Source organism: Trifolium pratense, linkage group LG2 (genome assembly GCF_020283565.1).
Source record: "Trifolium pratense cultivar HEN17-A07 linkage group LG2, ARS_RC_1.1, whole genome shotgun sequence".
NCBI classification, from domain to species: domain Eukaryota; kingdom Viridiplantae; phylum Streptophyta; class Magnoliopsida; order Fabales; family Fabaceae; genus Trifolium; species Trifolium pratense.
Genome location: NC_060060.1, coordinates 55,042,198 through 55,114,001, shown reverse-complemented (window position 1 = coordinate 55,114,001; position 71,804 = coordinate 55,042,198). Strand labels below are relative to the sequence as shown.

The window sequence follows — 71,804 nt, the reverse complement described above, 5'->3', positions numbered from 1 at the left end:
AAGCACTTTTGACATCCATTTGAAAAAGTTTTAAACATTTATGAGATGCATATGCAAGTAGTATTCTAATTGCTTCTAACCTGGCCACTGGTGCAAAGGTTTCATCATAATCAATACCTTCTTGTTGATTATATCCTTGAGCCACAAGTCTTGCTTTGTTCCTTATAACTTTTCCTTCTTCATCAAGTTTATTCCTAAAGACCCATTTAGTACCAATGATTGTGTTCTCTTGAGGTTTAGGTACTAGCTTCCAAACTTCATTTCTCTCAAATTGCAGAAGCTCTTCTTTCATGGCTTCAATCCATGATTCATCTGTGATTGCTTCATTTATGGATTTTGGTTCAATTTGAGAAATCATAGCTAAATTGTTTTCTTTGCTTTGAGTAGCTCTTCTTGTTCTTACACCATCTGCTGTACTTCCTATGATTTGATCTTGTGGATGATAATTTACCATTTTCCATGTTCTTGGAGGAGCTTGTGAGGATTCTTCTAGTTCATCAGTTTTCTTTTTCTTATTTGTGGTTTCTTCTTCCTCATCAACAATTATGCTTGTTTGTTCTTCAAATTCATCAAATTTTACATGCATGCTTTCTTCTATGGTTTGAATTCTTAAGTTATAGATTCTATATGCTTTTGAAGTTAAAGAATATCCTAAGAATATTCCTTTATCTGATTTTGAATCAAACTTTCCTAGATTATCTCTAATGTTAAGAATATAACAGTAACAGCCAAAGATATGAAAGTATGATATGTTAGGTTTTTTGTTCTTCCAGATTTCATAAGGTGTTTTATTCAAACCTTTTCTAATAGTTACTCTATTCAAAATATAGCAAGCAGTGTTTATGGCCTCAGCCCAAAAATACTTTTCCACATTTGATTCATTGATCATAGTTCTTGCCATTTCTTGTAAAGTCCTATTTTTTCTTTCTACAACTCCATTTTGTTGTGGAGTTCTAGGACAAGAGAAATTATGAGATATACCATTCTCATCAAAAAATGTTTCAAATAAAGAATTTTCAAATTCACCTCCATGATCACTTCTAATGGAGATGATCCTTGTTTCTTTTTCATTTTGAACTTTTAGGCAAAAATGTTTGAAAGCTTCAAAAGATTCATCTTTATGTTTTAAAAATAACACCCATGTAAATCTGGAATAATCATCTACAATAACAAAACCATAATTCTTACCTCCAAGGCTTGTAGTTCTGACTGGCCCAAACAAGTCTATGTGAAGTAGTTCAAGAGGTCTTTTGGTTGAAATAGATTCTTTTGGTTTAAAACTACTTTTTACTTGTTTTCCTCTTGCACATGATTCACATAACTTATCATTATCAAAACTTATCTTTGGTAATCCTCTTACTAGATCAAGTTTAGAAAGTTTTGAAATGGTTTTCATACTTATATGTCCTGCCCTTTTGTGCCAAATCCATTTGTCCTTTTCAAGAGACACAAAACATGATTCATCAGGTAGTTCATCTAAGTATATGATATAAACATTTTTCTTTCTTGATCCATTGAAAAGAATTTTGTCAGAAGATGAGTGTTTGATTTCACATGTATCAGGTTTAAATATAACTTCAAAACCATTGTCACACAATTGACTAATGCTTATTAAGTTATGTTTAAGGCCTTCTACATAATGAACATTTTCAATTTTAGCAGAGTTTATCTTACCAATTGTACCTTTACCTTTGATGATGGCTGTCTCATTATTGCCAAAGGTAACTGATCCTCCTTCTTTCTTTTCAAAGGAAAGAAAGCTTTGTCTATCTCCAGTCATATGTCTGGAGCAGCCACTGTCCAAGTACCATGGCTTCTTCTTGACTGTGAGAAGACATTCCTGCATATGTTTTTAGCATGCTTTTAGGTACCCATATCTTTTTGGGTCCTTGATGGTTAGTGTTATAATGACTTTTCTTATGTTGATAAGAAGAGGTCCTATATATATGTTTAGAAGTCTGTTTTTTAAGATTGTTCTGAGAACATTCTGAAGAGTTAAGATTGTTCTGAGAACGTTCTGAAAAATTTCTCTTATGATATTTTTGTTGTCTAGATTTTCTGTAACAAAAAGGTTCAAGATGTCCTTCCTTATGACAGTAAGAACATTTGTATATAGGTTTATTAGGAACAAAAAATTTATTGTAAATTCTTTGATTATTGTAAGTTTCAAAACCTAGGCCAGTTTTACTAAAACTATTTTTCTGAGATCCTAAAATGTTTTCAAGGGTTTTAGTAGACTTTACAAATTTGGTTATATCATTTTCAAGTTTTAAAACATTCCTTTTTAGTATTTTGTTTTCTTCTTGTATGTTAGAATTAGTTTGTTGATTTTCTTTAAGTTCTTCTAATTTTCTTTTATGAGCAATTTCCATGTTTTTAATTATGTCTTTTAATAATTCATTCTCAGTTTTATATTCCTCTTTTTCTTTTGAAATTTTGATTACAACTTCCTGAAGTTGATCATATTTTTCATTTAATTTTAAGCTATCATGAAAAAGATTATCAAATAAATATTCAGTTTTTTGACATGAAGAGCAAGTTTCAGGGTTTACCTCTTGTGTTTCTGATCTTGTCATAAGACATACATTTGCTTCTTGCTCTTCTTCTTCTGGTAGTTCATCTAGCTCATCCCAGGTTGCCATCATTGATTTCTTGACAGGAGGTTTTCTAAGTTTTGGACAATCACTCTTGTAGTGTCCAAATTGGTTGCATCCATAACATTGGATTTTGCTCATGTCAACTTCAGGTTTTGCACCATTTCTTTTATTTGGAAATGTTCTCCTCATTTGATTCCTTCTCATCATGAGTCTTTGAATTCTTCTTGACAGAAGTGCAAATTCTTCCTCATTGTCTTCATCAATCAGATCTTTGTTAGAGAAGATTTCATTTTGTTGAAGGCATTCTTCTGATTGAGAGTCTAATGCAATCATCTTTTTCTTTGGAGATTTATCCTCTTGAAGTATTGCTTCATGAGCTTTTAAAGAGCCAATCAAGTCCTCCATTTTAACTTCAGAGAGAGTTTTTGACTCTGTGATGGCTGTTACTATATGTCTCCATTCTTTAGGTAGACATCTTAGTATTTTTCTTACTCTTTCATGTGTGGTGTATGTTTTTCCAAGAGAGTTGAGCTCATTTATGATGATGGTGAATCTTCCATACATCTGATCAATGGATTCATCTTCCTTCATCTCAAATAACTCAAACTTTCTTACACCAATATCAATTCTTGTTTCTTTGACACGACTGGTTCCTTCATGATGAGTTTTGAGAGTATCCCACATTTCTTTAGCATTTTTGCATTGCATAATCCTGTCATATTCTTCCCTGCACAAAGCACTTTTAATAAATAATTGAGCTTTAGTATTTAAGAGTACCCTGTCTGCTTCAGTGGTTGTCCATTCAGCTTGAGGCTTTGGAGTGGTAGAATCTTTTGCCAAAGGTGTGTATTCTCCATTTTCAATGACTGACCACATGTAGTTATCTTGTGATCTTAGGAATAGCTCCATTTTATCTTTCCAGTAGTAGTAGTCATTTCCTTCAAATAGTGGTGGCCTAGTTGATGATCCACCTTCTGAAATAAACTTTGCAGGTTTTGACATACTTCCTTCCTGAATCTTTTCCTCTAAGCACTTGTTAGATGCTCAACCTTTAGAGGCAGTGCTCTGATACCAATTGAAGTAGCAAAGTTTTTCACAAGAAAGGGGGGGTTTGAATTGTGAACCTTTTTAAATTTAAACTTAAGTCACAAAATTAAAAGGTTAGTAATAAAATTAATTTTGTGCTCAGTGAGATCGTTCTAAGAATGATCTGTGCTGTGTAAAGAAAAACAGATGCAGAAAATAAAAGTTTAAGGGAAAGAGAATAAACACAAAGAGTTATCCTGGTTCACCCTTAATCTTTGGGTTACGTCCAGTCCCCACCTCCTGTGAGTTTGTCCACTAGAATCACTTGAATGTTACAGATCCAAAACTTACACAATCACCTTGATCTTGACCTAAGATCAACAACTTACCAAAGCTCCTAGAGCTTTGAACTTTCCTAGTCAACTTGACCAATCTACACTCAATCAATAGTCACGTATTGACTTGAGCAATTACAATATGAATGATTTGTTTCTAAGCTTAATATCAAACTCACTATAAAAGAGAAGCTTAGATGAAAAGCACTCTAAAGAGATTTGAACTCAGATTTACAAAAGAGTGACTATAAAAGGACTTTGAGCTAAAGAGGTTTAGTGAGATATGTATTGCTTGAATTGCTTGGAAACTCTTGCTCTTTCCCTTGGACTTGATTGCCTTTTATAGATGCTTGCTTGAGTTTGAAGCTTGGCCTTCAAGTATATCAGTTAGAGAGTAAAATAGAGCTGTTACTCAGTGCTCTATATGCAGCAGACAATTTCTGCATAATGTGCAGATTCTCTGTTCAGTCTTGGAACAGTCTTGATTTCCTTTTAGCTTTGATCCATAAGATCCAAATAAGTATGAGCTGTTGCCAAGTGTATATGAGTTGTTTCTTACATCCTTCCACTGTCATGTATCAGATATAGCCGTTTGTATGCTCAGAAAAAGGCTTATGACAGTTGGAGATGGTTTTGAAAAAACTGTGTGCAGATCAGTCTTGCATTGGTCTTAGAACAGTCTTGAAACTGTCTTGCCTGCAACAGCCAAGGTGATGAACCTTCATCCTTCCTTCCTTTGTGGTGTGCAGCTGTTTAATAGCTTAAGAGATGATCAGAGGTAGCCTTTAGCATGAGCAGAAAACCAGCTGGAATAGTACATGAGCAAATGAGACAAAATGTACTTCTATGACACCACATTGAAGAATGTTCCAAGATGGTCCTTTTGCAAGTACCATTACAACTCATAGAATAATTCTGGTTGTTCCATTGTGATTGGTCCATGATCTCTTATCAGATGAGCTTATTGGATGGCCAATACTATGTTTGATCAAAGCTCATAGTTTCCTCCAAGACAAGTGACTAGAAAAGCATATATCTTAAAGTCCATCACATGTTGTTGATCCCAAAAGAGATTATTTCCTGTAGTGATTTGGTCCATAAATCCATTGTAAAGTGCTTATTTGTTTTGTTCTTAGTTGACTTTAAAACCTAAAAAGCACTTATACCAAAACGTGCTTATTTGACAAAAGCTGCAGTCTGTCTGCTGAGAATGTTCTTAGAATGGTCTTGAAACAGCTTTGCAGGATTTTTACTTTGCAAATGGTTTGTTAGAATCTATTAATCTTATGCCACTCAAAAGCACTTGTTAGATAACAAAATGATCAGAATCATTTAAAATATAATTAAAGATGTTTGTAATCTTTAAAACATCAAAAGTGGATTTTGCCTCAACAGTTATCGCTAGAATTATCGTTGTTTTCATGCTCTCCAGCCATGTGAAGATGTTTGATTTTTCGTCTAGTTGCTGTGATAGGCTGGGATCAAATGATTTTACCGCAGCCCCACGGTGGGCGCCAAAATGTTCTGGTAAAAAACAAGGGGGTTTGTATTATTGATTAAATGGTGTGATTACACTCAGTTCAATCCCAACAACCCTGGAAGTTTTATAAGTCAGAATTCGATCAGAACATAGGGGTTTGTATTATTCAAGATTGATAACTGATACAAGTATGTCGGAGAAGAAATTGAATCTCTTTACAAGAATGAAAATATGGTGGTTTCTCATGATGAGAGTGAGTCTATGTAGAATCCGTGAAAAATTCTCTTGTTCTCTTGAAGAAGATCCTATTTATAGGCAAAACATCTCCCTCTTGTTGCTTGATAACCGCCTTGCTTGGAGAGGAATTCATGGGTAGTGGGCGGTTACTTTCCTTCTTCTCCAAGCTTCTTCCTTCTTCTCCAAGCTTCTTCCTTCTTCTCCAAGTTTCTTCCTTCTTTTCCAAGTCATGGTGGATCACGCTTATCATGTGTTTTTCATGGTTGTTTTCACATTTCTCCTTTAGATGCTCCCATTGGGCTTTTTCGTATTGGGCCTTAACAAATCACACCCTGGTCCATGGCCCGGTACACTCTCTGTGAAGTTTTTATCGTCATTTTTTATAGGCTTAATTAGTTAATTGGTCCCTTAAAAATATTTTATGTTTCACAATGGTCCCTTAAAGAAAAAAAGGTCTGGATTGATCCCTTAAAGAAAAAAAGGCACGGATTGGTCCCTTAAAGACATATATGTTTGTCATATTGGTCTTTTCCGTTAAATTTTAACTCCAAATATAACAAAAAAATTCAAATGGTTAAAATTTTAAAAATTAATAAGGTTTTTGGTGAACCACTTACACTTAATGACATCCACAATTCAGTCAACTAAACTACCGTTTTTTTGTAAAAAATTGACGGAAAGGACCAATTGAGAAACAAATGTGTCTTTAAGGGACCAATCCGAACTTTTTTTTTCTTTAAGTGACCATTATGAAACCTAAAATATCTTTTAAGGGGCCAAAAGACTAATTAAGCCTTTTTTATAAAAGTAAGACATATTCTCCCTTCTCAACTAAAATTTTTTATACGCATAATTATGTGAATCTACAAACTTGAAGAGTTTCATGAGTCTTACCACTTAAATGAAGTGTTGATGGTGTCTTAACCATTACATAAGTGAATTTGTCAAAAACTAAATAAAATCTCGGAATTGAATAGTTTTATTTTATCTTCTTTCCATGTTCCAGACACATGTTAACATTCTAAATAAATAAATAAAAATTGTTGCGTGTCAAAATAATAATAAGACCAGTTTGTGTTAAAATATGCCCGCTTATTTTTTTTCTCAGATGAAGTGATAAATCCACTGAAATTAAACTCACATAATTGTGGCACATGTGGCACGTGTGTAGACGCCACTGATTCCGGGTCCGAACCCAGGTCACGACGTCCGGCCTAATAATTTCGACATTTTATTTTAGTTGAGCTATGACTTATGAAACAAATATGCCGACTTAATTAGCACTTCCACTTAGTAGTGAGAACAGAGTTTGTGAGTAATTAAGCACACTTGATTAGCACAGAAAATGGGAGTAAGATAAGAAGGATTTAAGCACATGTAAAAGCGCGTTTGTGTGAGTAAGCAATTCTACTACTATAATGCATTCAGTGTCTCCATGCACCATGTGATGGGTCTCACCTTTCTCCACCATCTTCCCACTTTCGCAATAAATATTTCCAATCTCACTCAACAAACTATAAAACCATTCATCACTACCATTAATCTCTGATTCTTCACTCTGCCGACCCTTTTTCCCTCTCTCCCCATCATTCATATGTACATAATATACATTTAGATCTTATAGTCTTATACTATACAAAACAAACCAACCAGTGTGTAGCACCATTTCACAAACAATGGCTCCACTACTGTACTTTGGTCGCACTAAACTTCTCCTCTCTCTTCTTTTCTTCCTCTCTCTTTCCATTCTTTCTTTCACTGCCACCTCTCAATCTCAACAACTCAATAGAAAACAGTTAACAAGTTCTACAAGAACAATGTTAGAGTTTGAAGCTGAACAAGAAGAACAAGAGTTTCAAGTTGAAAAAAAGAAATCCAGTAGTACCAAAAACCAAACCAAGTTGATCAAACCAAACAATAACCTGATTTCCTCAAAAAACCAAACCAAAACCATCAAATCCAATACCAACAACGTTATCTCCAAAAACCAAACAAAATCATCAAAAGATTCAAAACCCACCGACACTTCACTCAAAAAACTCAACTCCACAAACTTCAAAACCAAGAAACTAAATTCAACATCAAAATCCTCCTCCAACAACAACAAAAACTCCACAAAATCAACTTCATTAGATCTTGTCAAGAAAACAAGTGGCGGTGGCAGTGACAACAAGAACAAAACATCAAAAACCACCGCCACAAAAACAGAACAGAGCAAAAAACAGAGTAACAAGAAACAAACACAACCTAGTAACTGGTTCTTCGATGAAGAAGACACTGATTTCGTTTCAGAGTTTAAAGATCTACCAATAAAATTCCAACAAACACTTCTCCCAGATTTAGAAAAAATCTCAACAACTTCAAAAGCTTACATCACAAAAGCCAACAAAGAAATCACAAAAAATTTCAAACCTTACGTTGGAAATAAATACGCACCAACCATAGCAACTTTACTCTCTTTTGCATGTGTTTTAATTCCTTTACTTTTAGCATCACTTCTTTTCAACAAAATTAAAGCTTATTTCTCTCTTCAAAAGCTCTTAATTTTCATTCAAGCTTATTTATCAATCTATTTTTCTATTCTTTGTTTCTCTTCTTTAATCACTGGTCTTGAGCCTTTGAGGTTTTTCTACTCTACTTCGCAGTCCACCTATCTTATCCTGCAGGTTATTCAAACACTTGCTTATTTTCTTTATCTTTTATTGCTTGTAATGTATCTTCTTTTGGTGTTTTCAACTGATTGTGGTTTGGGCTCGAAGTTATTGGGCCTGGCCCAAACTTTTGTGGGCTTTGCTGTTGGGCTACATTACTATATGACGGTGTTTCATAAAGTCGTGTTGCGGCAACCTCCTAAGACTAATTGGAAAATTCACGGGATTTATGCCACGTGTTTTTTTCTTATTTGTTTACTTGCTACTGCTGAGAGAAGGAAAAAGACTTATTTGGAAGAAGGTGGAGAAGAAGGGAAGAAAAATTAGCTATACTTACAAAAATTACAATGTTGTTATTTTTTCCTACATCATTTGGATTAAGAATTCGGATTTATTTAGAGTAGTTTACTTTTTTTGGTTACTATTATATGTAAATTTCTATTCTTTAGATTGATTGAATAATTTCATGTATATCTAATTTATAAAATATTATAAATTAGATATAATAATTATTTAATAAATTTAAAAAATAAAATTTTCTTATAATAATGACAGAATGGAGTATCGATCTTATTGGAAAATGTGATTTAATGTAATGCCGCAAGGCTTTGGCTTATTAGTTAAGCCAACATTAAGGTTCGTTGTATTTATAGGTTGTAGTGTTATATGATTATAATTTTACAATTCATCATATTAAAATTTTTATATTGTATTTAAGAGTGTTTAAATGAAATGATACGAATCTCTTCTAATTTGATTATGATAATTTAAGCATGCAACAACGTTACACCGCATAGAGAGTCGTTCAGGGTAGACGGTCTTCAGCTACAACCATGAAGCAGAGGTCATCGTGTTGAAAGGTCTTCTCTAAAAATATCTTTTATTTGCGCAAAAGAAATCTTTATATTATGAAAAATCAATATACTTCGTTTCTTAATTCGTATCTTAATTTAGTGTCAAACTAAAACTTTAGTGCATGAGTGCATTATTACTAGTCGTAATATATTTCTCACACAAGCTAGCATTACCTACCTTGTTAAGATTTGAATTAAAAAGTTAAATTTGTTATGTCCTATGTGGAATGTGACTCTACTTTTTTCATTTGTTGTTAATGAAAAGTGCTGAATCTATTTCTACTTTTCCTTAACATGGTTTTGGTCCTTTTGGATATCATTTGTGTTGTGTGTGTCTTTCAGTACTGTTTCAGCTGTTGCCGCGTTGTATAGTGATTTGTACATTCGTTATTTATTTACTATTTTAAGAATTTCCTTCTAAAATATAAAAACGTCTATTAGATGATCACAAGTAGTAACTATAATTTGTCCTCTAGCAATAAGAGTCAGGAATGTCAACATGGTGGGTGGAGGCGGCAGTACACACTACTGGTCGTGTTGCTACTCAGTGGTCTCCAGTCCACTAATGTTGTTATCTTATCTGTCTCCCTTTCTATAAATTATCAGATGAATGTGTGTAATTAATTGGTCTTCTCTTCTTTTACTTACTTATTAGACCAGATTAAGTAGTATATCTTTGCATATAAATTCCAAAATATATCCAGGTTAAATCATGTAAATTAAATAAGATGTTGTTAACTGTTTGAGTTAAATTCTACCCTGTTTAAAAAATGGAGGCCGAACACTTTATAGGTGAGAGAACCATAAATCTAACACCTTAAGGTTTTTGGTTAATGTGTGGTGTTCAACTCACTTATATAGTTATTTATAAATCAAATGTCGATGATTCCTCAACAGCCCCTCTTGACGACCCAGTATTCTAAAAGATTTCATACATATAATTAATACACATAAAGCTTAACAAAAGTATGGTTGTCCATATGGGAAAAATAACAAATTTATTTATTTTTACAAGAAAATTAACTAGTTTTTTTGTTTACAATGACCTATGGATCGAACTCAGTACCTATAGTGAACTACCCGAGATTTGTTTTTGACCGTTACTAACCATTATATTTCTTAGAAATGAGTATTGGGTCCAACTCATCCTTACAAAACCGATTTGTAAGGTGAGAATTGCCTTTAGTATATAAACACTTAGTCAGTCTATTTCTCAACCGATGTGAGACTCTTAACAATATTTCTCTCTTTCCTTAATTTTCTCCTCATCCAATCTATAAAAATAGCTAATTTCTTTGTTATTTATCTCTTTCTTATTTCTCTATTTTCTAAATCAAATAAACAAATACAGTGTAAGAGACCCTAGACTCTTACAAATTAGATCAATTTATATAGGATCTCGACTCGTAATATTTTTAAGCATGAGTAAAAATTAAAAACTTGGCATTTTTGTTCGTGTGTATAATGTGTCAGTAATTTTTAAGACATAAATTGAAGATACATAATTGAAGGTACTAGGAGAGGCTATGATAGTAATTGAAAAGGAGCACCGACATGACATTACAATTTACACACACCATATGTGTCGGTGCAATGTAACGTAGGCAGGTGTCTTTGGCCATATGGCTGTATGTCTGCAGCAGCATAACAGAACCTCAAGTAACCTCAAACAAACTTCCTCATGTGCAAAACAAATGGGTATTAATTATGTTATAAAAATCAGCGTTAAATTTTGGTCCTGTGTTTGTGTACTGATGATAATGGTGACTTGACTTATCGATCGCCATTAAATTAGTTGCAAAGTCTCCATCTGGGTAAGTGATGATTGCTATGGTATCAGATTACTACCAGAAGTCACTATCGTGTGAAATTAGGCACCTTCACAACATTAGGCAATATTTTAGAATTCGGAGATCGCCTAACTTATCCAAGTTGGAATGAGACTCGCGACGACTGCATCCTTTTTTAAGCCAATGAATGTGAATTACAGTGAGTAGCAAGCAAGCGAATATATAGAGCATGACATAGTTTGCCAGGAATAGCGGCCTTTTCTCTGCTAGGTCTTTCACCCCACACCAACCAAAAAGGCAGGTTCATCAACCCTACGAGGGTTATTATTTCGCCATTATTGAGCTTGGTGCGTGGATATAAATGGTGGATGGCTCGATAGCGTAAATCTGATAAAAGGCGGTCCAATGGATCTTGCAGAGGCTCTGATAACATCTTAGAATTGGGAAGCCTAATCCATATCTACAAAACCAGCTTGTAAGGTAGAGATTATCCTCACTTATAAATACACATTCAGGTCATCTCGCAACCGATATGAGACTTTTTAACACAATTCTTGTGAATTACTATTGAGTAATGTTTAAGTAAAATTTACCATGCTCTTCTGTTTTACAATATTCAGTTAAACCTCCATTTGAGTTTTAATGGGATTTAATGCATCGTGCAATTGAGATTTACAAAGTACACACCATATAATCTGTAACCTAGGGATGACAAAAAAACCCAAACCCGAGAGACCATCTGAACCCAAACCCGAGAGACCATCCGAACCCAAACCCAAGTCAACGGGCAAAATCCGATTTGACTGGGTTTGAGTTTGGGTTCGGGTGACACTCGATAATATGGGTGTGGGTTTGGTATCAGTCAAACCCACACCGGAAACCCATACACTCACCCGAAATATTTTATAATTACCTAATTACCCCCATAGTCTCCCTCAATTTCCTTGGAAGACCTTAATTTTAGTTGTAATTTAATTTCTTGAAAGTTTATGTTGTAATTTCTTGAAAGTCTATGTTTGAATTTTCTTGGAAGACCTTAATTTTAGTTGTAATTTAATTCAAAGTCTATGTTGGAATTTAATTTCTTAATTTTGTAAATTATTTTCAAATGTGCTGCGGGTTTGGGTGGAAAAAACCCGAACCTAATGGGTGTGGGTGTGGGTGTTGTTTTGCCACCCGAACAATCTTTGGGTTTGAGTTTGGGTTTGAATTTGGGTGATGATTTCAGGTGTGGGTTTGGTAAGTGTTAAACCCGCACCCATGGGCGTCCGGTGCCATCCCTGCTGTAGCCTCCATTTAAGTCTTGGAATATGGAAATTGTTGGAGTATAATGAAAAATATATGAGAGTGAGAGGAGCATATATGGGTATAAAAAAAAATCTTTCAAAAGAAAAATAAGTTGAAAGGCCTGTTGAGCTTGTAGCTAACCTCTACTGAGGCCCGATAAAAACGAAGTTTCGAAGTATTACATAAATGATACTAACACCCCCAAATTTATTACTACCTCTTTAATTAATTTTCCGCACACAATTTACATTTATCTCCTATATTGTTTTCTAGAAACATTTTTCATCTTTTCTCCATTTCTAGAAACAACTTGCCAAACATATTGAGAGAGGAACGTTGGGTTATAAATTGAATTGGTTTAAATGTTGTGCATAATGAGAGTTGTTGTGTTGAGTGGAATTTGGATTATTATTATTATTATTAGTGGGGATGATGTCCTTCATCTTTTCTAGAGGTTGTCATTGTTGTCCTTTGGTGTTTAGCATTAAAGGAGCAACTATATTTTTGCAAACAATGAGAGTAGGTTCTTTACCCTTGAAGCAATTGAGGTTAATTTTAAGCTAGCTAATTTGACTTGTGTATGTGGCTGTGAAGGAGTTTGGGGAGCTGAGAGAGAGAATAGTGATTTTGGAGTCAAAGACTTTTTGAATTAATTATGGGTGTCTTGGTTGTATCGTATTTTAAAATTTAATGTTCATTTAAAATATAGCTTAAATGTTTGTTCTCATTTTCTCCGAATATCCAATAGTCAGTAGTGTCTAGGGTTGGAAATAGGCTAGATCGGCCTACAGGGGGGCTATGCCTAGTCTACATAAAGTCAGGTCAAAAATAGAGCAAATTAATATTTTTTTATAAGTTTATTTAGCTAAAAATATCAGACCACAGACCATTAAAAAGTCTTTAAAAGCTACGAAACTGTTAATATGAATAATATTTTTACAACAATTTTTGTTTGATGTATGGATATATCAGGGATAGGTGCATTGTGCTCGAAAAATAGCGTCAATTTTGCTTTCCTTCGCAATGTATCGGTAGAGGCCAATCTGCTTTGTCACAAGTGTTGATGGGTTCAGTTTGGCATTGAGATGACTTTGGCTTTACATTTAAGCTATGTTTTAAATGGGGTGAATTTCTTTTATGTTTGAGGCACATATTGTGCCATTATTTAGTATAATTAATTTCATTTGCATATTGCCTACAAATAAGAACAATGCACCAACCGACTAATATAATAAAACATAAAATCTTACATACATATAAGAATATTAAAATAAAATAAAAAACGTAAAAAAAAAATACCAAATTCACAACTACAATGTGAAGCCAACTCTCACTCCATACTTGGAGTAAGAGTTAGAAATAAAAATGCACACATCAGAAACCTATTGTACTAAAATGAGGTCGATTCAACAGTAAACGAATTTGCATTATAATTTTACATTGATAGATTTGAGAAAAACAATAATCAATTTATCTTATTCCTTTGGTGGTTGGTTGCTCTCCTCACCAAAATACTATCTTCTTGTAACCATATATGGCACTGTCTCCCCTCTTATGTTAAATAAGTGAGACATGACAAACTAATATATTTGAACATTTTCTTCGTAGAAAGGAAGTCAAATATCCAACATATTATCGACATTATGAGTTGAGCTAGATCTTACAAACTTAGACACAATTTTTTTTTCTCCGTTGCTTTTTTTCTTCCATACTCTACTAGTCCCACACCCGTGCGATGCACGGGTGTTATGCGGTATTTTATATTATAATGTTGAAAAATCATTCGTATAAATTGAAACAATAAATATTATGAAAATTATAATAATAACATCAATAAAAACAAAATAATAATAATAATAATAATAATAATAATAATAATAATAATAATAATAAAGTGATGTTCCTTAAAAAAAAAATATAATAAAGTGATGTAAATATAAGATAGATATTAAAGATGTGTTTATACATTTCGAAAAGATTACAATGGATCCTATTGCATCTACCAAAATAAGTTGGTAATCCATAAATTGTCATGTCACTATGAAAACGGTTTATGGTCATACTCATACACTGTGGTTAGATTAGTGGTTGCACAACTATCTAGGAATTATATATATATCGATGCTTATACATTTAAAAAACTTATTTATACATCAGATTTGAAGTTACTTTGGTATCTTCTTCATTAACATTGATTAGCAATATCTTTAACTCATTCTTCAAAATAACTATGGAAATGACAACATATAATTGACCATGGAAAACAATCGATGTTGAAACATAAGTTTTTATTTATATTATAAATCTCATTGGAGGATTCTGAGTTGGATAAACTACTTTATTATCTCTTACAAAAAAACTACTGTATTATCGAATTTGACATTTATATTAATTTGAAACTTATTGGAGCAAAAATAAATCAACTTAACTCATACTCAAATATCGAATATGATAAAAATCATACAGGACATAACAACCATTAGTAAACTTTATTTTATCTATTTTTTTTACTAACATTAGAAAGTAGTCCTGACAATTGACCAACTCCTTATATTTACAAAGATTGGACAAAAGATTATTAGCAAAAACATTAACCTTTTTGAAAAAAAAACAATAAAATACAAAAAATAATAAAATGAACAAACAAATGTAAATGAATAATAACCCAAAATAATAATAATAATAATAATAATAATAATAATTACAATTAGTACCCCACATTAAATGAATGTAAGTGGATGATATGGCTAAATGAAAAGTTTTCATTGGTTTGTGGATTAGGGTTTAGATAGACAATTCCACAACTATCTAGGATTTATATATATAGATTGAGTGTATATTAAAAAGTCATAAGTTTATAAATGTAGAATATGAAAAGTATAGAGATGAAATAATAAAATAATAATAAATAATAATAATAATAATAATAATATAAGTAGAAATGATGTGGCATTGTAGAGTGATTTATTTGGATTTAAATGGATGATGTGGCTAAATGAAATAATTTGATTGGTCTAAGTGGATTAGGGTTAGGAGAACTATTTAGGAATTATATATATAGATTTTTGTTTGACAAGTTTATTGCTATTGTTTTTGAGTAAGATATCAATATTAAAACATTTGTTTATCGAACTCATGTCTTTTAAATATTTTTCTATCTAACTAAAATTTTGGGCTCAAGTAATTAGTGAATTTCTCTTACGACGGATCATTCGAAAGAACTTGATTTCGATTTCTAGTGGTAAGACTTTACCTACCTCGTTGTCGAACTCTGAACTATTCACGCAAAAATTTGGTGAGGACTTTAATTGTAGATATATACATATGGAAGCAACTATTTTTAGAAAATGTGTTCGATTTATTGGTATTGGTCTATGACATGGGTTTCAAGAACGCGAAATGGTAGGACATTATTAGTGTGACTCAATTCTCCCATTCCGTTACGAAATAGTGGGACATTATTAGTTGGACTCAATTCTCACGATCCATTATGAACATAGTACAAGTATCACCACTATGTTGTTAAAATGAATACTCATTGACGTTTAAAAGAATTCTCTTTGAAAAATTCATTGTCATTCAGGGAATACCCTTCGCAAATATATATCATTAAACTAAAAATCACAATGACATATCTTTTATATTATAAGCTTGTATACACAAGCAAATCATAAACCCTAATTTGTTTTTTCTGTTTTCCCTCCATTTTATCTTGCAATTTTTATTAAAAAATAATACAATTTTGTCTTGACTAGGATTCGAACCCACAACCATTCAATGCTAGGCAATATTTCCAACCACTATGGCAAGTATACCAACTGTGATTAAAATTATGTGCAATAATCGATAAACACCATCAATTTTAAAAGTATACCATATCAAAATTATTGCTGACTATATTATTCATCACGAAATATTTTTATGTCTTTCCCGATCAATGATTTTTTTCTACCAGATCATAAATTTAGAGAATAATTATCATGTGAGATTTGGAAAGATATTATCACGTGTGATTTGGAAAGTTATATATATATATATATATATATATATATATATAGAGTCAGGATCCGTTGACACCAACTAGTTTGACACCAAATGTTACACCTCTCAATAACATTTTAACCGATATAAATTTTATAAAATCCACCGTTGGATTGAAAGTTTACATCATATAGATCATTTGTGTAAAATTTCAAATAAATCCAAAATCATTTGATATGTTATTGAGATACATCAAAATTAACGGTTTTTGTATTTTTTTAAATGCCGTTAATCTTTATGTGTCTCAATAGCATATCAAATGATTTTGGATTTGTCTGAAATTTTACACAAATGATCTATATGATGTAAACTTTCAATCCAACGGTGGATTTTATAAAATTTATATCGGTTAAAACGTTATTGAGAGGTGTAACATTTGGTGTCAAACTAGTTGGTGTCAACGGATCCTGACTCATATATATATATATATATATATATATATATATATATATATATATATATATATATATATATATATATATATATATATACATACTATAACACCTTCAACAATATTGAAATTTATTAAAAAAAAAAACATCTTTCACATTTCAATGTCTCATGTAACCTTGCTTATATCACTTTTTGTCAAAAAAAAAAATGGAAAAAGAATTGATATTTTTTAAAAATACCCTTTATTTTTACGTTAATGTATCAAAACATAAATTAATTTTGTTTAACTCATTTTTAACCAAAATCAAATCTATCAAACTCAATTCTGCTAAATCAATTTTTTTTTTGCAATACAACCAAACACAACCATAGTCATGTCACTAATCACATTCATTATTTTGATTTTAACATTGCAGATTTAATATTAACCGATGATCAATTGATACAATATGCACTAGCATATATTGAGATGATGTTACGTAGTTGTGGAAAGAGTTTAAAAGATTATCCTCCAATGCCTAGAGCAGACACATCATTAGTTCCTGATATACAAAATAGTTTAATACACGACGAATTGAATTATAATAGACAGTCATTAGCTGAGGAACATGTTAGATTGATGTCAACTATGACTTCAGAGCAACGTAAGGTATATGACACAATCATGACAAGAGTTAACGAAAACAAACCTGGTGTGTTTTTTCTTTATGGTTATGACGGTACAAGGAAGACATTTATCTGGAATGCCATGTCAGCCGCATTACGCTCAAAAGGTGAGATAATTTTAACAGTTGCCTCAAGTGGAATTGCTGCATTGCTTATACCTGGCGGTAGAACAACACATTCAAGGTTTTGTATTCCTCTAAATGTTGACGAGTTTTCAACATGTACCATAGTTCCTAAGAGCCCTTTGGCGCTATTAATACAAAAAGCAAAGCTCATTATATGGGATGAAGCATCAATGATGCACAAACATTGTTTCGAAGCTGTTAATCAAACTTTAAAAGATATTCTCAAGCCTATTGATGAAAAAAATAAACACATTCCCTTCGGTGGAAAAGTTGTTGTTTTTGGCGGAAATCTTAGACAAATTCTACCAGTAATACCCAAAGGTACAAGGCCAGAAGTTGTTCATGCTACTATTAATTCTTCGGTTCTTTGAAATTTTTGTGAAGTTTTAATATTGAGTAAAAACATGAGGCTTCTCGGCGGTGCTTCGAGTGCAGACGTTGAACAAAGAAGATTGTTTTCTGAATGGGTTTTGGGTGTTCGCGATGGAGAAATTGGATATGACAACGACGATGATATAGAACTTGACATTCTATCAGATTTATTGATTCCAAATTCAGGTGATCCTCTTGGTTCTATCGTTGAAAGCACTTATCCCCAACTTTTACAAAACATGAACGATATAACGTATTTCCAAAATAGAGCTATACTAACTCCTAAAAATTCAATAGTCGACACAATAAATGATTATATGTTGGATTTAATTCCTGGTGAAGAAAAAATATATTTGAGTTATGATACTTCGCTCACAAAAAATGTAGACGGTCAAACAGTGGATGATGTTCATACTCCCGAATTTTTGAACACGATTTCTACGTCGGGACTTCCAAATCACAAGTTGAGACTTAAAGTTGGAGTTCCAGTTATGCTATTAAGGAATTTGAATAAAAAATTAGGTTTATGCAATGGAACAAGACTTATTATTACGAGATTGGGAAAACATGTTCGCTCTGGAAGGAAAAATTATTTCAGGAAGTAATATTGGTAATCAGGTTTTCATACCTAGATTTTCTCTGACACCATCTGACGTGAGAATTCCTTTTAAATTTCAACGGAGACAATTTCCTATAATGATTTCTTTTGCGATGACTATTAATAAGAGTCAGGGACAATCTTTAAAGCATGTTGGGATATATCTTCCGTTGCCGGTGTTTTCACATGGTCAGTTATATGTTGCAATTTCAAGAGTTACTTCTAGAAAATGATTAAAAATATTGATCATCGATGACAACGGTGAAAATACTACTAAGACTTTGAATGTGGTCTATAAGGAAGTCTTCCGTAATATAACATAATTTTCTTTGTATGAATATTTATCCAAAATTATTGTTGAACTATCGTTTAATATTACTCAACTTTTTTCATATACTTTATATTATTAGAATTATCATATCTTATTTAATCATTATATATCTTACAGCTAATCAGACCCGTGCGGTGCACGGGTCGATGTTCTAGTTAATTTCTCATTTTGCTATTACTTACTTCATAATACATATCATTAAAGTAAAAATAGCAAATACATATCATTAAAGTAAAAATCACAATGACATGCAACCTTAGACAAAATGTGTGGATCACTACACTAATCATTAGACTATCCTTTCAAACTATTATTTTAACGGCCAAACAAATATATGTAGTACGTTGTAATTTTATAAAAAATTTAAGGGTGTATTTCAATAATTTCTCATTTTTTGGGGTTGGAACTTAGAAGTGACTCATCATAACCACCCTTAGATGCAGAGGTTGGAATTCGAACATAATATTTCATACCTATTCACTTGAAAAGATGAATTTTTAAACACCAAACTACTTAACAATTACTACTTTTTTTTTAATCAACAAAAGAAAGACTACTACTACTACTTATTATTATTATTAATTTTTTTTTAAGTTTAATTTTTCTTAAAATATAGAAACTCCTTTTTTCTTACTGAGTTCGTTTGACCTAACTTTTTTTCCTCTTCTTTTTACTTAAAAGTAAGAAGCTAGACCAAACAACAATTTCTAAAAGCTATAGTAAAAAAAAAAAAAACAGTTTTTATATTTTAGAAAAAATAATAATATATTATCAAATATATGTTTTAACCCTATTATAATAAAAAACAACTTTTACATTTTTTTTATAAAAAAATTAAGATTTATCAAACAATTTTAACTTTAGTTAAAAAACTATTATTTCTAGCTTTATGATTAAAAGAGCTTCTACATCTAAAAAAATCTAGGCCAAACAGGCCCTAAAAATTATTGTTTAGCTTAACTTCTTACTTTAAAAAAAAGATGAATAAAAGTTAGGCCAAACGGTATATGCTTAACAACAAAAGAAAATAGGTATACATGGCTGCTAGAGAAAATCCTTGAGGTTAGGATGGTTACCACCGGGGACGGATCTAGGGGCTTAGTGTGCACACCAGAATTTTCAATTTTTAGATATATATACATATTTTTGTTACTTATTACCAGCAAATTTTGTCACAAGTTTGTTTCTATTGTAGTGGTTAAGCAACACCCCTTATACACAATGGTTGTGTGTTTGGTTCCTGCAGGGTATTGTTTTGGCTTTTAATTGTATTCGGTTCCTGGTGTAGTGGTTAGTCAATTTTTTTTCCAAAGGAGTGATCAAGAATAATATATATTTGCATATATACATATACTAGTATAACTTACTCGTGCTATTATCCGGGTTAATGTTCTATAAAAAATATAGATCATTTTTTTCACACATGAAAAATATGGATTATTAAAATTTTAATATTGTGATTTTTTTAATTATTTGTAAAATTAATTTTATATTTAATGTAATAGTTTATTTAAATATGATAAAAGATCCAAATTTTGGAGATTTTAAGGAGAAATGACATAATGGAGAGTGATACTCCACTCCCCGTTCTCAACTCACATGTTCATATATTTGTTCTTTTATTTTCATAAAAAAAAATGTAATTATGCAAAAACTAATCTAACAGTTAATATATTTGTTCTTAATCGTCATCTCTCTCCTTTAGACATTTGTTTTCTTCAGGAGTATTTTATCCCATGTCCTCGTGTGAAAAAATCTAACATTTGAGAAGCAAAATGGGGCGATTTTAATTTTAATATTATTTATTTAAAAGTAATGAACAGTAGAATTGTTTGTCATTTGCTTGACACAAAAAAAATTATATAATTTTTTGAAGCATATCTCATTTGTTAATGTGCAAATTTTAAAAAATGTATCTATTTGTTTTTATTTTTATTTGTTTATTTTACAGTGATGTATGGAGAATAAAAATAAAGTAATACATGATATTATTGCTTTTAATTCTTTTTTTATATATATATAAAATCATTGTTACTTTCCCTGCTTTCAATTGATATCGTATTTTTTATATAATAAAATCTACAAATGTATGTCTCACTCCGTGTAGGTTATTTTTTTTTATCAATACCCCCGTATTTTAATATTTTGTTTGGTACAAATCACTATGTATTTTTTTTATTAGAAAAACCACGTTAAGGTAAACCATAATTAATAGAATAATAAAATGAAATAGAAAAATAATCTATGAAGTCAATTACTTCATTCCTTTTATATTTCAGACAATGACACCTTTTTCTCTACTTGATAAGTATGAAGTTTAAGAATAATTTTTTTTAAGCATATCAATTTCTCAATTCCACATTTTTTTTAAGCATATCAATTTCTCAATTCCACATATAATATATAGATTTCTTTTTGTGTGAGAACATGCCTATAAATATAAATAATGGGGAATGATTTGAATTTATTTTTTGGTAACAAATGATTTGAAATTTTGAATTCACATTAATTGAGAGATCGTGTATTAATGATTTTGAATTACTACTTGATTTGATTTAGTTGAAATCATTTGATTGATTTGTGGAATTGATTTTTTTTTAATGTTTATTTATTTTACGGTGAAAGCAACCTGTATGCAAGTATTAATAATAATAATATGTTAACATTATTTCTCTAAAAAATATATATTTGAAGTTTATATTGACGGTTGTTATTTTTTTTATTTTATTTTGTGTCTTTCAAGTGTGCTTAATAATATGAAATGAGTTTTTTTTTCTAAAATAAAATGGATTGGTAAAAAAAATAAATAATAAGAATTCATAATGATTGTAAAGAGAATTGGTAATGTTGTTAAAAAAAATTAAAACGTATTTGATTGTTTCATTTTGAATGATTATTTGTAAATTAGCATTAAATTTTGATTCAGAAAAAAACTAAAGAAAAAATATTCCTTATATGAGTACGCACATAAATTTTATTGAAGATGCTATCTAAATTGCCATATAGAAAATATGTTCTCAATTGTTGCCACGTAGATTATGATGAATGAGAGGATGCCACATTTGATTAATAAAAATTAAAGTTCATAAGAAAGTGACACTTAAACATATAAATAATAGATTAGAGAAATCAAATTATAGATAATCAAATTATACTAGTAACATTTTAACTAGTATAGAATTCATAAAATTTACTGTTAAATTTAATATTCATATCATGTAGAATTTTACATAAATTTAAAATTATTTGATATGTTATTGAAATTCATAAATATTAAGGATTTATACATTTTTATTGAACATCGTTAATTTTAATGAATCTCAATAATATATTAAATTATTTTAGACGTTATTGAACGATGCAACATTATTTTGGATGAATTTAGAAGCTATTGAACATTGCAATATTATTTGAATGTAAATGATCTATGAATTTTCAAATTGAATTTATATTTTTAGTCTAGCTCCGCCGTCACTGCACCCAACCCGACATCGGCTGTGCATCCTCTCCTATACTACTTTGATTCCTTGACTTTCATTTCTCCTCTTAACTCTACAATTACAAATATGATTTCTTTGTTCCGTTATTTTTTTTTTCTATACTTTCGAGAGATAAAACTACTTCTTCGGCTAATCTGCAAAGATGAATATTTTTTTTCAGCTATAAAATTAGCGAACATTTTTTTTTAGCCACAACAATAAATCGGGTCTAGATCCGTCCCTAGTTACCACTTATCCAAACTTGAAGACATCATTAATGAAAGATGTATATAGATATCTACTACTATCAACATTACTGTAGTAGTACTTAAAAAGAAAAAAAATAAGAGATTACTTAAAAAGAAATACACCCATTTATGATAATGATTACACGTTACATCCAAAAATGGGTAAAAATAAAATCCTCCGGGTGTCGTTAAAATAATCGTCACCGAAGATATCCGTACCCATATGTCACTTGATTCCATACCAAACCCGTCAGCGTTCAACTATAAATATTCAATGCGATTCATTACCAACACCGAAACCCAACCCGTTCACAAACTGACCCGATCATAAACTAGAACTAAACTCGTTATTATTATCTTGCATCACTCGTATCGTATAATCTTCTCATTTCCCTTGCGGATTTTTTTCAAACACCTCGTGTGCTTCTCAATTTTCATTTCAATAGGTATCAAATTCAAATCTCTTATTTTCTTTCACTTGTTGCTGATTGATTTCATAGCTTCGTACTCTAATTTTGTTTAATCATTTTTTTGTTGTTCTGTATCTGATTTGTTAATCGAGGGTTTTTTAGTTGATTAATCGAATAATTTGTTGCAGATTCTGAGTCCTGATTCGGATCGGTTTTGAAAATATTCCCCAATTTTCAATGCTTACAAATGTTTGCACCACGTACTGAGATTGGATTTTATATTCTATAAGGTTGAATTCAAAGCCTATTATGTGATGGGGCATGGTTAACACTATCCAGCTTTGAAGGTTAGTGCTATATGATTAATGATTAATACGGTGGTTTAGTGTTCCTAGATGATTTATTTATAATTTGTTTTGTTTGGTTGTACACGGGTATGATTACCTACCAATAGAAATTAAGTACTTAATTTATTCGTAAAAAAAATAAATAATATTACCTACCAATAGGGGTATTGTAAACTTTCTAAAACTTAGGGTATGTGGGTACAAGTTACAACATGATATATTGTACTATAGAAAAGTATAAACAATAAATTAATTGAAATCATAAGAAATAATTTTTTTTGAAGAAGCTAAATTAGCCCACCCAAATTGGCACCAGAGAGAATCGAACCTGGGACCTTAAGGAGGAGCAGATTCCCAGGTCCCAAATCATAAGAAATATTAAAACATGGTAGTACAAGTTTTTGAAGGAGTGAAGTAGGCACAAGTAATAGTTTGTTTCCTCTAGAAGCAAACCAAACCAAACCAAACCGCCTAGTAGAATAGTTTGGTATTTTACATGGACTGGCTTGTACTTGAGTATTGGGTTATTAGTTTGGCAACTGGTTAAGAATAACCATGCCACATGTGTGGTATTTTACTTCACTGTCTTGATAGGCATACAAGTTAATTGTTAGTATATTACAATGTTATGTTCTAGGACTTGAATCCTGGACCTCCAACTCCTTAACCCTTAGCTCAATTAGCTTAACCAATTGAGCTACCCATCCCACCCACGCTGGTTGTTAATTCAGTTGTATGTTTGCTCTAATGTTAATTGAGCTGTGAAATAAACAGCGACAGGGCATTGATTGAGTGTGTTATTTAGACTGGGACAATGTGTTGATCTTACGGTTAACAAATATTTATCACGTTCTCAAACATATTATTTACTTTTGACCCTCTCCCCCCTTCCCCGTAATAATTTTTTTTGCATATGTTATCCACTTAGGGGTAGGATGATCATTTACAGTTGGTAATGGTGGAAAATGACAACCCAACTGAATTGTTTCCACCAAGAAGAAAACAGATTGGGGAAAAAGGAGAATAAAGATAAAGCTCTATAAGTGCTTGATTTTGGATTCACAAACATTATGTTCTCTATAGGTGGGTGAAACAGTGAAAGTCTATAAGTGCTATTATGTCTAAAGAAAAAGCTCTTTCAAGTTGCAACACTTGCCCTTTTGTTTCTAATTGCAAACTTTTGATTCTATAATTAAGCTTTTGATTTGGTGAGCTTATGTTTTATGTGCCCTTAGAGGCGTAGAGCACTATGATCCATAGTTATTGGGATTTTGTATAACAATATTATATTCACATAGTTTGACACGAAAATGGAACCCTCATTAATGTGGAGAGCATGATGTCCTTATAGCTTGTTACTTTGCTTAAAGATTTATAATTCTTGCAATTTTATTTACTTATCTATCGTTTTTTTTTTTGTTTGATTTTCATGTAAGCTAGATTTTTCGTGCTCCTGACTGTAAGAGGAGCAACTGCAACTATTTTATTCTTTGGTAAATAAGGGAGAGGTTGAACTTCTGCCATGCCTTCCCTTCAGCTGTTGAACCTAACTCGGCATGGCCAGAGTTTTCTGGCTTCGAGGAGGTATTGAACTATACATGTTTCATTTGGTGATTCTTAATCTCATATGTAGCATCAAGTTTGCCTTATCATTTTCTTAAATTTGTTTTCATGTTGACTTACTAAATATCAAGTTTACTGTTTTACTTTTATCAGCTATTTTTTCATAATGTGTAGTAAGTTCTGATTTGTGCATGGTTTCCATTTAGTTGTAAGTTTTTCATTTTATTACATTCTCATAATGAAAATGGGGGGAAAAAAGGTTAATAAACATAAAAATGGAATTGCAACAGAACTGTAGACTGATAAATATTTCATCCAAAAAGAAAAGATTGGACGGCAGCATAACGGTTCTACTATTTCGAAATCCATCTGCTGCAATCTCAAGACTTTTCGATGCTATATAGTTGAAACTACTAGAAACTAGTAATTGTGAATAAGAGAAATGCAAACAGCACTCTCTCTCTAATATGATTTGTTCGTCACGCTTAGAGAAACTTAGTTGCAATAAGGCTTAGTTGCAATAAGGTGGGTTCAGGAAAGAGAAAAATCTGGCCGAGGCTGAAACACATCTTGTTTTTGGGTTGATTCTGCATGAAATATTGTATTATCCTCTGCATTGATTCTTGCCATGTTTCCTTGTATTAATTACTCATTTCATAATTGGGTTGCTCATGTTACTAATAAAATCATTAGGTTTGTAACTTGTTTTCATGTATGCTGTATTATTGTTGATGCTTTCTTCACGTGGTTACCGACAGGAAAGCCATACTACTTACATCTGGTATCTTAATTGCTGGCGGAACAGCTGCATATATGCAATCAAGGTTTAGAGTTAATAAACATGATTTTGGCAATTGCAATGAGCAAAGCCATGATAAAGAAGTAACAAAGGAGGAGGTTATGAATGACTCCACTGCACCAAAAAATAAACAAAAGAAAGGGGGCTTGAAATCACTTAAAGTCCTTACTGCAATTCTTCTATCCGAGATGGGCCAATTAGGTGTGAAGAATCTTTTATCTTTAGTTGCCACAGTGGTAAGGCTGTTTTTTCCGTGGTAATTATGCTTTGTGCTTGCTTTTTTTTTCCCCTTTCAGATGAGCCATAATTTAATACATTTTGAAGTATGCATCATGGTATTTGATTCCTTCTATTTATCTTTGCAATTGTATAATCTAGTCATGGCTTAGTGAGGCCTCGCTTGCCATATTAAGCAATATTTTAGTTGACCCCCACCTAAAAAATAATTGAATAATAAAAAGTTTAAACCAATGACATTTAAATTTTCACGTTTTTCACAGGTGCTGCGAACTGCTTTAAGCAACAGGCTAGCTAAAGTGCAAGGCTTCCTATTTCGTGCTGCTTTTCTTCGGCGTGCACCATTGTTTTTTCGGTTAATTTCAGAAAATATTATTTTGTGCTTCCTCTTGTCAACCATTCATTCTACATCAAAGTATATAACAGGCACTCTGAGTCTACATTTCAGAAAAATATTGACAAAACTTATCCATTCCCACTATTTTGAGGTATAAATAGTTGAATTGCATACATCTGTTTAGATTATTTGTGTTGAACTATAAATTAATTTATGTATTCCTAGTTCCTACTGCCCTATGAAGTGTCTGTATTTAGTTATGAATTTTTTTTTGAATTATATTTAGTTATCAACTTTTATCCTTCCTCACTCTGTTTTTTTTTTTTTTTTCTTTTCACTTTCATATTTATATGATAAGTCTGTTGTCATCTCTATGTCTGATGTTTGAAAATGCACTTGTAAAATATTTTTGGAAATTGCCTCTTAGAACCTTAAAGTCTGTTGCTGTCTTCTTTTGCTTATAGTATATGGTTATGGACTTTTAGCTCGGTTAACAGTCCACAGTTGGTCTGCTGGAATATGATCTTATTAATAATATAATTAAAAAAAGGAAACAGGGCTTGATTGTCCAGCTAGTTATCATCTGGCATAACTTTAGGATCTTGGAATGGTCCTGACCAGAATCATTCTAGATGCTTTTCAACATCTTCTTGCTTTAATGGGAATGTTCCGACTGTGAGCAGACATTCTACCCTCTCAAAGCAGAATAATTTTCCATTATCCAATAGATACTTTAAAATTTTGAGTATGCAATGGCAGCATTCATATTTTTTATAGTCACAATTGTCTGAGTAATTTCTTTCTTTTTTTTTTTTTTTGGGTATAGTAGAGGGCTAACGCCCAAAAGAAATGAAACGTCTGAGTAATTTCTAATGAGTGCGTTACAGTATTATTCAATTTAGTTGTTGTGGCTTGTATATTTATTGTTTATTTTGCTTTTCAGAACATGGTATATTACAAAATATCACACGTCGATGGTCGGATAACAAACCCAGAGCAAAGAATTGCTAGTGATGTACCAAAGTTCTGTTCAGAGTTGAGTGAAATTGTTCAAGATGATCTAACAGCAGTGACTGATGGACTTCTATATACTTGGCGGCTGTGTTCATATGCTAGCCCAAAATATGTCTTCTGGATATTGGTATCTCAGCAATTGAACTATACTGTTAAATAGATTTCTCATAGAAGCTTCTGCTCGTACTTTTTGAGTTTTTGCTGATTGCTATAGGCTATTTCAGCTTAGATCTGATGTTAGAATCAATGATTTTCCTCTTAATCTAATGTTTTGGCCTTTTCAGGCCTATGTGCTTGGAGCTGGGGCTGCAATCAGAAACTTCTCTCCTTCGTTTGGGAAACTTATGTCCAGAGAACAGCAACTGGAAGGAGAGTATCGACAGCTTCACTCACGATTAAGGACTCACTCAGAAAGTATAGCATTTTACGGTGGAGAGAGGAGAGAAGAATCTCATATTCAACAGAAATTTAAAACCTTGGTTGGGCACATGAGTAGAGTGCTACATGACCATTGGTGGTTTGGCATGATTCAGGACTTTTTGTTGAAATACCTTGGTGCAACTTTTGCTGTTATTTTGATTATTGAACCTTTCTTTTCTGGTCATCTAAGGCCGGATAGTTCAACTTTAGGGCGTGCCGAGATGTTAAGCAATCTAAGATATCACACAAGTGTCATAATTTCCTTATTTCAGTCTCTAGGAACTCTTTCTATCAGTGCAAGACGGCTCAATCGTCTTAGGTATATATTTGATCTTTCTTTTCTTCTGTCTTTATAAATTGATATTAGAGGCTTTTATTGGTCACTACTCACTAAGCGTGGCTTATATGCAATTTCTTCATTAGATTCATGTTGTCTGCCTAGAAGTTCTGACCTATATGATGTATTACAGTGGGTATGCTGATCGCATTTACGAATTAATGGCTGTATCAAGGGAGCTAAGTTTGGTGGATGAGAAATCATCCCTGCAAAGAAATGGAAGTAGAAATTGCATAAGCGAAGCTAACTACATTGAATTTTCGAATGTCAAGGCAAGTCCCAACCATCTATCATCCATGAATTCATGTGTGTTTTTTATTTTTTATGTTTTAATAGCAATGTTGCTCCCAAATTCAGGTTGTGACCCCCACTGGTAATGTCCTGGTGGATGATCTGACTCTCAGAGTTGAGCCAGGATCTAATCTTTTGATTACAGGTAGTCATCTGAACTCTCTTGATGGCATTACTTTCTAATGTTTTTTGCTTTCTCCTTAGATGATTCAGCCTTGATGATTGATGTTATTTTATTATTCATTTCTTATGCTGCAAAAATCTGTAAACTATTATGTGTAACTATTGGCTGTTTGACATTTTTTTTTTTTGAAAACTTGGTATCCGGCCTTAGGACCGACTAATCCAAGGGGACCAATCCCACCGCCCACTTGCGGGGGCCCCATTTAAAGCCAGAGTTTTTTTTTTTTTTCTCTGTATGGACTTAGCCCACCGAAATTGGCACCAGTGGGAATCGAACCTGAGACCTTGAGAGGAGCATACTCCAAGGGCCCCAGCCAACACCACTCGACCAACCCCAAGTGGGTTGGCTGTTTGACATGTTATTGACGATTCTTTGGTTGTAGGTCCAAATGGAAGTGGAAAAAGCTCGCTTTTCCGGGTTTTAGGCGGTCTTTGGCCGTTGATATCTGGACATATTGTGAAACCTGGTATTGGCTCTGATCTTAATAAGGAGATTTTCTATGTGCCACAAAGACCATACACTGCTGTGGGAACACTTCGCGATCAGTTGATTTATCCTCTTACTGCCAATCAAGAGGTTGAACCGCTCACAAAGCATGGGATGGTGGAGCTATTGAAAAATGTAAAGTTCACAGCTAACCCCATGTCTTTCTCAATGCCACATACATATGTAGCAGTTTATTGATAATTTTGTTGATGTGTTGTTATCGTTCACTAAAATTGCTTGTGTATGTGTTCAAGGTTGACCTTGAATACCTGTTGGACCGTTACCCGCCTGAAAAGGAAGTAAACTGGGGTGATGAACTTTCATTGGGTGAGCAACAGAGATTGGGCATGGCTAGACTTTTCTACCACAAACCTAAATTTGCAATTCTTGATGAGTGCACAAGTGCTGTCACTACTGACATGGAAGAACGATTTTGTGCTAAAGTTCGGGCCATGGGAACATCATGCATTACCATATCACATCGTCCAGCATTGGTTGCATTCCATGATGTGGTTTTATCCTTAGATGGTGAAGGAGGATGGAGTGTTCATTATAGAAGGTTTGGGACTTAGCTATGTTGTATATCATTGTTCCACTATATAATTATGTTATTAATAAAAAAAAACTCTATAGTTATGTTTGATGGGATTAAGATTTAAACTCCAGGGAGGACTCTTCTACTGAAATGGGGATTGATACAATGAAGGTGTCAGAAACAAAACGACAGAATGATGCAAAAGCAGTTCAACGAGCATTTGCCATGAATAAAAAGGTGCTGATATTTTCTGATTCTGATTGTTATGTCTTCATTGTTCTTCTTTTACATTGGTTTTAAAGATTTCAACACTTCTCCAGGACTCTGCATTCTCAAATTCAAAAGCAGAGTCGTATATTGCAGATGTGATACATTCATCCCCATCTACTAATCAGACTATTTTGCCATCTACTGTTCCCCAACTTCGTGGTAATACAAGGATATTGCCACTGAGAGTAGCCGCCATGTGCAAAGTATTGGTGAGTACCTTCTGTAGATACGATCTTACAATGCTTTTAGTTTTTTTCCCTCCATTGTGCGTGTGTATGCATAAACTGTATAGTTGGAGATTTCCATAGTAGCAAATTAGTGCTTAATTCTATATTCATTTTTGGTTTATTATTTATAAAAAATTTAGGTATTGATATTAGGCCGTTGTAATCATAAGTCCAGGCATTATAACAAACATTTGCTTAACCAACTTAATATATACTCAAGTTCACACCTGGAACCTACAACTCTTGACTTATGTACTGGCCATTAATAGGAGAATTGTTGTTAGGTTGACTAACTTACAGTCAGTTGTCCCTACCAACTACTAACTGAGCTAAGCTCATGGGGACCATCACTTATTATATTTCTAATAAATTATAATAGTGCTACTTAAACCAGACTCTGCATTATATTTGAACTTACCTTCAGTAATGCATTTGCAATCACACAATGCTATTGGGATTAAATAGATGCAAATACATGTTTGTGCATTATCTTAAGATGAGCCACCCATTCTTATATAGAATATAGATTATAATGTATGTACTATGATGATTGGTATATAGCTACAATATAATTTATGTGCGGACTGTTGCTGCTGTGTTCAGGTACCCACTGTATTCGATAAACAAGGCGCACAACTGCTTGCCGTTGCTCTTCTTGTTGTTTCAAGAACATGGGTATCAGATCGTATTGCATCTCTAAATGGTATTTTCTCATCTTTGACTACTCATGATTCTGAGAATCCATGTATGTAATGTTAAATAAAATTTATGTTCTTAGGTACCACTGTGAAGTTTGTTTTGGAGCAGGATAAAGTTGCCTTTATTCGGTTAATTGGTATAAGTGTACTTCAAAGTGCCGCATCTTCTTTCATTGCACCTTCTATAAGGTAAATGGGTACAAATCCATCTGGAATCTGTGTTTCTTTTTTCATATGGTTGCCGACGAAACATTCAAATATCTGAAGAAGTCCATATCCGTTTCTGGAAAATTTTCTGATTTATGTAAAAATGAAAAGAAAGTTGAATAGATAGTCTAACAAGCCTTTCATATAGCAAATTTAAGTGAATTTATGTTGCTCCTCAGACATTTGACAGCACGGCTGGCCCTTGGGTGGCGGATTCGTCTGACACAACATCTACTCAAGAACTATTTGAGAAGCAATGTGTTTTACAAGGTAACTTATATGAACTTTTCATTAGTTTTGTTCCTTCCTCTATTTTTTAAATATTACAAGCATGATGATTAGTTGTTATTTGATAACTCACGGATAAGTACCATTTGTACTATTTAATGTGAACATTTTGCTTGGACTAATTTTGCAGATCAGTTTATTATGTAGTTATGATTGCTCTATACTTTTCCACTTCAAATTTAACTCATTTTAATCTTGGTTCCTTGACCTCTTCAGTTTACCTTGACCAATGGGTATGCAGAATCTGAAATTTATATCCTGAGCCATGTGTATAACAATAGCTGGAAACTGGAAAGCATGTCAGTTGTTTGTTTTTTCATGGGAATATACATTAGTATTCATAAACAATTTATTGTTGCTTTTGGTTAACACTTAACAATTGAACTGCTGAGGAATTTGTTACTCTCCAAAATGGAGTAAAATACTTTTTTTTTTGTCAATATAAGGAACTACAGACCACAGTTGGGTAGTTTTGAAGGAGATGGATGCTTTTTAAAAAGCTATCGACTTACCAGATAATACATGGTACATTTTTCTCTAAAGGGACTCTTTTGGAGGCAAAGAGTGTGAGTATAAGAGTTTTGATGGGGGTAGCTTGGTAGGTTGATAGTTAAATATTAGTTTATGCAGGATTCATATTCCCACAAAATGTGGAAAAATAAGGCATGAATACATTGTATTGAGTTTCTTAAATGCAAGAGTTCAAAATTCTCAAAAGGTTCATTCATAGGAATCTTAAAAGATGTCACATACCCATTGGTACCTAAGCCAACAGTTTGAGAACATCATTGCTTATGTTTAAATTTTAGGATAGGAATTATGACTTGTTGCTGTCATTATGTTACAAATTAATAGTATTAGTATTTCATTTTGGCTTTGAAGCTCTTCAGGAAGAACTTTGGGATTTGGTTTTAAATTTCTGTTATATGCATATTTTTGAAGGTCTTCCACATGGCAAGCAAAAGTGTTGATGCAGATCAGAGGATAACTCAAGATTTGGAGAAGTTAACAACAGACTTGTCTGGACTGGTAACTGGACTGGTAAAGCCAACCGTAGATATTTTGTGGTGAGTGACCCATTCATAAATTTGAATTATTATATTACTAGTATAGTGGTATGCATTTTACTAGCATTTGAATCAACGGGAATGGATTCTCTCAAGTGTGATTTACACTTGAGAGAATAAAGTGTAATCTAACACCATCTAAATTCATTTTCTCTAAATTTTTATATGTTTCTCTCTCTTGATCAATGGTAACAAACCACACTTTATTCTCTCAAGTGTAAATTACACTTGAGAGAATCCATTCCCTGAATCAACATATTTGATGCTTTTTTCTTTTCATTTATGACTTCACCTTTCAAGGTTCACGTGGAGAATGAAGCTTTTAACTGGTCAAAGGGGAGTTGCCATCCTCTATGTTTACATGTTACTTGGCCTTGGGTTTTTAAGAGCTGTTACTCCTGATTTTGGTGATTTGATAAGCCAAGAACAACAACTTGAAGGAATTTTTAGGTAAAGCAATAACTGTTTGGCTGCCTCAATCATGGCACGAGTGTTGTGAAAATGATACTGACCTTTTTTAATCCTACTCATCTGCTAGGTTCATGCATGAAAGACTCTGTACTCATGCTGAATCCGTTGCTTTCTTCGGAGGTGGTGCTCGAGAAAAAGCGGTGAGCATCCCAACTACAATATTTAATGTCTTCTCCTTTTGGTGTGCTTATTTGAGTGTGTTAAATTAAGATTGAAAGTTAATTACACAATCAAATGGGGAACAATTGAAAGTGGAATGAAGTGCAACTCATTTACACTCCACTCCTCAAATATCGGACACACCATCATGTGACCCTTTTAACAAGCAATAAGGAGTGATTTCCAGTCTGTTTCATAAATTCTCACGTTCTCATTTACCCCTTATTTAAGTCAAACAAACCCTAAATGTACAACTTGTTGCATGAGTTTTTGTTTTATAAAATTGTATGATCTTAGGCTCTAATACGGGGCATGTGACTAGTTTAGAGGTTCAAAAGGAAATGTATGGCTTGTTTTTCCTTCAGCTTGCAGTTTATGCATTTTGATCATTGTAGATTGTAAATTTACTTTCTTAACATTGTGCAGATGGTTGAATCAAGATTCAGCGACCTTCTCACACACTCCCAGTATCTTCTGAAAAAGAAGTGGCTGTTTGGTATACTAGACGATTTCATCACAAAACAACTACCTCATAATGTGACTTGGTTGTTGAGCTTGTTGTATGCTATGGAACACAAAGGAGACCGTGCAGCGATAAGTACCCAGGGTAGGATTGTTGAACCGTTCTCAGTTACTCTCTTTATTTCTCTCGTACCCCACTGATATACACAATACTATATTACAGGTGAGCTGGCACATGCATTGAGGTTCTTAGCATCTGTCGTTTCTCAAAGCTTTTTAGCTTTCGGCGACATTCTTGAATTGAATAGGAAGCTTGTAGAGCTTTCTGGGGGTATTAATCGGATTTTTGAGCTTGAAGAGCTGCTGGATGCAGCACAGTCTGGTACTTCATCATCATTACTTTGTTTTATATGCAAAAATGCCGTTTAATGTCTTGTTTGTGTGCTGTTCAAAAAAAACAAAATGTCTTGTTAGTATAGCAGTAATTCTTTATAATAGTCATCATGTGCTAATCATATCTTCTATGTACAGGGGAATTCATCAATGGCGGTGCTATGTCTGCAGTAACGGATTATCATTCTAAAGATGTTATTTCTTTTTCTAAGGTTAATATTGTCACCCCTACACAGAAGATGTTGGCCAGGGAATTGACATGTGATGTTGAGCTTGGGAGAAGCCTGCTTGTTACTGGTTGGTATAGTTGCTATTTTAGTATATTTTCCCATTTGGAAGAGGGAGTTCTATTCTGATAGAATTTAAATCTTGCATATCATATTTTAAAAGGTCCAAATGGAAGCGGGAAAAGTTCCATTTTCAGAGTTCTCCGAGGACTTTGGCCAATTGCAAGTGGAAGATTATCTAGACCATCTGAAGATGTGAATCTAGATGCTGGATCAGGTTGTGGCATCTTCTATGTTCCTCAACGGCCGTACACATGCCTGGGAACATTGAGGGACCAAATTATATACCCTCTATCCCGGGAGGAAGCAGAGTTAAGAGCATTGAAGGTTTATGGAAAAGGTATCTTTAGCACACATAAAATATCAATGGCTTCAGCACCAGTGGTTCATTTGACTTTAGTTTAAAATGATGCTTTCTGCTTTGCTTTTGATTAATCACCACCGCCTGAGAATATGTTCTCTTCCGAGCTGCCCTGCAGTTGTGATACGTGATAATGCATGAAATTGATTATATGTTATTGATAGCGTTGAGATTTCCTTTCATTTAAATTGAGTTGCTCAAATTACTGTTTAGCTTCCTTTTGTTCTCTTGTAATCATTTCAAAGATGCATTTAGTTTATTTTGCTTTTCCCATTTTAGCTCTGATCGTTGTAATGTTGCTAGTTCAGGTGAAAAACATCCTGACACTGTAAAGTTGCTGGACAAGCACTTGGAAAGTATCCTGGAGAATGTTCGGTTGAATTATCTTCTAGAAAGGGACAACAAGGGCTGGGATGCAAATATAAATTGGGAAGACACTCTCTCTCTTGGAGAACAGCAGAGATTAGGCATGGTATGTTGATTGATTCTATTATAAATTTGTAATTTTAGAATGATTTAGTTAGTTTCTTCGATAATATACTAATATAGGTCCTAGACCTCGGTCTTGATCTTGACTCAGTCAAAAGTGGACATTATAATTATAATATATCTGTGGTGTTCTTCTGTTGTTGTTTGGATTTTAACATTTACCTTATGTTCTATAAGGCACGCTTGTTCTTCCATAAGCCTAAATTTGGTATCTTGGACGAGTGTACCAAGTATGTATAATTTAACTCTGCCTTTTTCTTTTAAGGAATTGTTTTTTTTCATATTTGTTGCTAACCTTGTTTTTCGGTCTTCCTGAAAAAAATGATTTGCAGTGCAACGAGTGTTGATGTGGAAGAACACCTATATGGGCTAGCGAAGGAAATGGATATCACATTTATTACTTCTTCACAAGTAAGACTTTACTTAAAATGTCAAATTTAAAATTTTGTTGAGCCATATATACAGTATTAAGAGAAGATCATTAGTTAGTTTTCATTTGCTCTCATTTGGTATGGGATTCCTTTTGTGATTTTTTATGTAGTTCTAGCTGAGTCAGTTATTAAACATTAATAATAGCCATCCAAATCCAAATATGGTCAAACTAATTGTCTTATCTATTGACCTCAGCGTCCTGCTTTAATACCATTTCATTCCACTGAATTGCGGCTGATTGATGGTGAGGGTAATTGGCAACTCCGTTCGATCAAGCAATGATTCTCCAGTAAATAGTGTTGCAGCAGATTCTGATAGTTACTATTTGAGATATTGTGGAGTCTTGAACATAATAAGGTTTGCCAATGATGGTATTCCTATTTTATTTCATTTTGGGTTTACCATTTACTATATTCTCCAAGCTTCAAGTTTTGCTCCATAGACTTGTTAGGGCAAACAAACTGAAACAGCAGCAACAACCAAAATGGTTGATACGAAGTCGAAACACAACCATGTCATGATCGCTGCAGTATATTAAAGATAAGTCATGTACAGCCTCTCCCCTCATATTCCTAGGTAGTTGATATTTATTCATATTTTGTAACCATTGTTTTATTAATAAAAAAATAGCTTGAAATAGATATAGCTCCTTGAGATATTTTGTTATCGTCGTAATACCTTCCGTGTCAACTGAAATGCTTTTATATCACCCAATGGCCGGGACTATGCTGTTATGAGATCGCATATCTACAAATTTTTATTAATTTTTAGTGTCGGATGTTTCAAATTTAAAAAGATCCTCCCATCTCCCCTTTCGATTCACTTTAAACGGCCACTCTACCGCCTTGGGCTTAGCCCCCTTGTGTTGACGAGTTTTGCCGGTGTGAATAAAATCATGGCCAACATTGGACACATTGAAGAGGTGTCATAAAGAAAGACTGATTTAAATTTATTTAGAATGAGTGTACGTTGAAAAGGTAGAACTCACATGATTTAGTGATATTCATTTTTAAATTAGTGAGACTAATATAAATTTTAACAAATGAGAGTGTACTGTGAAAAATGTGTTAGGAAATGTTTTGATGGCAATTTTGCGTGGATTAGAATACGCAATACCCCATTTTCTATGCACTTTAGTTTGGTTGTTAGCTTCTTCAAAACCTAAAAAAAAAAAAGGAATTGATCATCTTATGTGCTTTGTGTCTAGCCCTCTCATTTTTATAATCCAACTGTTGTTGATCAATAAAGAAAAAAAATTAGTGCAGAAGAGATAGAAAAAGATAAGTGAATGGCTAAGATGCTCGAGAAGATCCAGATTCAAAAATAAAGGCCGTAGAACAAAATTTGTATAGTAAACAATGTAAAATTTGACCGGTGAAACATAAAACCTAGGAAAATATAATGGTCTAAAAATACACTTCTAGTTGACTTAAATTTGCTTACAATAGGCTATTTTTTATTTATTTATCTTTTATATTATAAGCTTGTATACACAAGTAAACTCTAAACCCTAATTTGTTTTCCCTGTTTTCCCTCCATTTTATCTTGCAATTTTTATTAAAAAATAATACAATTTTATCTTAACTATGATTCGAACCCGCAACCCTTCAGTGCAAGGCAATATTTCCAACCATTATGGCAAGTATATCAATTGTGATTAAAATTATGTGCAATAATTAATAAGCACCATCAATTTTAAAAGTATATCATATCAAAATTATTGTTGACTATATTATTCATCACGAAATATTTTTATGTCTTTCCTGATCAATATTTTTTTTCTACCGGATCATAAATTTAGAGAATAATTATCATGTGAGATTTGGAAAGTTATTATCACGTGTAATTTAGAAAGTTATTATCAAACTCAATTCTGCTAAATCATTTTTTTTTTTTGCAATACAACTAAACACAACCATAGTCATGTCACTAATCACATTCATTATTTTGATTTTAACATTGTAGATTTAATATTAACTGATGATCAATTGATACAATATGCACTAGCAGACCAATTGTGATTTAAATTATGTCCACAAAGTGTTAAACTCCATCAACTTTCATAGGAAAGATTTCATACGACAATTAAGCACCATCAATTTTCATTGCACAATTTAAACAATTAAAAACCGATAATCTCTTATATTATAAGCTTGCCAACATAAGCTAACCCTAAACCAAATTTTCCCCCTCTCATTTCTCTTTCTATTTTATTGCAGCTTTATATTAAAAAAATACAGATTGTCATTGAACCTGCATCCCTTACTTACAATAAAATCTTTCAACCGCTAAAACATGTGCTTCAATTATGAAAAAATTTAGGAATCCTAATATGTTAACCCTGTTTTCAATAAATTTGAACGGCGGAATTAATCACAATTTTTATTTATTTATGGATGTCTACTTAAGTTTATGTTCTTGATTATGTCTTTAATTTTTTTTTAACCTTTAATTATCATCAATTTTTTAACCTTTAGTTATCAGCAATTTTTTTTTAATAAGTAAACAAAACTATGGGGTTCCAAAATTATTTAAAAATACATAAAATATAAAATAAGCACATAAACAAATATAGAATAATTAGTCTATGAAATCCCCTAGACTACTCTTATTGAAAATGCTCTTAGAATTTTTGTATTTTATTTTTTATTGTTACATATTACACCTAATTAGACCCATGCACCGCATGGGTCAAAGTTCTAGTCATGTGTAAAGTTAAATAACGAGTTTGCAAGTCACATGTGGCAATTCATCTATGAATTACATCTTATTATTTTGTTTTCTATATCATTAATATTGCTTAAAAAGTAAAACTTAAACATGGAAAAAAAGGTTCTACTAGAACTAGAGAAACCATGACCATATATTCAATTCCAACATTTAATATTTAAAAATAACGCGTTTCCAAAATAATTTTAGAGTGGGCATAGAATCAATTCATTATTATAATTGTCAAAAAATAATTTCATTATAATGATAAGCTATTTTAGTTGATGTTAGTGTATATATATACATCACATGATCTTGCATCAAAATCAAAAAGCTTCTAAAGCTGCACCAAGTGCAAATATATCATAATCTTCAGTGTTGCACCAAGTTTGATGATCATGTCCATTTTTGCATCCACACTCATTCCAATTATTCAATCTCCTCTTATTTTGTTTCTCCATCTCAGCAACCGAAGCAACTCTAACTTTAATCTCCACTTCCACTTCTGGTATTGTGAACATACCCTCTTTGCAATCACTTCCACTTACTAAATCCATTTTCAACCATTTTTTTAACTCCATATTTTGTGATTCAAGAATCACTTTCCATGGAATCTCACTTTTCCCAATAAGTTTTGACCCCCACATCTTCCTTTGCCTTAGCTCCAACACTAGGTTTTGTTCATTAAGGTTTTCCAAGAATTCTTGAGGGCAAGAACAATCTAGATTAAAAGATTCGTCCCAAAAGGGCAATGATTTGGTGGAAACAGTTTTGCTATTGAGTTGAATACTTTTGTTGTTTCCCGTAGGAAGATACAACCTTGTAAACAAGTTTTTCGTTGGCTTGATGAATTCGATGTTTCGAGCTTGTATTATTCTCAGTTCGCAGCTGAAGTTTACATAGGATGGATCCATTGAAAATTTGATACTAGCAAGGATTGCTTTTTGTTATGTATTTGTAGCTAGAGAAAGAGAGAGGAAACCAAGGCTAAAAATATATTATTTGAAAGGGTTTGTTTATGTTTGAGTTGTTCTATGTGATGCATTATATAGTGGGGAAAAAGTATATTGGAAATGCTTTCCAAGAAGCTGCCCTTATCCTTGAACACTAATATAATAGTATTGGTATTGTTAAGTAAATATGAAAGCACTTACACAGTATTGTATAAAATTGATCGTCCATTATCTTATATGTGCTTTTTGTGAGTATATTAATACCAACTTAATCTTAAGTCATGCACATTAGATTGTGTTGAAGATTATATCTTATTAAAGAAACCCTTTAGAATTTCGAAAGGCTAGTTTTTCCAATTTGGCTCTAGCAAGTTGCAATATGGTATTGTACTATGAATCTAGAGTATCTTAATGCAATCCATAACATCAAGGTGGGATTGATTCGCAAAACAACAAGTATTGAATATAACAATACAAGACAAAACAAAATAGTACATGACAGGACAAAACTGTACTGAAGAGAGATAGAACGATAATATTTTTTATATTTGAAAATAAAATGGGTATTTTAGTTTTTTTTTTTTATAGTTGTACAGGGACAAAAAAAATTACTACATATTTTGTCCAATTCATAACCAGTTTCTAAATCAAACAGGGTACAACAAAAATTGTTTAATCCTCAGTATTTTAGCATATCAAACACACCATTAAAGTATACTCAAAGATTAGAATAAAGAAGGTTTTTAGTATATGCTAAACTAAAAGCCTTGAACGCTGGCCTCAACTATCAGCCATCGAAAAAGCTAGGAACCTAGTAGGCATTCTTATCTATCTAACTCACTTGGCTAGTTGTAATAGTGTATGTCTATTATAAAACATTGTAAAAATTTCATACCTATCATTAAGCTTTACAAAAATCTTGTCTGTGACATGTAATTCCATCATAATGTGAATATCATTTTGAATTACTCTTTAATTTTTTGATTGCCACTAATAAACTTTTGCGGTATCTTTTTCTTTTGGCTTTTATAAAGTACTAATATTGAGGATAATGACTCGTGACAAATATATCGAAAGAGATTATATTCTCACAACATGACAAACCAATATTTGAATTGTGGCATTTTTGCTCGTTCAAAAAAAATATTTGAATTGTGGCAAATTGATATTCGAATTTTGACTAAAAGAAATATTTACATAGACCGTTTGGATCCACGACTGGAGCTAAAATTCATATGTTTGGGTGAAGCTGGAAATCGTAGCTTCTCCATTTCACGGCAGAAAAAATGCATTGAGACTGATTTTTGGGTAGCCATAGTTTTGAAACTCACAATCAAACACATAAGTGTATACGGAACACTCAAAACTCATTACAAAATATAGTTCCAAACATATTGAAGATGTGATGATGAGTTATTCAACCAATCTGTATACTAACACACGGTTTTTCAATTAACCTCTCAATTAATAAACCATGACCACTTGTATTGTATTAGACCCCGGTAATGAGTAAAAGATACATTTAAATATACAAAACATTCTTTATACTGGTTAAGTATGCAAAAGATAGCAACCTTAGAATCAGTAATACTTTATCTAATAGTGTTATATTTTTTTTATTCAGCCTCAACTAATGATATCAAACTCAAATCGGATAGACTCATAAAAGATATATTAATGTAAGGTGCAGTGTGTGGACATAATATTTTTTATAGGAACATTGCAGTATATGTATGGACTGAAATTCGAACTCAGAATTCCTGTGATATCTAACTCAAATCAGATATCAACTCATTGGAGTTCTTAGAATTTTTGTAAAGGTGGAGTAAGTCCTAGGTGTGTGGAATTACCTTTATGAGTCTTAGAATTAGTAATTAGAAGGTTAATAGGTCTTAAGGTACATTAATTTTGGAGAAATTCCACTTCTTGACTCACTCGCGTTTCGTGAATCGTTCTCCCGCGTACACGTAACTTCTATGTCCTTGTTTCTGATTTCGTGCGCGCACATTTAGCGTGTCTCAGAACCTCATGTTACATGGTTTCGTGTGCGTACAAAGTCGAGGATTCACGTACACGAAGCGACGAAAACTGAATTTTCTAAAGAGTTGGGACATATTCAACCTATTCATCTTAATTCTGAATTTCTACACGAATTCTCCTCTCGAAACTCTAACTTCTTCCTCCATTTTAACACCATTGTTATCAATTGACACCACCATTCCCCTTCATCCATCCTTAGTTATGTGAAGCTTTGAAAACCCAAGATAACTATTCACTCATGTTTAACCTACACTAATTTCTATTCCCTCAAATTCACACCATATAAACACCATGAGACCACTATAAATGTTTCATCATATCTATTCTATCTCATATTCTTCATGGATAAGATTCATCTATAGTGACTGTGAGTTCGTATCTATCAGCTTTGTCTTTAAGATTTAATTATAATCTTGTGAATTCCTCAACTTGATTGTGGCTGTGAGTCTATGAATTATCAATTTTGATATGCGAAATGTGTCTGTGAAATTCCAAGAGAAGATTTAACTATTGTGACACAAAGTTATACCAGAATAAGAGAAACTATAAACCATTTATACAATTCCAACATATAAAATTAAAAGTTAACGTGTTTGCAAAGTCATTTTAGAGCAGGCAAGGCACAAAGAAGGAAACTCTAATCATATAGAATAAATCCATTATAAATTTGTCAAAAAAATCAATCCATTATAATCATAAGCTAATTTAGCTGATGTTAGTACATATGTGCATCACATAATCTTGCATCAAAATCAAAAAGCTTCTAAAGCTGCACCAAGCAAAAATATATCACAATCTTCAGTGTTGCACCAAGCTTGATGATCATGTCCATTTTTGCATCCACACTCATTCCAATTATTCAATCTCCTCTTATTTTGTTTCTCCATCTCAGCAACCGAAGCCACTCTAACATTAATCTCCACTTCCACTTCTGGTGTTGCAAACATACCCTCTTTGCAATCACTTCCACTCACCAAATCCATCTTCAACCATTTTTTTAACTCCATGTTTTGTGATTCAAGAATCACCTTCCATGGAATCTCACTTTTCGCAATAAGTTTTGACCCCCACATCTTCCTTTGCCTTAGCTCCAACACTAGTTTTTGTTCATTAAGGTTTTCCAAGAATTCTTGAGGGCACGAACAATCTAGATTAAAAGACTCGTCCCAAACATTTTTGCTGTTGAGTTGAATTCTTTTGTTGTTTCCTGTTGGAAGATACAATCTTGCAAACAAATTTTTCGAAGACTTGATGAATTCAACGTTTCGAGCTTGTATTATTCTCAGTTCACAACTGAAGTTTGCATAAGCAGACATATGGGATGGATCCATTGAAAAATTGATTCTTGTTATGTATTTGTAGCTAGACAGAAAGAGAGAGGAAATCAAGGCTGAAAATATATTGAAGGTGTTTGTTTGAGTTTGAGTTGTTCTATTCTAGGTGATGTATTATATAGTGTGAAAAAATTAAATTGGAAATGCTTTCCATGAAGCTGCTCTTATCCTTGAATATTAATATAGCATATGTGATATAGTATTGTATAAAAATTGATCTAGTATCTCTCAGTCTCAGTTGTGCTTTTTGTGTTGTGAATATATTAATACCAACTTAGTCTTAAATCAGGCACATGAGATTGTGTTGAAGATTATATCTTATTAAGAAAATATTTAGAATCTGAAAAGGCTAGATTTTCCAATTTTGCTCTTGCAAGTCGCAATATGGTATTGGTTAATAATAAAGAGTATCTTAATGCAATCCGTAATAAGAGCATCCACAATCGAGATACTCATTTTTGAGTACTTAACTGGACCCCACGTGTACACATCATTTATTTATAATTTTTTAATAATAGTACCTAATAAGTACTCAATCCCTCCAACCCAAATCTCTTAAAAAGTTCTAAATAAGTCCCACCAATAACACATTCCACCAATAATTATACATCATTATAAATAGGACCCACAAAAACAAAATAGGTACCACTTCTTATTTTAGAACCAGTACCTATTAGGTACTCTTTGTGTTTTGCTCCAATGGGAGTACCTATTAGGTACTAGTACTTAAAAAAATAAGTACCCACCATTGGAGATGGTCTAAGGGACCCAAAGGTAAGATTAGAATAATTAATTACATGGTACCTAGTAGGCATTCTTATCTAACTCAGTAGTTAGTTGTAGTAGTGTCAATTATAAAAAATATTGCAAAATTTTCCTACCTCTCATTAACCTTACAAAAAGGTAATATGTGACATTGTTATTCCATCTTAGGATTACTTTGAATTACTCTTTATTTTGATTGTCTTCTTCATTAGGTTGGACACCACATCTTCACCAAAATATTTAAGGCATCACGTGTATGAATTCTCTATGTTTTGCTTAATATAAACTTTTCTATAAGTAACAATTGATGATATATCTTTACCATAAATCATTATGGCATCGTTTTTGTTTCTTCTATAAACTAATATTGAACTATATGAATTGAGTCTAACTAAAGAGATTAGAATCTCAAAATGCGACAGACCAATGTTTGAATTTCAATTGACATAAGTACTCATATTAAGTGTTTGACGCGTCTCTGATAAGATTTACCTATATATGTTTTTGGTTTACAATGGTAGTGCGATTGGTGGAATACCTATATATGTTGTCAAGAAGCAAAATATTTTAATGCGTACAATGAGTACTCAAAACTCATTATAAACAAATAGTTTTAGATATATTGAAGACAAGAAAATATGCTATTCCACCAATCCAAAAAAAAATTTCCCTCTATTCTACTCTCTGATGTTAGTACATATATACATTTAACCATACAAAATATTCATTTGCTAGAAAAATAAGTACAAAAGATTCTCTTTTATCAATAAGATATACTATATAAAGTAAGACATTTTATGTCACATGTTGACTCCAATCGCAGTACCCACTTCCTCCTCAACAACCTGATCTGATGGCCACAATTCCTCCTCTACAACTTGGCACGATGGTCATGGTTCCTCCTCTGACCATCGTGACTACATAAACCAATCTATCATCCTTCCCCACATGCCTCCTCAATGAGCTCAAGGATCTTGTTTTGAATCAGTATCAGGTGATGCAGACAAAACAAGTGCCTTGAGCGGAATGAGAATCAAAAGAAGGACCTCTTTACTCGAGTGGAGATGTAGATCGACCACCAATACCCTAGGAGTTCCCCTTTCGGTTACTAGAATATGATACATTCTCTAATAAACATTTGATACATTGCCACTGGAATCCTCCAAATCAACTATCACCATCGGCCACAATCATGCAGAAGAAAGAGAAGCCTTTGGATATTACATCAAATGCTTCAACAAAGGAGCTGCATTTGTGAAGGAGGGCTCCACGGAGATGAATTTATTCATTATGATATATTAAGTCCTTGACGAAGATAGACCTTGATGAGACAAGGATATCTTCGTCAAGGATTTGTAAGCACCACTGAGCAAGTTCAAGGACTACGCATCGCTCACCACTTCACCGGCCAACATCATTGGTAAGCTCCACTTTTTAAAAGCCAAAATTAAAATACTGTAATGGTTCATTAATTGCTATCAAAATAAATAAAGAGCAAATTAAAATTATATTAACGTTATGATGGAATAACGTGTCACAGACTATATTTTTGTAAGCTTAATTAGTGGCAGGAAAATTTTGCAATGTTTTATAATTGATGTACATCCCATTATTACAACTAGTGAATTATTTGTATAAAAAATGCTTACCAGGTTCCTAGCTTTTCTGATGGCTGTCATTTGAAGCCAGCATTCAAGCCTTTTGGCACATTAAAAACCTTGTTTATTCTAATCTTATATTTGGTGTCCCCAGTTAAGGATTGCATCAAAATACTTTTGAATCTTAAGCCAATACAATTGTGCTACTTGTGCAAGAGGCAATTTAGAAAATCTAGCTCTTCGAGATTCTAAAGGCTTTAATAAGGATATAATCTGCAGCACAATCTCATGTGCACTATTAAGTTGGTATTAAAATATTCAAAAACAGCACTACTGAGATACTGGATCAATTTTATACAATACTATATCACAAACAGCAGCTTCTTGCAAAGCATTTCCAATTTACTTTTTCCACACTATATAATACATCACATAGAATAGAACAACTCAAATCAAACTCAAACAAACCTCTTAAACATATTCTTTAGCTTTAATCTCCTCTCTCTTTTTCTAGCTACAACACATAACTAGACACAATATTCTTAACTATACTCTCAATTTTTCAATGGATTCATCTCATATATCTGCTTATGTAAACTTCAGTTGCGAACTGAGAATAATACAAGCTCGAAACATCGAAATAGTCAAGCCTGCGAAAAACTTGTTTACAAGGTTGTATCTTCCAACAGGAAACAACAAAAGAATTCAACTCAACAGCAAAAATGTTTCACGCAAATCAGTACCTTTTTGGGACGAGTCTTTTAATCTAGATTGTTCTTGCCCACAAGAATTCTTAGAAAACCTTAATCAACAAAGCCTAGTGTTAGAGCTAAGGCATACAAAGATGTGGGGGTCACAACTTATTGGTAAAGGTGAGATTCCATGGAAGGTGATTCTTGAATCACAAAATATGGAATTGAAAAAATGGTTGAAAATGGATTTGGTGAATGGAAGTGATTGCAAAGAGGGTATGTTCACAATACCAGAAGTGGAAGTGGAAATTAAAATAAGAGTGACTTCAGTTGCTGAGATGGAAAAACAGAATAAGAGAAGGTTGAATAATTGGAATGAGTGTGGATGCAAAAATGGACATGATCATCAAGCTTGGTGCAACACTGAAGACTGTGATATATTTGCCCTTGGAGCAGCTTTGGAGGCTTTTTGATTTTGATGCAAGATTATGTGATGCACATATGAACTAACATAGTTAATTAGTTTATCATTATAATGGATTGATTTTTTTGACAAAATTATAATGGATTGATTATATACTTATTATTAGAGTTTCCTTCCCTGTTCCCACTCTAAAATGATTTTGCAAAGGCATTAAATTTTAATTTTGAGAGAACAATATTTTAGTATTTGAATTTTTTTTTTTTGACAAAAGTATTTGAATGTTACTGTACACAGATTTTGAGTAACATTTAAAAAACTGTTACCAACAAATGTTACTCGTAGGTTTAAATGTGGTAGTGTGACTATAATACATAATAATGTATTGGCAAGTGTAATAAATAAAGTAAGGTGGCTTAAAAATATTAAAATATGACCAGGCTGCGCGTATTGTGAATGAAATTGAATTTGTTGTAGTCAGTCATCTTTGCATCACGCAGTCAGTATTATCGAGATCGAGTTATTTATGGTTTTATCATGTAACTTGTGTTCCAAAATCATGAATAAATCATCAATTTAGCAACTAAAAATTACTGAATCAAAGCGTTTAGCCACAATTATCATGATTTTGGATAGAGAAACATGTTTGCCATAATTATCTCGGGACTAATAGAATCCAATTTTATTTCAGTTTACCTAGCTAGTGAAAAAATATGTGCATGTTTTTCATTCTCCCTCATTTTTTACTCTCTACACTTTCCCTCTACCAGAAACACATCTTTTCCCTTTTCAATTTCCCTAATTCGCAAAAATATCTTCCCTCTCATAGGATGAATCTTCTATTTTCTCTCTTGCCTCGCGCAATCATGTCATTGCACAAAGACTCACTCATTGTGAACCACCATTCTCTCTTGTTTATCGTAAGTCACCATTCTCGTCACCTTTATTTATAGATATGAGACAGAGACACCACTCATGAAAAACCCTAAACTTCCTCAACACAGTTTGAAGGTGTTTTCTACCCTTTACTAATATAGATTGATATCATGAACATCGGGGGAGGAGTATGGTAGGCATGGCTCTGGTGATGCCAATCTTTTATCAAAGTAGAGACATTTCGGACTTTGATAGACAAAGACACTTCAATATAAGGATGTCACATCTCATCATTTCTTTATTGAAGTAGAATGACATCTTGGACTTCGTTAGACGACGACACTTCAATAAAGGATGCAAGATATCATCACTTCTTTATCGAAGTAGAATTATATCTTGGACTTCGGTAGATGAAGACACTTCAATACAATAGTGATTCCATGTGTCATCGCTTACTTATCAAAGTAGAATGACATCTTGAACTTCAGTAGACGAAGCTGCTTCACTAGATCGACGCTACATGTCATCACTTATTTTATCGAAGTAGAATGACATCTTGGTCTTCAGCAATTGAAGACACTTTACACAACTATATCAAGTCAGCATCTTGTCTCCACAAAACTATTGACTTAGGGAAATTGCTTCGAAGTAAGCCAGGTCGCGATTACGAATATACATTCCTTCGGTTCACTCTAAGCTAAAAGGGTTGCCATTAAAATTAATGAACATATCTATAAATAGATATCAAACTCTCAAAGAAAAAGGTATACATTGTTCATTCTAACTCTCACTCTTCCAAACTCTGACATTTGAGTGTTTAAGTGTTTGCAGTTATCTCCACCAGTTCATCGAAGAACGTCACCAGCCAACTCCACCTTTCGGCCATATCCGATCTCTTAGGCCCAATACTCAATTCTAAGATGATCTCTAGCCCGGATCAAAATTTATGGTAATTAGTTTTTATAATGATATTAAATTAAAGAAAAATCCCCTTAATTTGTTTTCACACAACCGTTAATATTACTTTAGAAAATACAAAAAAAAAAAAAAAAAAAAACCACAATGGTTTATTAATTGCAATCAAAATAAAGAGTAATTGCAATCAAAATAAAGAGTAATTGCAATTTGCAAGTGACATTAACGTTATGATGGAATAGCATGTCACATACCATACTATATTTTTGTAAGCTTAATGAGTGGTAGGAAAATTTTGCAGTTTTATAAATGTGTATGTTAATACAACTAGTCTGTTAGATAAGAATGCCTACCGCGGGTTCTTGCTTTTTTTATATGGCTGTTAGTTAAGGCCAACATTCAAGCCTTTTGTTTTATTACACTACAACCTTGTTTATTCTAATCTTATACCTTTGGGGTCCCCAGAAATGGATTGCATTAAGATACTCTTGATTTGGAAAATCCACCCTTTCAAGATTCTAAGGTTTTCTTTAATAAGATATAATCTTTGGCACAATCTCATGTGCATAATTTAAGATTAAGTTGGTATCAAAATATTCACAAAAAAACACAACTGAGATACTAGATCAATTTTATACAATATTATATTTGATCAAGGATGGAAAGCATTTACAATTTACTTCCTCCACACTATATAATACATCAGATAGAAAAACCCAAACTCAAACAAACCCCTTTCATATAATCTTACCTTCAATTTCCTCTCTTTTTTCTAGCTACAAGCCTACAACACATAACTAGACAAATTCCTAACTATAGACTCTCAATTTTTCAATGGATTCATCCCATATACATGCTTATGCAAACTTCAGTTGTGAACTAAAAATAATCCAAGCTCGAAATGTTGAATTCATCAAGTCTACGAAAAACTTGTTTGCAAGGTTGTATCTTCCAACAGGAAGCAACAAAAGAATTCAACTCAACAGCAAAAATGTTTCATCCAAATCAGTACCCTTTTGGGACGAATCTTTTAATCTAGATTGTTCTTGCCCACAAGAATTCTTGGAAAACCTTAATCAACAAAGCCTGGTTTTGGAGCTGAGGCAAAGGAAGATGTGGGGGTCAAAACTTATTGCGAAAAGTGAGATTCCATGGAAGGTGATTCTTGAATCACAAAACATGGAGTTGAAAAATTGGTTAAAAATGGATTTAGTTAGTGGAAGTGATTGCAAAGAGGGTATGTTCACAATACCAGAAGTGGAAGTGGAGATTAAAGTTAGAGTTGCTTCAGTTTCGGAGATGGAAAAACAGAATAAGAGAAGGTTGAATAATTGGAATGAGTGTGGATGCAAAAATGGACATGATCATCAAGCTTGGTGCAACACTGAAGATTGTGATATATTTGCGCTTGGTGCAGCTTTGGAGGCTTTTTAATTTTGATGCAAGATTATGTGATGTATATATGCACTAACATCAACTAAATTAGCTTATCATGTATTGGATTGATTTTTTAACAAAATTATAATTGATTGATGGTGTATATATGATTAGAGTTTTAAAGCATTAACTTAAAAGTTTTTAAAGCATATTGTAAAAACTCATCCACCTCTTTCTCATACTCTTCACTCAAACGATTAGTATTCATTCAACTACGATCCATAATTACTTATGAAAAAATAAACAACTACAGAGATTAAGTTAAGGGGATAATCATAATCATAAATTGATAATATAAGTCGGTTAGTATGACTATCTATAGAAATTTCGTCAAGACCTCCTCTAAAATTTTGCCATTAAATATCCAACTCATAACAGGCTATAGTATAGAAACAATTCTTTTCCTTAAGAGTACAAAAGTTGGAACTGCCGTGCTAGTTTAATTATGGTAACACATCCGTATTGACGTCACAAAAGATTTCAAAAAGAAAACTAACCAGAGTCAAGATCAGTAGCAACACGGTTGTGACAGCACCATAGCACGGAAGTCTACTCTCCACAACCACGAGTCCACGACCAGTAGCAACAACGTTGGTGTGCCTTAATTGACCGCCTGAAATTAACATTAGCATGCTCTGCCTTAAGAGTATTTAGGATAGGAAGAGGAAAAGTGGTAGTAACAGGATATTAGAATCACATGAATTCTTCAATAGCAGTAGCTGTGCAAACGGAAATTTAATTGAATGTAATAAAGATAGGAGGGAGTTCTTGCTAACGTGTGCATAAACCAAGTCGTGTGAACCAAATCCTAATACAAGTAGTAACACAAAACAAACAAAATTACCTTCCATTGTAACAATCAATCAATGAAGGTTGAAAAACAAATCAGATGAAAGAATGAAAAGTGAAATGTGCTAGTTATCTTCTCTGCAATTTTCACAATCTCAACATGATTAAGAGCAGCAACAGCATTATAGCGTGACTTGTAGTGCATTACAGTGACAATTAGAATAGAATGGCCTTCAAATTGCCAACTACACATTATTACACAATTCTTAGAAAAAACCTCCGCTAAAATATTTCACAACAATGGTTCAAAACTGTTCAACTAGTTCTTATACTTTGATCCTAATATAGCAAACCAGATACATAACAAAAAAAATCCTAATATAGAAAACCAGATACATAACAAAAAAATAAAAAAATGAAGCAGAAGTGCATTTCGAATTCATAACCCCAATGATGCTTAAATGGTTCTTCTACCTTATGAGTGAAGACATGCATTAAAAGCAGAAACACTACAACAAGTCAAATGAGTCAGGCATGTTAATAAATTAATTACTTAATCTGTTAAAAACAATCGTATAAGTAACGATAAGTAAGTAAATAGTAATGTGACGGCGGTGTTCCAATCCACACACTAACATACTCCAAAAGTCATATTTTGCAAATATTTCAGAGAACTAAACAGAAAATCAACTTATCTATGTACTTTAAGTCCCAAGCTACACAAAAACTACCACAGATTACACACATACATATATGAAATATATCAAGTGAAAGATCCACTTTAAGTTGTGTAAATATTGACCATTCGAGATAATTCATAAAATCAAAACATAATGTGAAAGGGGATGAGAACAACTTTAGGGCTGTTTGATTTTCACTGCTAAGATTAATTAAGGGATACACCACACACAGATACAAGTCCAAAATCAATCCAATCGCATTACTGATGTGTATTCTTTGCCCAGCCTAAAGAATAACTTGTTGAGCATTGGCCAATTACAACACAAGAATGTTAACATTGTGTTATCTAATGATACTTGCAAAGTGTATCATGATAGCAAGGGTTTTGATCATGTCTACTCAAATGACTAAGCTACTGAAGCTGGAAAACTTTTGCAGTATTAGGAGTTTGTGATTCAACCAGTTTAGAAAGATGTACTTGTTTTGATTTGTAATTGATGTTTGTTTCTTTTTAAATATGATCTTTGTTTGTTTATGTAAAGTTCAAATTAGGGGAGGATTTGTTAAGATTAATCTTTTAACTTGCTTTAGGCTCGATTCATTTGATCGGTTTTTTTAGGCACGGAATAGGCATGCATGTGTTCTAGCTGGTTTAGGCGTAAGTTAGGCACGCACATTGCTTGTATTTAGATTGAAAGCTATATAAGACTTTGTCAAATGTTAATTGAAAAAAAAAAAAAAAGGAGAATGACCATTATCCTACAAAAACATGTCATAGACAATACTTTTTAAGCTTAATGTGTGGTAGGAAAATTATGCAATGTTTTATTATTAATATATGTACATTATATTACAACTAGTGAGTCAATTTGATAAGAATGCCTACTGAGCTTTCTAGCTTTTTAGATGGCTGTCAGTTGAGGCCAGCATTCAAGCCTTTTAGTACTTTAGTTCACTAAAAACCTTAGTTTATTCTTATCATATACCTTTGGGATCCCCTGTTACAGATTGCATAGATACTGCTAATTTGTTACTCAATACCATATCATGCTAGCAAGCGCCAAATTTAAAAATCTACCTTTCCAGATTCTAAAGGTTTTCTTTAATACATGTAATCTTCAACAGTATCTCTCATGTGCATGATTTATGATTAAGCATTAAAATATTCACACAAAAGCACAACTGAGATACTTGACAATTTTATACAATACTATGTATGTAAGTGCTTTCCAATTTACTTAACATATACCTCTATTATATTATATTAGTGTTCCTGGAAAGCATTCTAATTTACTTTTTCCACACTATATAATAGATCATATAGAATAGAACAACTCAAACTCAAACAAACCCCTTAAACATATTCTTTAGGTTTAATTTTCTCTCTTTTTCTAGCTACAACACACATAACTAGACACAATATTCCTAACTATATACTCTCAATTGTTCAATGGATTCATCTCATATATCAGTTTATGTAAACTTCAGCTGCGAATTGAGAATAATACAAGCTCGAAACATTGAATTCGTCAAGCCCGCAAAAAACTTGTTTGCAAGGTTGTATCTTCCAACAGGAAACAACAAAAGAATTCAACTCAATAGCAAAAATGTTTCCACAAAATCATTACCCTTTTGGGACGAGTCTTTTAATCTAGATTGTTCTTGCCCTCAAGAATTCTTGGAAAGCCTTAATCAACAAAGCCTAGTACTGGAACTAAGGCAAAAGAAGATATGGGGGTCACAACTTATTGGTAAAGGTGAGATTCCATGGAAGGTGATTCTTGAATCACAAAATATGGAGTTGAAAAAATGGTTGAAAATGGATTTGGTGGATGGAAGTGATTACAAAGAGGGTATGTTCACAACACCAGGAGTGGAAGTGGAGATTAAAATAAAAGTGACTTCGGTTGCTGAGATGGAAAAACAGAATAAGAGGAGGTTGAATAATTGGAATGAGTGTGGATGCAAAAATGGACATGATCATCAAGCTTGGTGCAATACTGAAGATTGTGATATATTTGCACTTGGAGCAGCTTTAGAGGCTTTTTGATTGTGATGCAAGATTATGCAGATGTATATATGTACTAACATCAACTAATTAGCTTATCATGTATTGGATTGATTTTTTAACAAAATTATAATTGATTGATTGTGTATATATGATTAGAGTTTTAAAGCATTAACTTCTAGTTTTTTTAAAGCATATTGTAAAAACTCATCCGCTCCTTTCTCACACTCTTCACACAAACGATTAGTATTGATTCAACTACGATCCATAACTACTTCTGAAAAGATAAACATCTGCAAAGATTAAGTTTAGAGGCTAATCATAATCATAAATTGACTATATAAGTCAGTTAGTATGACTTTCTATAGAAATTTTGTCAAGACCTCTTAAATTTTGTTGTTACATATCCAACTCATAACAGGCTTGTATAGTAACAATTCTTTTACTTGAGTGTACAAAAATTTGAACTTCCGAGCTAGTTTAATTATCGTAACACATCTGTATTGACGTTACAAAAGATTTTAAAAAGAAAACTAACCAGAGTCATGATCAGCAGCAACAGTAACAGATTGTGACAGCACTGTAAGCACGAAGATCTACTCTCCACAACCATGACCAGCAGTTTAAGCAGAAGTGCCATTCATTTTCAAAACCCAATGATGCTTCAATGGTTCTTCTACCTTGTATGGTAACTGAAGCAAAGCAGAACTACTACAACAAATTAATGTCAAGAGTTTCAGTATAGCAAGTCAAATGAGTAAAATCAAGAGTATAAGTAACTATAAGTAATTAAGTAATGTGACGGCGGTGTTCCACATACTCCAAAAGTCAATTTTTGCAAAATTTTTACAGAGAACTAAACAGAAAATCAACCTGTCTATATAATAGTGTGTTTAAATCCCATGCTACACAAAAATTACCACGGATTACACGCATAAATATAGGAAATACATTAAGTGAAAGATCCATTTTAATTACTATATTATGAACTTTGTGGCACTGACACCTCTAATCAAAGGAGAGGCTGGTGTCCCACACGACTCTGATACATGTGATTACATTCAATTAGTTAAAATTTTCAAATCATTACTGGTGTCGTGTCTGTGCATGTGTCATGTCAGTTTCAGTGCTTCACATATTATGAATCCCAATATGTTAATCCAGTAAGGGATACACCACACAGATACAAGTCCAAAATCAATCCAATAACAATAAATGAATCAAACTTTACACATAGATGTATATAGCTCGTGCTTAGTTTTCTTCTCACATGAAAAAAAAAAAAAGACAGAAAGGATGTCAAACTCAAAGTCATAACCTCAATTCAGTGATAAAAATGAAGTGATAATCAATATCAGAATCCCCTAAATAAAATAATAAAAGTAAAAAGATGGATCAATGATAATTAATCGAATTCAATAAAGATGCATGTTGTGTGAGCCAAGAGAATAGAATGTCTCGGAAAAAATGACCTAATTGAAATGCAACAGCGAAAGAGGCTGCCGAAGGCAGGGTTACGAACGTAATAAGCTAATCAACATGCTGGAAGCAACGCGAAGTAAACAATGCAAACTAAATAAGCAACACAGTACAGATTTATGAACGGAGGGAGCGGTGACGGAAGGGACACAAACAGCAGTGCGTATGCTGCCGATGAAGCAGCGGGCAACGGCTGTAATGAGTCAATGGAAGAGGAAGCAAATGCGTTGATAGTTTGGCTAGAGTTCGCGCGCGAGGGAACAATAGAAATTTTTGTACTCACTCAAACTTCTTTCATACTTTGGCTCGTAAAGTTTTTTAAGACGGTTAATAAAATAAGGTTAGTTAACATTTTCAATAAAATAAATGTAGAATGGTCTTTAAATTTGAAACTTATTTTGAATCGGTTCTTCCAGTTTTTTTTTCTCTCCCTTTGAATCGGCTCTTTAAAAGACATGGTAACAGGGACGGGTTTCTATATCCCTCCTCCCAGAATCTGATGGGGTTTGGGTATTTTGTATCCATCCCATTCTCTACCGAATGGAGTTCAGGTATCCCCGCTCTATTCTCGCATGGATTTGAACCGCTCTGCATCCGTCTTTGAAATTGGCCGGGAAAACCCAAATTCAACCAATTCGAGTTTTTTCTGTCAAAATTGGTGTGATTTTGAGGGGTACTTTTGAGTACAGTTTTTGTTATGCCGACTCTTTATTTTACATCATATTTGCAGTTTTTGGGTACCCAAGTTATGTTGTTTTTCCACCATTGTCTTTTATGTTTCACTTTGTGATCACAGTTTTGTTCGGCAGTTATAATGACATATAAAATTCAAGTTCCTCCCTCAATATTGCTTTAGAAAAGCTTTAAAAAAAATAAGAAGAAAATTTGGAATGGCTCATTCATGGCAATCTAAATAAAGAGTAATTTATCAATAATATGTGACATAAATGATAGATACTTAAGTTTTTTAACCATGTAAATTTAGAGCTTGATCCGTGACTGATACCTTGGCTTATAAAAAACAAATAAAGAGTAATTTAAAATGATATCAACATTTTTCTAATAAGGAAATGACATTAACGTTATGATGGAAAAACATGTCACAGAATAATATTTTTTAAGCTCAATGAGTGGTAGGAAATTTTTTGCCATGTTTGATAATTTATATGCACATTATTACAACTACTCAACTAGTGAGTTAATTAGATAAGAGAAAAGTGCTAACATGAGGTGGTTAGTTATGGTTTCTAGGTTTTTAGATGGCTGACAGTTGAGGCCAGCATTCAAGCCATTTTTACTTTAGTTCACTAAAAACCTTGTTTATTCTAATCTTATACTTTTGGGGTCCCCTGTTACGGATTGCCCCAAGATACTGTTAATTTGTTACCCAATACCATATCTTTCCTAGCAAGCGCCAAATTTGAAAATCTACCTTTCCAGATTCTAAAGGCTTTCTTTAATACATGTAATCTTCGAAACAATCTCTCATGTGCCAGATTTAAGATTAAGCTGATATTAAAATATTCACACAAAAGCACAACTGAGATACTTGACAATTTTAAACAATACTATGCATATAAGTGCTTTCCAATTTACTTAACATATACCACTATTAAATAATCTTTCCAGTTTATGTAAAGTTCAAATTAAGGGAGGATTTGTTAAGATTAATCTTCTAACTCGCTTTAGGCTCGATTCATTTGATCGGTTTTTTTAGGCCCGTAATAGGCGTGCATGTGTTCTAGCTGGTTTAGGCGTAAGTTAGGCACGCACATTGCTTGTATTTAGATTGAAAGCTATATAAGACTTTGTCCAATGTTAATTGAAAAAAGGAGAACGACCATTATCCTACAAAAACATGTCATAGACAATATATTATAAGCTTAATGAGTGGTATGAAAATTATGCAATGTTTTATTATTAACATATGTACATTATTACAACTAGTGAGTCAATTTGATAAGAATGCCTACTGAGCATTCTAGCTTTTAAGATGGCTGTCAGTTGAGGCCAGAATTCAAGCCTTTTAGTACTTTAGTTCACTAAAAACCTTTATTTATTCTTATCAAACACCTTTGGGGACCCCTGTTACGGATTGCATCAAGATACCATATCGTGCTAGCAAGCGCCAAATTTGAAAATCTACCTTTCCAGATTCTAAAGGATTTCTTTATACATGTAATCTTCAACAGTATCTCTCATGTGCATGATTTATGATTAAGCATTAAAATATTCACACAAAAGCACAACTGAGATACTTGACAATTTTATACAATACTATGTATGTAAGTGCTTTACAATTTACTTAACATATATTAATATTCAAGGATAAGAACAGCTTCATGGAAAGCATTTCCAATTCACTTTTTTCCACACTATATAATGAATCACATAGAATAGAACAATTCAAACTCAAACAAACCCCTTAAACATATTCTTTAGCTTTTATTTCATCTCTCTCTTTTTCTAGCTACAACACATAACTAGACAAAATATTCCCAACTATACTCTCAATTTTTCAATGGATCCATCCTATATATCTACTTATGTAAACTTAAGCTGTGAATTGAGAATAATACAGGCTCGAAACGTCGAATTTATCAAGCCTACGAAAAACATGTTTGCAAGATTGTATCTCCCAACAGGAAACAACAAAAGAATTCAACTCAATAGCAAAAATGTTTCCACCAAATCATTACCCTTTTGGGATGAATCTTTCAATCTAGATTGTTCTTGCCCTCAAGAATTCTTGGAAAACCTTAACGAACAAAACCTAGTTCTAGAGCTAAGGCAAAAGAAGATGTGGGGGTCACAATCTATTGCGAAAAGTGAGATTCCATGGAAGGTGATTATTGAATCACAAAATATGGAGTTGAAAAGATGGTTGAAAATGGATTTGGTGGATGGAAGTGATTACAAAGAGGGTATGTTCACAACACCAGAAGTGGAAGTGGAGATTAAAATAAAAGTGACTTCGGTTGCTGAGATGGAAAAACAGAATAAGAGGAGGTTGAATAATTGGAATGAGTGTGGATGCAAAAATGGACATGATCATCAAGCTTGGTGCAATACTGAAGATTGTGATATATTTGCACTTGGAGCAGCTTTAGAGGCTTTTTGATTGTGATGCAAGATTATGCAGATGTATATATGTACTAACATCAACTAATTAGCTTATCATGTATTGGATTGATTTTTTATTGATTGATTGTGTATATATGATTAGTGTGTTAAGCATTAACTTCTTGTTTTTTTAAAGCATATTGTAAAAACTCATCCGCTCCTTTCTCACACTCTTGACACAAACGATTAGTATTGATTCAACTACGATCCATAACTACTTCTGAAAAGATAAACATCTGCAAAGATTAAGTTTAGAGACTAATCATAATCATAAATTGACTATATAAGTCAGTTAGTATGACTTTCTATAGAAATTTTGTCAAGACCTCCTCTAAAATTTTGTTGTTACATATCCAACTCATAACAGGCTTGTATAGTAACAATTCTTTTACTTGAGTGTACTAAAATTTGAACTTCCGAGCTAGTTTAATTATCGTAACACATCTGGATTGACGTTACAAAAGATTTTAAAAAGAAAACTAACCAGAGTCAAGATCAGCAACAACACTAACAGGTTGTGACAGCACCGTTAGCACGAAAATCTACTCTCCACAACCACGACCAGTAGCATCAACGTTGTTTTGCCTTAATTAACCACCTGCAACTAACATTAGTATGCTATGCCTTAAGAATATTTAGGATAGGAAGGGGAAAAGTAGCAGTAATAGGATATTAGAATCACATGGATTAGCAGTAGCTGTACAAACAGAAATTTAATTAAATGTAATAAAGTATGTATTTTGTTTGTAATAAAGATAGGAGGGAGTTCTTGTTGACGTGTGCATAAACCAAGTCGTGTGAACCAAATCCTAATACAAGTAGTAACACAAAACAAACTAAATCACCTTCCATTGTAACAATCAATCAATGAAGGTTGAAAAAAAATCAGATGAAAGAATGGAAAGTGAGATGTGCTAGTTATCTTCTCTGCAATTTTCACAATCTCGACATGATTAAGAGCAGCAACAGCATTATAGTGTGACTTGTAGTGCATCACAGTGACAATAAGTTCTTAGAAAAAACCTCCGCTAAAATAATGCACAACAATGGTTCAAAACTATTCAAATAGTTCTTATATGTATACTTTTGATCCTAATATAGCAAACCAGATACATAACAAAATAAAATAAAGCAGAAGTGCAATTCGAATTCATAACCCCAATGATGCTTAAATGGTTCTACCTTATTATGACTGAAGCAATGCATTCAAAGCAGAAATACTACAACAAGTCAAATGAGTAAGGCATGTTAATAAATTAATTACTTAATCTATTAAAAACAATAGTATAAGTAACTATAAGTAAGTAATGTGACGGCGGTGTTCGACACACTAACACACTCCAAAAGTCATTTTTTGCGAAAATTTCAGAGAACTAAACAGAAAATCAACTTATCTATATAATAGTGTGTTTAAGTCCCAAACTACACAAAAACTACCACAGATTTCACTGCTAAGATTAATTAAATTATGAATCCCAATATGTTAATATACAGTAATGGATACACCACACACAGATACAAGTCCAAAAAAATACTCAAAATCATAACAATGTCAATTAATCGGGTATAAATTAAGGTACATTGAATTCAATGGTTGAATAAACAGAAAGTAATGAGAATATTTTGATCTGAGAACTTTGTTGAACAATCAGAGTAATACTCCCAACGAAAAGATGATGGGCGAGTGGATTATTGACACCGGGGCCTCTAACCACATGACAGGGAACTTAAATGTTATGCATGATGTGCATAGTATTGAAAGTTGCTCGGTGGGGCTTCCAAATGGACAACACGCACTGTCAACAAAAGAAGGAAGTGTTGTACTGGATGGAGGCTTGAAAATCACCAATGTTCTTTATGTTCCTAGATTGAATTGCAGTTTGATATCAATCTCTCAATTATTAGACGAATTAAACTGCACTGTTCAGTTCACTAATAAATTATGTGTTATGCAGGACCTATCTTCGAGGATGCTGATTGGAGCGGGTAAACGCAAGGATGGGCTTTATTACTTTCAAGGGATCCGAAAGGAGAAGGCTTGCAAGGCTGATGGGGAGAACATAGTGGAATTGTGGCACAAAAGAATGGGACACCCCTCCATGAAGATTACTTAATTGATTCCTGGAATTAATAGACATAGAAGTGGTATGGACTTTAATAAAGCATGTGATATTTGTTTTAGAGCAAAACAAACTAGGGAGAAATTTCCTTTGAGTGAACACAATGCTAGTAGTGTTTTTGAAATAATTCATTGTGATTTGTGGGGACCATATAGAACTCCTTCAACTTGTGGTGCTTATTATTTTTTAACAATTGTTGATGATTACTCTCGTGCCGTGTGGATATATTTGTTGATGGATAAAAGAGAAGTGTCACAAAATCTTAAAGATTATTTTTCTTTAGTTGAAAGACAGTTTAACAAGCAAGTAAAAATATTTAGAAGTGATAACGGGACTGAGTTCACATGCATGAAAAAATATTTTCTTGAACATGGAATTATTTTTCAAACATCGTGTACGGCAACGCCGCAACAAAATGGGAGAGTGGAACGAAAACATCGACATATACTTAATGTGGCGCGAGCGTTGAGATTTCAAGGAAATCTCCCTATTGATTTTTGGGGAGAGTGTATTTTGACGGCCGGGTATCTTATTAACCGAACTCCCTCCCCGTTGCTAAATGGAAAGTCTCCCTATGAGTTGTTACATGGAAAAGCACCTCTCTATGAACACTTAAGGGTGTTCGGATCACTGTGTTATGCGCATAATCAAAGAAGAAAGGGAGATAAGTTTGCTAGCCGAAGCAAAAAGTGTGCTTTCATCGGATATCCTTATGGTAAAAAGGGATGGAAGTTACTTGATTTAGAGACACGAGAAATTTTTGTGTCTCGAGATGTTAAGTTTATTGAGTCTGTGTATCCCTTTGTTGAAAATAATCATACATCCACAAATCATGCCAATCAAAGTAATGAGGTTTTTGAGGAAATAGTAGAAGAGGAGATGCATGATGAATCACATCAAAGTCACGTTGAGATTGAGAACACCAAGAATGAAACAGGGGGTACAACAAGTGAAGAACTCAGCATTGTCCCATTTCCTAGTGACACGATAAATGAATCACCAAGTCCATTGATTTCATCGAATGAAGAACACACCGTTGTACAAATGGCTGCTGACACGACAAATGAGTCATTAAGTTCTTTAGCTACATCAGATGAACCTTTATTGGGGAGAGGACAACGAGTTAAACAACCATATGTGCGTCTACAAGGATTTGTAACTAACACTACTACAAGAATAAGCCCATCCAAGCCTTCGCCCTCTTCAACAGTATGCTCAGGTGATCCTTATTCCATAACTCATTATTTGAATTCTAATAAATTTTCTCTAGGCCACCGTGTGTTTCTTGCTTCTATTTCACAGGATAAAGAACCGTTCACCTATGTTGAAGCGGTGAAAGATCATAGGTGGAGAAATGCTATGAAACATGAGATAAAATCACTTCAAAATAATGAAACTTGGACGATAGAGGATTTGCCTCCTGGAAAGAAAGCATTGGGATGTAAGTGGATCTACAAAATAAAGCACAAATCTGATGGGAGTATAGAAAGATTTAAGGCACGACTGATAGTTCTTGGAAATCGCCAGGTGGAGGGGATTGACTACACGGAGACGTTTGCTCCTGTTGTCAAAATGGTTACCATTCGTACCGTGTTAGCAGTAGCAGCTGCAAAGGACTGGGAATTGCATCAGATGGATGTTCATAATGCATTCCTACATGGAGAGTTAGAAGAGGAAGTGTTTATGAAACCACCACCCGGTTTCGGCATTCACATTCCTAATATGGTGTGCAAACTCAAGAAGTCTCTCTATGGGCTCAAGCAGGCTCCTAGGTGCTGGTTTGCCAAGTTGTCCGCTGCACTTAAACAATTTGGATTCGTACAATCACGATCAGACTTCTCTCTCTTTGTTTTACGAAAACATAAGGTACATGTTGTAGTCTTGGTGTACGTAGATGACCTTATTGGTGGAAATGATCATGCAACTATTAATAGCTTCAAGGATTATTTGCACTCATGTTTTCACATGAAAGATCTTGGCAAACTCAAATATTTTTTAGGTGTTGAAGTGGCTCGCTCAAACCGCGGAATTTTTCTCTGTCAACGGAAATATGCGTTGGACATTATAAAAGAGACAGGTTTCTTAGGATCAAAACCAGCAAGTACTCCCATGGAACAAGGTCATCGATTGGCTCTTGCAGAAGGTCCGGAGTTGTCTCATCCCGATCAGTTTAGACGATTGGTTGGTCGTCTGATTTATCTTTGCTTTACAAGGCCAGAATTGACATATTCTGTTCATATATTATCTCAATTTATGCACCAACCTAGACAAGAACATTGGGAAGCAGCATTGCGGGTTGTTCGCTACTTGAAAGGGAAACCCGGACAGGGCATTCTCTTAAATAGAAATTGTGATTTGAAACTGACCGGTTGGTGTGATTCAGATTGGGCAAGTTGTCCTCTTTCCCGCAAGTCTCTCACAGGTTGGATTATTCATCTAGGCGGTTCTCCTATTTCGTGGAAGACAAAGAAGCAGCAGACAGTCTCTCGTATGTGAATTGAAGTGGTTAAAAGATATTCTTGCTGACCTTTGTGTTTCGCATACTCAACCTATGCGTCTCCATTGTGATAGCCAATCCGCCCTCCATATTGCAAAGAACCCGGTGTTCCATGAACGTACTAAACATATCGAAGTGGATTGTCATCTCATTCGCGATGAAATTTTAAAAGGAAACATTGGCCCTGTGTATGTTCCTACTACTGTCCAATTAGTTGATACATTTACTAAAGCACTTGGTCCTGCTCAGTTCATTTTGTTGCTTGACAAGTTGGGCATTTGCAACCTGCATGCTCCAACTTGAGGGGGGGGTAATGAGAATATTTTGATCTGATTGTATTCAATTAATTAGCATAGCTGGCAGTTTTATTGTAGGACTAATCATAGGGATTTGTTAGCACAATTTTAGGAAAAAAAGTTGTATATTTACTGGTTGTTATGCAGAGAAATAATCAGATGAGTGTGTTATCTAAAAAAACACAACTCTTTAGAAAGAAACAAAAAAAACGATACCTGGTGTGTGTTAAGAGAATAGAACGGTTCCAAAATTGACCTAATTGAAATGCAACAGCGACGGCTGAGGAAGTGACGAACGGAATAAGCAACAACAGCAGAAGCAGTGCGATGAAGAGTTACAAATAGAGGGAGCAGTTCGGCGGAGATACGAACGGCAGTGCGGATGCGGGCGATGAAGCAAGGGTGATGACTGATGAGTCAATGAAAGAGGAACAAAATTCGTTAATAGTTTGGCTACGGTTCGCGCGCGAGGGAACAATAGATTTTTTTTTTTTGGAATAATAGAGTTATTTTTTTAATTAACCCTCTGTCTCTCTTTACAAGGAAAGTTGTCTCGATAATTCAGAGTTCGGGTGAAATAAGTTAAATCTAGTCAAGAATTATCGCAGTCAGGAATTAAACTCAAATTCTCTGAAACAATTGATCTTAAGAGATTATTAACCATGTAAGACTTTTTCCAATGTCAATTGAAAAAAGAAAAAAAAGGAGAATGACCATTATCCTACAAAAACATGTCATAGACAATACTTTGAGTGAAATGTTAAATACCCTCCTGAAATTTTAAAATTTGTGAAATACTCTCATGAAATTTGGAAATAGGCAAATGCAAGTGAAGGACAATGCAAGTGAGAGACTGTCGTTGAAGAAGAGACCGGTGACGTTCGAGAAAGGGAAAGAGGGTATGATTGAGAAACTGGTGACGTTTGAGATCTCCGGTGAGGTAAGAAGAAGGTGAGTGGTGAGTGATTCAGTCAACGGTGATGGGTTTCGGTGGATTTCAGTGAGTTCGTGAGTGATTCGTGAGTGAGTGATTCGTTCCTCATTCGTGAGTTAGTTTAAGGATTTTGGTGAGTAATCATTGAGTGAGAGTTGGGTTACATTTAGGGATTTTGAGAGTTTGTGAATTGAGTGTGAGAGTTTGTGAATTGAGTATGGGTTTTGTGAGTTTGTGACTGAGTTTTCATTTGGTCATTTAGGAATTAGGGATTTTGAATAAGAGTATTCTTTGTTCTTAGATTTTTTTTTTGTCAAGTGAACTGAAATAAAAGAGAGAAATTAACTTTTTTTTTTATAATAGAAATTAACTTGTTATGTTTGACTAAGAGAAGAAGAGTGGACAATTGGGATTATGTGCCAAAAAATAAGAGGGAAAAAAGTGAGGGAAAAATTATTGGGTAAAAATTTCACAAAAAAAGAAAAATATAAGAGGGAAAAAAGTGAGGGAAGAATCATTGGGTAAAAATTTCACAACAAACATAAATAAATAATTGGGTAAAAAAATAATAGAGTCGGATGGCCCCAGTTAATATGTAGCGTGAGCCATTTTATATCTTAGAGTCGGCCAGGCCGACGCTAATATATTAACAAAATTAATTTAAAAAGGGTTTTCACTAGCGCAGGTCAAATCCGACTCTAATCCGACTCTATTAGCGTCGGTGTCGGGGGCCGACGCTAAAATCAGACTCTAAAAACCAGTTTTCTAGTAGTGTCCCTGAAGTTTTAAAAGGCAATCAAATTGCTCTCTGCTCCGTTTACTCCGTCTTTTGATGACGTCACATGGGGTAATTGACTAAATTTGCAAAACTGGAGGGGCTAATTGCTCTAATTTCAGTCAATTAGCCCCCTGATTTTGTAAATTTTAGACGATTACCCTCCTGTGACATGTATCATGATCAATTAACCCCCTCATGTGACGTGGCGCGTATGCAGTTAACAGCCACATCATCAAAATAGACTGGATAAACGGAGCAGAGGGCAAATTGATTAACGTTTTACAATTTCAGAGGAATATTTGCCTATTTCCAAATTTCAAAAAGGTATTTGACGAATTTTGAAATTTCAGAACTTATTTGGCATTTCTAAGCATAATGAGTGGTAGGAAAATCATGCAATGTTTTATTATGATGTTTTCTCTCCCCACCCCCCATGAATCTTTTATCCCCCTGAATTTTCAATTTTGCCCTTGAAAAAACTTCGGTTCGTAGAAACCGAAGTTTTTTTTTGTCTTGAAAACAAATTTCGGTTTCTAAAAACCGAAATTTACTCTGAATTTGCACTAGAAAAAATTCGGTTTCTGCGAACCGAATTTTTCTGTAAGGGCAAAATTGGAATATTGGGGGTATAAAAGATTCATGGGAGGGGGGAAGAGAAATGTGCTTTTATTATTAACATATGTACATTATATAGTGAGTGAATTTGATAAGAATGCCAACTTAGCTTTCTAGCTTTTTAGATGATTGTCAGTTGAGGCCAGCAGCATTCAAGCCTTTTAGTACTTAGTTCACTAAAAACCGTAGTTTATTCTTATCATATATCTTTGGGGTCCCCTGTTACAGATTGCACCAAGATACCGTTAATTTGTTACTCAATAGTCAATACCATATAGTGCTAGCAAGGGCCAAATTTGAAAATCTACCTTTCCAGATTCTAAAAGTTTTCTTGGATTTGGATCCTCTCCAATTTTTTCTTTTGTTTTCTCTCCTTTTGTTTAATCCAATGGTTGATATATTGGTTGATTCTCTCCCTTCCTTCATGTATCAACCATCGGATTAAGCAAAAGAAGAGAAAACATGAGTGAAAATGGGAGAGCATCCAAATCCAATTTTATTTAATACATGTAATCTTTAAGAGTATCTCTCATGTGCATGATTTATGATTAAGCATTAAAATATTCACACAAAAGCACAACTGAGATACTTGACAATTTTATACAATACTATGTATGTAAGTGTTTTCCAATCTACATAACATATACCAATATTATATTAGTGTTCAAGAATAAGGGCAGCTTCCTGAAAAGCATTTCCAATTTACTTTTTTCCCACTATATAATGCATCACATAGAACAACTCAAACATAAATCAAACCCTTACAATAATATATTTTTAGCCTTAGTTTCCTCTCTTCTCTAGCTAATACATAACAAGAAACAATCCTTGCTAATATCAATTTTTCAATGGATCCATCCCATATATCTGCTTATGTAAACTTCAGCTGCGAATTGAGAATAATACAGGCTCGAAACATCGAATTTATCAAGCCTACGAAAAACTTGTTTGCAAGGTTGTATCTCCCAACAGGAAACAACAAAAGTATTCAACTTAACAGCAAAAATATTTCCACCATATCATTGCCCATCTGGGACGAGTCTTTTAATCTAGATTGTTCGTGCCCTCAAGAATTCTTGGAAAACCTTAACGAACAAAACCTAGTGTTGGAGCTAAGGCAAAGGAAGATGTGGGGGTCAAAACTTATTCCATGGAAGGTAATTATTGAATCACAAAATATGGAGTTAAAAAAATGGTTGAAAATGGATTTGGTGAATGGAAGTGATTGCAAAGAGGGTATGTTCACAACACCGGAAGTGGAAGTAGAGATTAAAGTAAGAGTAGCTTCAGCTGCTGAGATGGAAAAACAAAATAAGAGAAGGTTGAATAATTGGAATGAGTGTGGATGCAAAAATGGACATGATCATCAAGCTTGGTGCAACACTGAAGATTGTGATATATTTGCACTTAGTGCAGCTTTAGAGGCCTTTTGATTTTGATGCAAGATTCTGCGATGCACATATGTACTAACATCAACTAATTAGCTCATCAATATAGTAGAAAATTGATTGATTTTATATGATTGTAGTATCCCACTCTAAAATGACTTTACAAATTATTAAACGGTAGAAGTAGAAACTTTATAGCTATATTATCTTAAGAAAGAAAAAAAAAATATTATAAGGACACGTTCTACTATCACGCTATACTAAACCCTAGTTCAGCATTCTTGTTGACTAGACATTTACGTAAATAACCTTAGCAAGAACATTTATCTTCTCTGTGTTTGAGACGGTTTTCAAATAATCTCGCACTAAGGAACAAGATTCTGAAGCGATGAGAACAAAAAATCGTGAATGAAAGAGCATGACGAGTTTTTCTCCATTCGAGATGTTAGAAGGTGCAAAATCAATAGGTGTCTCGGAGCTGCTACAATTGCTTCAGCAGGAGCTGCTGTAGGTATTGGAAACGTATTCAGTTGAAAGTTCATTAATTCATTCTGTAGCAAAACAGTTATTCGGATATGCAATGCATTCTCCTTTAAAATCTCGCTCAGTAATCAAGGTGCATTTTCCTTTAGCCCCCCAAGTACGAGGGCTGTAAGGACATAATACTTAGATTGGTATCTCTTCTTGTACACACAACATGTACTTTGATGAGTTGAATTTTTCAACGATTAGCACTTTACTCGGACGGCGGCGAGTAGGTGAGCTGCCCCTGTTGTGCTATGTTCAGTTATGCTTGCTGTGTTTATGATTGAGGTCTGTATTGGACCCTTATTGAGATTTTAATATTTGGTCATTGGACCTTTGTTAAGATTGATTTCTTGGTTAAGGTCTTATTGAACCTTTGTTCGAAATAAAGGTATATATAGGTTAAGATTGATTCATTTAAGATTGAGAAATTTTGAAATAAAAGTCTTATCGAACCTTTGTTTAGATTGATTCATTTAAGATTGGCCGACTTATATTCAACATCAGACACACGTATATCCAAAATGAATTGTATGTGTGTCTATTTTGTTGAATAAAAGTCGTTTGATCTTAAATGAGTTGTTTAAATTATTTATTATTTATTTAATAAAGATATATATTGTAACCGTTCATATTAAATCGATGGTCAAGATTTTACTACAGACGTACAATTGGAAAAGACTTTACTTCATAAATTCCCGGTCCGAGATAATGCAGCTGCATAAAATTACCATCATGTGTCATCCTTTTCTTTTCTTGTTTTCTCTTTTTTCACAAATATTAAATTATGTCTTTTATTTTATTTTTTTACTACGTTTTGGTTGACTACATAGTCCCTATATTTTTTTATTATGTTTTTAGTCCTCTACGTTTTTATCGTTTCCAAAATTGATCCCTATTGTGAAATTATTTTTGATTGATTGGACAGACGAAAAATGTCACATAAATGTCACACAGACTTATTTAATGACGTTGATGTGCAAAGAATAAGCATTAAATGAATCTGTGTGATATCTATATATGTGGCATTTTATTTCTGTCCGGTCAACCAAAATTTCACATTATGAACCAATGTTAGAAACGGAAAAAATGTGGAGACTAAAGATATAATAGAAAAAAAATGTAAGGACTATTTTTAGAAATTCGCCAAAATATAAAGTACTTAAAACATATTTACCTAGAATTATCGACGAGCCTACGTGTGAGATTGAAAGTTATATGATCCCTCACTTTTTTTTCTTCTTTTTTCTTTTGCTTGTTAAAACGAAACTATGTATCTTCGTGAGTTTAATTCGGTTGATAGAGACATTACTTTTCTTTATTTGGGTAAACCAAAGGTATCCTCCACGCACAACTGTAGAGACTAATCCCCTCGAGGTAACTGAGAACCATTTAAGGGGTTGACCTCTCCCAATAAATACTTCTCCATACACATCGACCGAGGATCGAACCCAGGACCAAATGGTTAAAGGACCTAAGTATCTAGACATTACATTTTTTATATATAAGGATCAGAGATTAAATTTTAAACATTTATTTATTTACTTTGACGGTACGTAGAAAATATAATATATATATATATATATATATATATATATATATATATATATATATATATATGTGTGTAAATAAATGGAAATATTAATATGTGGAGAAAAGATGTGAGATGGTTCCTTAGAGTGCACTATTATAGAAAGAAAACTGAATAAACTATAACATCGACCCGTGCGGTGCACGGGTCTGATTTGCTGTAAGATATATAATGATTAAATAAGATATGATAATTCCAATAATGTCAGGTATATGAAAAAAGTTGAGTAACATTAAACGATAGTTCAACAATAATTTTGGATAAATATTCATACAAAGAAAATTATGTTATATTACGAAAGACTTCCTTATAGACCACATTCGAAGTCTTAGTTGTATCTTCACCGTCGTCATCGATGATCAATATTTTTAATCCTTTTCTAGAAGTAACTCTTGAAATTGCAACATACAACTGACCATGTGAAAACACTGGCGACGGAAGATATATCCCAACATGCTTTAAAGATTGTCCCAGACTCTTATTAATAGTCATCGCAAAAGAAATCATATTATAGGAAATTTTCTCCGTTGAAATTTAAAAGGAATTCTCACGTCAGATGGTGTCAGAGAAAATCTAGGTATGAAAAACTGATCACCAATATTACTTACTGAAATAATTTTTCCTTCAAAAGCACGTTTTCCCAATATCGTAATAATAAGTCTTGTTCCATTGTATAATCCTAATTTTTTATTCAAATTCCTTAATAGCATAACTCGAACTCCAACTTTAAGTCTCAACTTATGATTTGAAAGTCCCGACGTAGAAATCGTGTTCAAAAATTCGGGAGTATGAACATCATCCACTGTTTGACCGTCTACATTTTGTGTGAGTGGAGTATCATAACTCAAATATGTTTTTTCTTACCAGGAATTAAATCCAACATATAATCATTTATTGTGTCGACTATTGAATTTTTAGGAGCTAGTATAGCTCTATTTTGGAAATACGTTATATCGTTCATGTTTTGTAAAAGTTGGGGATAAGTGCTTTCAATGATAGAAGCAAGAGGATCACATGAATTTGGAATCAATAAATCTGATGGAATGTCAAGTTCTAAATCATCTTTGTTGTCATCTCCAATTTCTCCATCGCCAACACCCAAAACTCATTCAGAAAACAATCTTCTTTGTTCAACGTCTGCACTCGAAGCACCACCGAGAAGCCTCATGTTTTTACTCAATGTTAAAACTTCACAAAAATTCCAAAGAACCGAAGAATTAATAGTAGCATGAACAACTTCTGGCCTTGTACCTTTGGATATTACTGGTAGAATTTGTCTAAAATCTCCGCCAAAAACAGCAACTTTTTCACCGAAGGGAATGTGTTTGTTTTTTTATCAACAGACTTGAGAATATCTTTTAAAGTTCAATCAACAGCTTCGAAACAATGTTTGTGCATCATTGGTGCTTCATCCCATATAATGAGTTTTGCTTTTTGTATTAATAGCGCCAAAGGGCTTTTAGGAACTATGGTACATGTTGAAAACTCGTCAACATTTAGAGGAATAGGAAACATTGAATGCGCTGTTCTACCGCCAGGTATAAGCAATGCAGCATTCCCACTTGAGGCAACTGTTAAAACTATCTCACCTTTTGAGCGTAATGCGGCTGACATGGCCCTCCAGATAAATGTCTTCCCTATACCGCCATAACCATAAAGAAAAAACACACCAGGTTTGTTTTCGTTAACTCTTGTCATGATTGTGTCATATACTTTACGTTGCTCTGAAGTCATAGTTGACATCAATCTAACATGTTCCTCAGCTAATAATTGTCTGTTATAATTCAATTCGTCATGTATTAAACTATTTCGTATATCAGGAACTAATGATGTGGCTGCTCTAGGCATTGGAGGATAATCTTTTAAACTCTTCCCACAACTACGTAACATCATCTCAATATATTCTAGTGCATATTGTATCAATTGATTATCGGTTAATATTAAATCTGCAATGTTAAAATCAAAATAATGAATGTAATTAGTGACATGACTATGGTTGTATTGCAAAAAAAAAATTGATTTAGCATAATTGAGTTTGATAATAACTTTTCAAAATCATTGATCAGGAAAAACATAAAAATATTTCGTGATGAATAATATAGTCAACAATAATTTAGATATGATATACTTTTAAAATTGATGGTGCTTATCAATTATTGCACATAATTTTAATTACAATTGGTATACTTGCCATAGTGGTTGAAAATATTGTCTTGCATCGAAGGGTTGCGGGTTCGAATCCTTGTCAAAACAAAATTGTATTATTTTTAATAAAAATTGCATGATAAAATGGAGGGAAAACAAGGAAAACAAATGAGTTTAATTGTTATGCACCGTCGGTGTAAAATTTTTTTACACATACATCCAATGACGTGTTGCCACATCATTTAATGAATGTGACATATCATGTGTTTTTAATTACCATACATGATGTGTCGGTATATTATTGGACGCATGTGCAAAATAACTTTACACCAACGGTACATATAAATTAAATTCAAAACAAATTAGGGTTTAAGGTTTGCTTGTGTATACAAGCTTATAATATAAAAGATTATTTTAAAGTGATATGAGTTGCACTAATGGTAATAGGATTTAATTGATATGCACCGTGTGTAAAATAATTTTACACTTTCAACCAATACCAACAATGTTTTCTGCCACATCACCCCACTTTCTTGACATCGAAGGGTTGCCACTTTCTTGACAATGTTTTCTGCCACTTTCTTGGTATACTTGCCATAGTGGTTGAAAATATTGTCTTGCATCGAAGGGTTGCAGGTTCGAATCCTTGTCAAGACAAAATTGTATTATTTTTAATAAAAATTGCAAGATAAAATGGAGGGAAAACAAGGAAAACAAATTAGGGTTTAAGGTTTGCTTGTGTATACAAGCTTATAATATAAAAGATTATTTCAAAGTGATATGAGTTGCACTAATGGTAATAGGATTTAATTGATATGCACCGTGTGTAAAATAATTTTACACTTTCAACCAATACCAACAATGTTTTCTGCCACATCACCCCACTTTCTTGACATGACAAATGATGGTTATTTATTTGATGATCGTGTAAAACTATTTTACACTGTCAGTGCATATCAATTAAACTCATGGTAATATGGCGTGATTTAAGGCGGCCCATTTTTATTTAGAAAACTCCTTTTTAATATAAAATTAAAAAATATTCTTTATTATATATATAGCATTACTCCAAAAATATTTCTCTCAAATTTTAACATTTCCTTTTTTATATTTTTTCATGATATTATTAATGTAATTAATTGTATATACAAGTTTTATAATACTATTATTTTTAAAAAAAAAAAATGTATTGTAAACAAATGCTATGCCTAGTACTACAATAGTATAATGAGTTAGTCTTCTACAACATATTGAATCAATATTCAAATTTTAATTGAGAGATGTGCTCATATTTAGTGTCCAACAATATTTTGAACATAATTACCTTTAATAAAAGAAACTTGTCAATAATAACAAAAAAAGAAACTTGTACGTAGGGTATAGATAAGCTAGGTCAATTGAAGATTTGCAAAACCTAAGTATGACCTGATGAAAAAGTTTTCGATCAGATTATAATCATAAGTTTATTTTGAAGTATGAGTTTAACCTTCTTAATTAAAATCCTATTATAGCTTGCTTGTAAGCATATTTAAAGCTCTATTTCATATAAACATTTTTAAATATATGAACATTCTCAAATAAGTAATTTGACACATTTAAATAGACTAATGAACAAATATGTCAATGTAATTTAGTCATATTTTGATATTTTATTAACATAATAGTTAGAGAATATAACTTTATATGAAAACATATTTCAACTATATATATTTCATTAATAATATAATTAATAAAAATAATAATAATAATCTAATTATATGTCAAAAATTAATGTAAGTTAAATATGCTTAAACTAATGAAAATAATTTTGGTAA

The 71,804-nt window shown here is 33.0% G+C and overlaps 10 protein-coding genes and 2 pseudogenes across 12 annotated transcripts; 8 read left to right on the top strand and 4 right to left on the bottom strand.

The window, feature by feature from the left end:
• Positions 1–1,766: 1,766 nt before the first annotated feature.
• LOC123904973 lies at positions 1,767–3,631 on the bottom strand. Its single transcript, XM_045954576.1, has one exon. The coding sequence runs from the start codon at positions 3,597–3,599 to the stop codon at positions 1,767–1,769; it is 1,833 nt and encodes a 610-aa protein (XP_045810532.1). The 5' UTR covers positions 3,600–3,631.
• A 3,385-nt stretch (positions 3,632–7,016) lies between these two features.
• LOC123903949 lies at positions 7,017–9,026 on the top strand. Its single transcript, XM_045953636.1, has one exon. It carries the CDS (start codon positions 7,352–7,354, stop codon positions 8,651–8,653), a length of 1,302 nt encoding a protein of 433 aa, XP_045809592.1. The 5' UTR covers positions 7,017–7,351; the 3' UTR covers positions 8,654–9,026.
• An 8,086-nt stretch (positions 9,027–17,112) lies between these two features.
• LOC123903935 lies at positions 17,113–18,763 on the top strand (annotated as a pseudogene).
• A 3,881-nt stretch (positions 18,764–22,644) lies between these two features.
• Positions 22,645–35,990, top strand: LOC123903931 (ABC transporter D family member 1-like). Of its 3 annotated transcripts, none has more exons than XM_045953618.1 (28): positions 22,700–22,956; positions 23,109–23,267; positions 24,196–24,350; positions 24,708–24,851; positions 25,589–25,865; positions 26,130–26,354; positions 27,147–27,344; positions 27,502–27,956; positions 28,108–28,246; positions 28,332–28,410; positions 28,832–29,070; positions 29,190–29,494; positions 29,602–29,707; positions 29,791–29,949; positions 30,571–30,670; positions 30,746–30,854; positions 31,052–31,142; positions 32,103–32,227; positions 32,528–32,677; positions 32,766–32,838; positions 33,284–33,464; positions 33,543–33,701; positions 33,851–34,009; positions 34,103–34,339; positions 34,669–34,832; positions 35,027–35,079; positions 35,182–35,260; positions 35,477–35,990. In XM_045953618.1, the coding sequence occupies exons 4-28, from the start codon at positions 24,790–24,792 to the stop codon at positions 35,561–35,563; spliced, it is 4,011 nt and encodes a 1,336-aa protein (XP_045809574.1). In that variant the 5' UTR covers positions 22,700–22,956; positions 23,109–23,267; positions 24,196–24,350; positions 24,708–24,789; the 3' UTR covers positions 35,564–35,990. The 3 variants fall into 3 exon arrangements, with proteins under 3 accessions (XP_045809576.1, XP_045809574.1, XP_045809575.1); XM_045953619.1 differs by having other exon boundaries at positions 22,715–22,956; positions 24,217–24,350; XM_045953620.1 differs by lacking the exon at positions 24,196–24,350 and having other exon boundaries at positions 22,645–22,956.
• A 2,218-nt stretch (positions 35,991–38,208) lies between these two features.
• LOC123903943 lies at positions 38,209–39,068 on the bottom strand. The gene has a single exon (XM_045953632.1). The coding sequence runs from the start codon at positions 38,902–38,904 to the stop codon at positions 38,317–38,319; it is 588 nt and encodes a 195-aa protein (XP_045809588.1). The 5' UTR covers positions 38,905–39,068; the 3' UTR covers positions 38,209–38,316.
• A 2,581-nt stretch (positions 39,069–41,649) lies between these two features.
• LOC123903945 lies at positions 41,650–42,460 on the bottom strand. The gene has a single exon (XM_045953634.1). It carries the CDS (start codon positions 42,312–42,314, stop codon positions 41,736–41,738), a length of 579 nt encoding a protein of 192 aa, XP_045809590.1. The 5' UTR covers positions 42,315–42,460; the 3' UTR covers positions 41,650–41,735.
• Positions 42,461–43,488: 1,028 nt separating this feature from the next.
• On the top strand, positions 43,489–45,955 carry LOC123903940. Its single transcript, XM_045953629.1, has one exon. It carries the CDS (start codon positions 45,246–45,248, stop codon positions 45,843–45,845), a length of 600 nt encoding a protein of 199 aa, XP_045809585.1. The 5' UTR covers positions 43,489–45,245; the 3' UTR covers positions 45,846–45,955.
• A 2,241-nt stretch (positions 45,956–48,196) lies between these two features.
• LOC123903938 lies at positions 48,197–49,170 on the top strand. The gene has a single exon (XM_045953627.1). The coding sequence runs from the start codon at positions 48,419–48,421 to the stop codon at positions 49,016–49,018; it is 600 nt and encodes a 199-aa protein (XP_045809583.1). The 5' UTR covers positions 48,197–48,418; the 3' UTR covers positions 49,019–49,170.
• Positions 49,171–51,819: 2,649 nt separating this feature from the next.
• On the top strand, positions 51,820–52,649 carry LOC123903942. The gene has a single exon (XM_045953631.1). The coding sequence runs from the start codon at positions 51,942–51,944 to the stop codon at positions 52,539–52,541; it is 600 nt and encodes a 199-aa protein (XP_045809587.1). The 5' UTR covers positions 51,820–51,941; the 3' UTR covers positions 52,542–52,649.
• A 3,699-nt stretch (positions 52,650–56,348) lies between these two features.
• On the top strand, positions 56,349–57,178 carry LOC123903941. The gene has a single exon (XM_045953630.1). It carries the CDS (start codon positions 56,500–56,502, stop codon positions 57,097–57,099), a length of 600 nt encoding a protein of 199 aa, XP_045809586.1. The 5' UTR covers positions 56,349–56,499; the 3' UTR covers positions 57,100–57,178.
• A 7,864-nt stretch (positions 57,179–65,042) lies between these two features.
• LOC123903944 lies at positions 65,043–65,856 on the top strand. Its single transcript, XM_045953633.1, has one exon. It carries the CDS (start codon positions 65,190–65,192, stop codon positions 65,772–65,774), a length of 585 nt encoding a protein of 194 aa, XP_045809589.1. The 5' UTR covers positions 65,043–65,189; the 3' UTR covers positions 65,775–65,856.
• Positions 65,857–68,139: 2,283 nt separating this feature from the next.
• On the bottom strand, positions 68,140–69,783 carry LOC123903936 (annotated as a pseudogene).
• Between the last annotated feature and the right edge of the window lie 2,021 nt (positions 69,784–71,804).

What these genes read in the sequence shown, in the direction of transcription:
- LOC123904973 (XM_045954576.1), bottom strand. Translation starts at nt 3,599, where the DNA reads ATGTCAAAACCTGCAAAGTTTATTTCAGAAGGTGGATCATCAACTAGG.
- LOC123903949 (XM_045953636.1), top strand. Translation starts at nt 7,352, where the DNA reads ATGGCTCCACTACTGTACTTTGGTCGCACTAAACTTCTCCTCTCTCTT.
- LOC123903931 (XM_045953620.1), top strand. Translation starts at nt 24,790, where the DNA reads ATGCCTTCCCTTCAGCTGTTGAACCTAACTCGGCATGGCCAGAGTTTT. An exon ending in CATTTGCCATGAATAAAAAG is followed by an intron (nt 29,708 to 29,790) that starts GTGCTGATATTT and finishes ACACTTCTCCAG; the next exon opens with GACTCTGCATTCTCAAATTC. An exon ending in ATTGAAGGTTTATGGAAAAG is followed by an intron (nt 34,340 to 34,668) that starts GTATCTTTAGCA and finishes TTGCTAGTTCAG; the next exon opens with GTGAAAAACATCCTGACACT.
- LOC123903943 (XM_045953632.1), bottom strand. Translation starts at nt 38,904, where the DNA reads ATGGATCCATCCTATGTAAACTTCAGCTGCGAACTGAGAATAATACAA.
- LOC123903945 (XM_045953634.1), bottom strand. Translation starts at nt 42,314, where the DNA reads ATGGATCCATCCCATATGTCTGCTTATGCAAACTTCAGTTGTGAACTG.
- LOC123903940 (XM_045953629.1), top strand. Translation starts at nt 45,246, where the DNA reads ATGGATTCATCTCATATATCTGCTTATGTAAACTTCAGTTGCGAACTG.
- LOC123903938 (XM_045953627.1), top strand. Translation starts at nt 48,419, where the DNA reads ATGGATTCATCCCATATACATGCTTATGCAAACTTCAGTTGTGAACTA.
- LOC123903942 (XM_045953631.1), top strand. Translation starts at nt 51,942, where the DNA reads ATGGATTCATCTCATATATCAGTTTATGTAAACTTCAGCTGCGAATTG.
- LOC123903941 (XM_045953630.1), top strand. Translation starts at nt 56,500, where the DNA reads ATGGATCCATCCTATATATCTACTTATGTAAACTTAAGCTGTGAATTG.
- LOC123903944 (XM_045953633.1), top strand. Translation starts at nt 65,190, where the DNA reads ATGGATCCATCCCATATATCTGCTTATGTAAACTTCAGCTGCGAATTG.